General features: G+C 37.9%; 3 protein-coding genes and 1 pseudogene across 3 annotated transcripts; 3 read left to right on the plus strand and 1 right to left on the minus strand.

Moving 5' to 3' along the window:
• Positions 1-22,530: 22,530 nt before the first annotated feature.
• On the plus strand, positions 22,531-23,603 carry LOC100524604 (olfactory receptor 1J4-like). The gene has a single exon (XM_021082252.2). It carries the CDS (start codon positions 22,531-22,533, stop codon positions 23,470-23,472), a length of 942 nt encoding a protein of 313 aa, XP_020937911.1. The 3' UTR covers positions 23,473-23,603.
• A 7,123-nt stretch (positions 23,604-30,726) lies between these two features.
• On the plus strand, positions 30,727-31,167 carry LOC146407228 (olfactory receptor 1J1-like). The gene has a single exon (XM_085014606.1). The coding sequence runs from the start codon at positions 30,727-30,729 to the stop codon at positions 31,165-31,167; it is 441 nt and encodes a 146-aa protein (XP_084870732.1).
• A 19,230-nt stretch (positions 31,168-50,397) lies between these two features.
• LOC100513969 (olfactory receptor 1J1-like) lies at positions 50,398-51,336 on the minus strand. Its single transcript, XM_003122138.3, is given in 1 exon segment — positions 50,398-51,336. A coding segment is annotated over 1 exon segment (939 nt).
• Positions 51,337-64,622: 13,286 nt separating this feature from the next.
• The window catches only part of LOC146407229 (olfactory receptor 1J2-like), a 10,855-nt pseudogene continuing 3,388 nt past the window's right edge, over positions 64,623-72,089 (plus strand).

Genomic DNA, 72,089 nt, shown 5'->3' on the forward strand with positions numbered 1-72,089 from the left:
TATTGAAAATACTGAAGTAACTAAGAGAAGATATGAACAGTAATTCAGACACCCTCAGAAAGGAACTAGAAACTATAAGGAAGAGCCAAGACAAACTAGAAAATTCATTGGCAGAGACACAAACTGAACTAAGGGCAGTAAAAACCAGAATGAATAATGCAGAAGAATGAATCAGTGATATGGAAGATAGAATAATGGAAATCACCCAATCAGATCAGCAGACAGAAAACCAAATCAAAAAACAGGAAAGCAATATAAGAGACCTATGGGATAATATAAAGCGGGCCAATCTACTCATAATAGAAATTCCAGAAGGAGTAGAAAAAGATAAGGGAATGGAAAATATATTTGAAGAAATTATCACTGGAAACTTCCCAAATCTAAAGGATACTGAGCTCACGATACAGGAAGCACAGAGGGCTCCAAACAAGTTGAGCCCAAATAGACCCAAACCAAGACACATCATAATAAAAATGTCAAAACTTAGTGATAAAGAGAGGATCCTAAGGGCAGCAAGAGAAAATCAGACAGTTACCTATAAGGTAACCCCCAAAAGGTTATCAGCTTATTTTTCTACAGAAACACTACACACCACGAGGGAATGGAGAGAGATATTTAAAGTGCTGAAAGGAAAAAATGTGCAACCTAGAATACTCTATCCAGCAAGAATATCATTTAGAATAGAAGGAGAAAAAAAATATTTTCTAACAATAAAAAAGCTAAAAGAATACAGCAACACAAAACCCAGGCTAAAGGAAATACTGAAAGGACTTCTCTAAACCAAAAAGTAAGAAAGGAAAGAAAGGGAGGAAAATCAAAAAAAAAAAAAAAAAAGAAGAAGAGGAAGAACTCGTATTGAGGAAAACACAATCAGAGAGCAGTCACTCAAATAAGCCAGCATACAGATTTAATCATGAACATGTTTCAAACAAAATAAAATTAAAAAGAAAAAAAAGAGTCATCAAAATCATAAAATGTGGGCAAGGGATGTTAGGAAATAAATAGACCCTTTTGTTTGTTTTTTTCTCTTGTTAATTTTAATATAGTAATGAAGTGTTTGCACCTACAGGACCATCAGGCTAAAACACACAATTATAGGATGGGGTTAGGATACCTAAAAAACAGGGCAACCACAGGCCAAAACCAAACATTGCATTTGCAAAAAAATGAAAAAAAAAAAAGCACTTAAGCAGAAACTAACCGGAGACCACCCAACCAAAAAAACAAAGGAAGAATGGAGAACCATAGAATCAACTGGAACACGAGCTTCAAAATGGCAATAAATAATCATCTATCAATTATCACCTTAAATGTCAATGGGCTGAATGCTCCAATCAAAAGACACAGAGTGGCCGAGTGGATAAAAATGCAAAAAATCTTCAATATGCTGCCTACAAGTAACTCACCTCAGGACAAAAGATACATATACATTGAAAGTAAAGAGGTGGGAAAAAATATTTCATGCCAAGAGACATGAAAGGAAAGCAGGAGTTGCAACATTCATATCAGAAAAAATAGACTTTAAAACAAAAGACATAAAGAAAGACAAAGGAGGACACTACTTAATGACTAAGGGATCCATCCAAGGAGAGGATGTTACTATCATCAACATATATGCCTCAAATATAGGAGCACCCAGATACATACAACAAATATTAACAGACACAAAGGGAGAAGTTGATGGGAATACAATCATAGTAGGAGACCTTAATACCCCCCGTCACATCAATGGACAGATCCTCTAGACAGAAAACCAATAAAGCAACAGAGATCCTAAAGGAAACAATAGAAAAGTTAGACTTATTGATATCTTCAGAACACTACATCCAAAAAAATCAGAATGAATATTCTTCTAATGTGCATGTGGAACATTCTCAAGAATCGACCATATATTGGGACACATAGATAACCTCAACAAATTTAGGAGCAGAGAAATTATTTCAAGTATCTTATCTGACCACAATGCCATGAAACTAGAAATCAACCATGGGAAAAGCAAAGAGAAAAAACCTACTACATGGAGACTAAACAACATGCTACTAAAAAACCAATGGGTCAATGAGGAAATCAAGAAGGAAATTAAAAAATACCTTGAAAGAAATGATGATTAAGACATAACCTATCAAAATCTATGGGATGCTGCAAAAGCAGTGCTCAGAGGGAAATTTATAGTGATACAGGCCTTTCTCAAAAAAGAAGAAAGATCCCAAATTGACAACTTAACCCTCCCCATAAACAATCAGAAAACGAAGAACAAAAAAGACCTAAAGTCAGCAGAAGGAAGGAAATTATAAAGATCAAAGAAGAAATCAATAAAATATAAACTCAAAAAACAATAGAGAAAATTAATAAAACCAAGAGCTGGTTCTTTGAAAAGGTGAACAAAATTGACAAACCCCTGGCTAGACTCACTAAAAAGAGGAGAGAAAGAACTCAAACAAAATTATAAATGCAAAAGGAGAAATCACAACAGATACTGCAGAAATACAAAAACCCATAAGAGAATACTATGAACAATTATATGCCAACACATTTGACAATCTGGAAGAAATGGACAATTGTCTAGACTCTTACAGCCTGCCAAAACTGAATCAAACAGAAACAGACCAACTGAACAGACCGATCACTAGAAATGAAATTGAAGAGGTCATAAAATCACTCCCTACAAATAAAACTCCAGGACCAGATGGCTTCACAGGTGAATTCTATCAAACATATAAAGAGGAACTGGTGCCCATTCTCCTTAAACTGTTTCAAAAGATTGAAGAAGAAGGAGTACTCCCAAAGACATTCTATGATGCCACCATCACCCTCATTCCAAAACCAGACAATGATACCACCAAAAAAGAAAACTATCGGCCAGTATCATTGATGAATATAGATGCAAAAATTCTCAACAACATCTTAGCCAACTGAATCCAACAACATGTCAAAAAAAATTATACACCATGACCAGGTTGGGTTCATCCCAGGTTCACAAGGATGGTTCAACATACGCAAATCAATCAGCATCATACACCACATTAACAAAAGAAAAGTCAAAAATCATATGGTCATCTCAATGGACACAGAAAAAGCATTTGACAAACTCCAATATCCATTCATGATCAAAACTCTTGCCAATGTGGGTATAGAGGGAACATTCCTGAACATAATCAAAGCCATTTATGATAAACCCACAGCAAATATAATCCTCAATGGGGAAAATCTGAAAGCCTCCTCACTCACATCTGGAACAAGACAGGGATGCCCACTCTCACCACTGCTATTCAACATAGTTTTGGAAGTCCTAGACACAGCAATTAGACAAACAAAAGAAATAAAAGGCATCCATATAGGAAGAGAAGAAATAAAACTGTCACTGTATGCAGATGACATGACACAATACATAGAAAACCCTAAGGACTCAACCCCAAAATGATTTGAACTGATTCATAAATTCAGCAAAGTGGCAGGATATAAGATTAACATTCAGAAGTCAGTTGCATTTCTGTATACCGGCAATGAAATATTAGAAAAGGAATACAAAAATACAATACCTTTTCAAATTGCAACTAACAAAATCAAATACCTCAGAATATACCTGACCAAAGAGGTAAAGGACTTATATGCCGAGAACTCTAAAACTTTAATCAAAGAAATCAAAGAAGATGTAAAGAAATGGAAAGATATTCCATGTTCCTGGATTGGAAAAATCAATATTGTAAAAATGGCCATACTACCCAAAGCAATCTACAGATTCAAAGCAATCCCTATCAAATTATCCATGACAATTTTCAAAGAACTAGAACAAACAATCCAAACATTTATATAGAGCAACAAAAGACCCAGAATCGCCAAAGCAATCCTGAGAAACAAAAACCAAGCAGAGGGCATAACTCTCTCAGACTTCAAGAAGTATTAGAAAACCACAGTCATCAAAAGAGTGTGGTACTGGTATCAAAACAGACAGACAGACCAATGGAACAGAATAGAGAACATGTAAATTAACCAGACACCTATGGTCAATTAATATTTGACAAGGAAGGAAGGAACATTAAATGGGAAAAAGAAAGTCTATTCAGCAAGCCTTGTTGGGAGACCTGGACAGCTGCATGCAAAGAAATGAAATTAGAACACACCCTCACACAATGCACACAAATAAACTCAAAATAGCTGAAAGACTTAAATATAAGACAGGAAACCATCAAACTCCTAGAAGAAAACATAGGCAAAACACTCTCTGACATCAACATCATGAATATTTTCTCAGGTCAGTCTCCCAAAGCAGTAGAAATTAGAGCAAAAATAAACCCGTGGGACCTCATCCAACTGAAAAGCTTTGGCACAGCAAAGGAAACCCAAAAGAAATCAAAAAGACAACTTACAGAATGGGAACAAATAGTTTCAAATGATGCAACCAACAAGGGCTTAATCTCTAGAATATAGAAGGAACTTATACAACTCAACATCAAAAAAGCCAATCAATCAATGGAAAAATGCGCAAAAGACCTGAATAGACATTTATCCAAAGAAGATATATAGATGGCCAACAAACACATGAAAAAATGCTCAACATCGCTGATTATAAGAGAAATGCAAATCAAAACTACCATGAGATATCACCTCACACCCGTCAGAATGAACATCATTAATAAATCCACAAATAACAAGTGCTGGAGGGGTTGTGGAGAAAAGGGAACCCTCCTGTACTGTTGGTGGGAATGTAAACTGGTACAGCCACTATGGAGAACAGTTTGGAGATACCTTAGAAATCTATACATAGAACTTCCATATGACCCTCCAATCCCACTCTTGGGCATCTATCCAGACAAAGCTCTACTTAAAAGAGACACATGCACCCGCATGTTCATTGCAGCACTATTCACAATAGCCAGGACATGGAAACAACCCAAATGTCCATCAACAGAGGGTTGGATTCGGAACAGGTGGTATATATACACAATAGAATGCTACTCAGCCATCAAAAAGAATGACATCATGCCATTTGCAGCAACATGGATGGAACTAGAGACTCTCATCCTGAATTAAGTGAGTCAGAAAGACAAAGACAAATACCATATGATATCACTTATAACTGGAATCTAATATCCAGCACAAATGAACATCTCCACAGAAAAGAATATCATGGACTTGAAGAATAGACTTGTGGCTGCCTTATGGGAGATGGAGGGAGTGGGAGGGATTGGGAGCTTGGGGTTATCAGACACAACTTGGAATAGATTTACAAGAAGATCCTGCTGAGTAGCATTGAGAACTATGTCTAGATACTCATATTGCAAAAAAACAAAGAGTTGGAAAAAAAACATATAATTTTAACTTGATCCTCATGCTATACAGCTGGAAGAAAAAAATGAATATTTTACAATTTCACATAAATTGGATTATTGTACCAGTGGAAGTTCATATTTATAACTTAAGAGTTCTTACCACTAACTGAGCAGATGGAAATTAAACTTACCTTTGTAAATTAGAAGATCATAAAATACAAATTTATGGTACATGCTATTAATATTTTGCTTTCCTACAGGGGAAGACATTTAAAGGTAAAATGTAACTTCTAAAGAGAATTCACGCATTCCAAAAATATAACTCATTAATAATGAAAGTAAAAAGTCATGATTTCCTGAATGGAAGAATGAATATTTTTGCAGCATTGAAAACTAAAATTGATGTAATATATCTCATCTCTTTTTGTGATCCTAATGGAAAAAGAATACAATATACTGCTTCACAGGCATATATCCATGCAATTACTCTCATGAAATAACACAAAGTTATATTCTAAATAAATAGGATAATTGTACAACTAAAAATAAAAAAATGAAGAAATGACATTTGCAGCAACATGGATGGAACTACAGACTCTCATGCTGAGTGAAGTAACTCTGAAAAAGACAAATGCCATATGATATCACTCATATCTGGTATCTAATAAACAGCACAAATGAATCTTTCCACAGAAAATAAAAATCATTGACTTGGAGAATAGACTTGTGCTTGTCTGGGGGCTGGGGGAGGTAGTGGGATGAATTTGGAGCTTGGGGTTAGCAGATTCAAACTATTGCTTTTGGAATGGATTAACAATGAGATCCTGCTGTGTAGCACTGAGAACTATGTCTGGATACTTAACAAGGGAGCATGACAATGGAAGAAAAACTTATGTATACATGTATGTGTAACTGGGTCCCCATGCTGCAAAGTGGAAAAAAATGTGTTGGTGAAATAACAATAACAAAATTTCGTTAGTCTGTGATGATATAAATAGGTCAATAAAAAAATGAATGTGGAGTAAGGGGTAGTTCCTTCCTATAGAGAATACACTAATAAACATAGAGGAAATGATCTGATTAGAAAATCATAATGTGGCCACCACATTTGTTATAGTATACCCAATATAGACATCATCAATGGATGTTAGATGTAGTGGCTGAAATTGTATTAAAAACATGTACTAGTTATATAGTCTCAAAATAACTACCAAATGATACTTAGTTTTTTCCAATGTTTAGCATAGTAAGTTACTGTAGAGAACCTGGCAAACACCAGCTTAAGCAATTGATAAAGGATATAATCACTAGTAATTGGATTTTTTTTTCTTTTTACAGCTGCACATATGGCATATGGAAATTTCTAAGCTATGGGTAGAATGAGAGCTGTAGCTACCAGCCTACACCAAAGTGACAGCAGCAAGGGATCCTCGCCTCATCTGTGTCCTACAATGCAGCCTGTGGCAATGCTGGAACCTTAACCCAATGAGGAAGGGCAGGAATATTAGTCTTGATTCATAATTTGCTGAGCCACAATTTGATCTCTGAAGAACACAAATTCCTAATGAATCTTCCGCAATTTTTGAAAAAAATGTAGGAATGTACGGCTGACGTTTGGTATTAATTAGGAAACATGGGTAAAGCCCTTAGTGTAGGACCCAAAATTTCATAAAAAATATTCAGCATTATGAACAATAGTGTGAGAATGATTCCAGCACCAACATCTTTACTAACTTCTTTATTGAATTATAATTTGTAGGAACTAGGTACTTCAGTCTGTAGAGCATCAGAGTTTTAATGTGATGGTTCAGGTTCAAGTCCTTATGGGCACTGTGGGAAATATTGTTTGCACACATTATTTCATTAATTTCAGGTGTATTATGTGATGATTTGTCATTTTCATTCATTAAAATGGTCACAAGTTTGAATCTAGTGACTATCTGCCCCTATATGCTTTTACACTATCATTGATCATATTCTTTATGTTGCATATTAAATCATCATGGCTTCTTTATTTTGTAACTGAAGGTTTATTTCCTCATCCATATTACCTATTCCATGTCTCTTCCCCAGGCATTGCCCTCTCTGTCAACCTCTGCTTTCTTCTCTGTATGTATATGAGTCTGTTTTCATTTGATTTTGTTGATTTGTTATTTTGATTTTTAGACTCCAGATATAAGTGAGATACCATGATATATATCATTCTATCTCTGCCTTATTTAATGAAGCATAATAGCTTATAGATCCATCCATGTTGTTGGAACACAGCTGTGAACTGTAAGATGCACTTGAATAGCTCCCTTATGGACACATTGTTGCCAAAGGAGGTGGCAAACAATTTTAGTCCCCAGGACAGAATGGCATTGACTGTTGTTTTCACTGTTGGGGACTCACTTTCATCCATTTTGTGTGGATATCCAGTTTCCCATCACCATTTATTGAAGAGACTAACCTTTCCCCATTGTGTGTTTTTAGCTCCATTGTCAAAGATCAATTGATCATATATGTGTGGGATTCTTTCTGGGCTCTATATTCTATTCCATTTTTTATACATCTGTTTTTATGTCAGTAGCATACTGTGTTGATTTCTAAAGGTTTGAAGTATAGTTTGCAATCAGGAAGTGTGATGCCTAAAGTTCTGTCCATTGTGGTTAAGATGGCTTTGTCTTTCATGGGTCTTTTGTGATCCCATATGGATGGAAGTAATCATGGCAATGGGACATGAGCTTCAACACACTTCAGAGTCAGTGGTATGGGCTCTCAAGGGCTTGTCCTAATGTGTTTGGTCTTTTCTTCAGTGGATTGAGTAGCAGATTCCTTTGATGTTCTTCAAAGTTCAAGGGTGTTCATGGCCTCTCCTTCTCCTCATGAGGAGGGAGAGGGAAGACCATTGTGTCACTGAAATTAGAGGCACCTCTGGGACTCCTTTAGTTTAGTCCCTTTGGTCCCTGCACTGGATCCATCTCAAGAGGAAGGCAAGAATTTGGGAAATTAACTCAGTTGTCTTCTTCTCTAACCAGAAACTTGGGAATGTGTTCCCTGGTGTCTCAGTCCTGTTGTTAAATGTGGATTTTCCTGCTCATTGTTCTCCTTCTTGTAAACAGGCATGGAAGTGCCAAATATCCTCAGGCCATGGAGGCATAAGGGATGAGTCCTCAGGTAGTAGCTTGGAACAGAAGAGATCAGAGCAAGGTGGGGAAAAATCCATTGGCCAGATGTGGGCATTGATGTGAAGACTAGGAAGAAGGGATAGACAAAATATGTGTTTATGTTGATCTTTTATGTAGAAAACCTCATGTTTTTAGTAACTGAGTCACACACTGACCCACATGGTGCCACTAGCCTCAAGTGGTCATGACATTAAAATTAATTAAAATGAGATGAAATTAAAATTTGGGCTTCTTATTTGCCCTAGCTATGTTTCAAGTGTCCAGTAGCCACAGGAGACTGGGGCTGCTGTATTGGACAACACAGCTATAGAGTATTTCCTTCCTTGTGGAAAGTCCTTTGTACATTGCTAATAATAGGCCATGGAAGCTGGAAATCTGCAATACATGTGTGTGTGCTAGGGCTGCTGTGTGCATGTTGCCCCTTTTTATGTTATTTGTGTGTTGGGTTTGACCACACCTGATTCTTAATATTGTTAGTGGAGTTTCCATTTGTGTGAGTGTGTTTGTTTTGTGAATTGTGTGGGTGACTGGATGTGGTTTTGCATTTTTTTTTTTATTTTAAGCAGCTTGTGAGGTATAATTGATATACACAAAACTGCACATATTTGATGTTCAAAATTTTGAGGATTTTAGACATATGCCAACACTTGCGAAGATACCATCACAATCAAATTCATTAACATATCTTTCTCCCTTAAAAATGTCCTTGTATACATTTTTTGTAGTGAGAAAACCTAAAATGAGATGTATTCTTTTAAGGAATTTTTAGATGCACAGTATAGTATTTTTGACGGTAGGCATTATGCTATATAGCAGGTCTCTAGAACAAATTCATTCTGCATAAATGCATCTTCATGCCAATTAAATCACAACCCTACATTTCCCCTTCCCCCCTGCCTTTTGTTACTGTCATTTCTTCTCTACTTCTATGAGTTTCTAAAAGTGAAATTATGAAATATATTTCCTTGTAGAACTGGCTTATTTCACTTAGCATAACATTCTCCTGGTTCATCCATGTTGTCAGAAATTTCACAATTTCCTTTATTTAAGGCAAAATGATATAATATTGTGTGTATACACCATATTTATCCATTCATCTTTGATGGACATGTGGCTTGTTTCTATAACGTATCTATTGTGCAGAGCTGCAATGCACATGGGGGAGTAGATGCATCTCTGAGATCCTGATTCCAGACCTTTCTGCTCTACACCCAGAAGTGGGTTTGTTGGATCATGTGGTAGTTTTATTTCTAATTTCTTGTGGAAACTCCTTACTGTTTTCCACATTGGCAACAACATTTTACTTCCCCAAAAATAGTGTAGAAGTGTTCTTGTATGCAAGCTTTTTAAGTAGCAAGTGATGAAAAATCTCTTTTTAAAGTTGTAGGTAAGTTGGTATGAATCCATACAAACCTCGCTTCTGACTAGGATGAGTATTGTTTGGACAGCACCAAAAAGCAGCACCTGGGGTTTTGTTTTTCTGTCACTGTGTTTCATGCTGAGTGTCTGTTTCTGTCTATAACACACTCAAACTCTACTTATCCTCTTTTTGATGTCTGTAGAGCAGAGAGGGTCTCAAGAAGGCCTTGGAAATATGTGTAAGCATTTGACCTGGTCATACAGCCTCACAACCTGAGTCTTCCTTTGTCTCAGCTCTAGATATAAACAGACAGCAAACCAAGAGCTCTTTATGCTAAGTTGGTGACACTTTATTCAGATGGTTTGAGGGCTACTGAACTTCTCAAAATATTCCTCATTGATGCTTAATGACTTCCATATTTCCACTCTGGGGAATAAGGTATTGTCAATTTAGGAACTTTGTCTAGTTAATCAGATGACTGTGAATTCTGATATAGGTCTTTGTTCTTCCAGCATCTGTAATATTTCAGCCCTATGGTCAATGCATTGGGCAAATTCACATGTCCCCCACTTTGCATGTATGCTCAAAACTGAGCCAATTTACAGCCATGGTGATGGAAAGTGAGAGAGGAATAATAGGAGATATGAAGGAAGCTATTTATTGGCAAATTTATTTTAAAAAGCAATGAGTCAAGTGCTGTGGATCTACTAATCTTCAGGGATGTCAATAGTCTGGGCCTTTACTTGTCCTGTAAGTGAGAGGCAGACCTCAGAAGTAAACACACATATTGGGGAGCTACTTGATCTTGCTTGATAGTCTCTTGTATCTTTGTCATTTTTAGTTCCTGATGTCCCCTTACTCATCCTGCCCAAATAATGAGATGATTTATCTATATTTTGGGTCAGTCTCATTTTGATTGCTATTTTTAGTCAATATTTATTGACTTGTGATATATTTTCTAAACTGAATTTTTTGTTGTGATAAAATACATGTAACAAAATTTAATGTTTCAATATTTTTTGTGTACATTTCTGTGGCACTGTTATTCATGTTGTTGTAGAACCATCACCACCGTCCATCTCCAGAAATTTTTATCTTCCCAAATGGGAACTCTGTACCCACTGAACAATAACTCCTCCTTTTCCTCCCTGAAATAGCCCATGGTATTCACCATTCCATTTTTTGTCTGTATTAATTAGATCATTCTGGGAATCTCATATGAATGGACTCTTGTAGTATTTACACTTTTGTGACTGCATGATTTTACTTAGCATAATGCCCTCAAGGTTCATTTATGTAGTGGATGTATCAGGATTTCTTTCCTTTTTAAGGCTGAAGAGTCTTCCACTGTATGTATAGACCATGCTCTATTTATCTAATCATTTGCTAAAGGACATGTGTTGTTTCCATATTTTGGCTACTGTGAAAAACGGTTTTTAAATATTGATGCATAAATAGCACTTTGGCCCCTGTTTTCAGTTACTCTATGTATATAAGCAGAAGTGAAAATCCTTAATCAAATGGAAATTGTATTGAATTTTTTGAGCCACTTTCATAATGTTTGCCTTCCCTCCCTCCAGTCCTCACTCCCTTCCTTTCTTTTTTTTTGTTCACTTCCTTCCTTCATTTCTTCCTTTTTCCTTCATTCTTTCTTCATTTCTCTTTTCTTTATCTTGTATTTCTTATAGTCATTCTGATGATAAAAAGTAAGTATATGTGTTGAGAAATGTATTTATTACATGGTACATTAATCTTCCAAATAGTGCTTTCAGTGGTGTGTGTGTGTGAGAGAGAGGAAGAGACAGACAGACAGACAGACACAGCATGTAAGCAGTCTGACAGTAGAGCCATGGAATCAACTGTGTCCTATTTATTCATCTCTATTGTCTACCATGATGTCTCCACTTGGTAAGAAAGAGAATGAGCAGTTCCATATTTCCACTGAAGAGTTTGATTGAAGTCATATACTTTCTCTACATGACTGTGTCAGTGTTCAGAAAAATCATATTTTGTTGCTCTCACCAGACTGGATGAGGCATCAGTGTGTAAGTACAGTGCAATCAGATCTGTCTGCACACTGACACTGTCACTCTGAGAAACCATGTGACCATGTGGTAACTGCTATGCTTGGTACTTCTAAGTTCCTGGAACTTCCCTTTTCTCTTAATTCCCAGACGAGAGAAAAGCAGCATGAGGAGGGAGAACCATAGCTGTGTGCCCAAGTTCCTCCTCCTGGAGCTCCCAATCTGGCCAGAGCAGCAGGTCATGTTTTTCGCTCTGTTCCTGGGCATGTACCTGACCATGGGGGTAGGTAACCTGCTCATCACCCTGCTCATCAGACTGGACCCTCGCCTCCACACCCCCATGTACTTATTCCTCAGCCACTTGGCCTTCATGGAAATTTCCTTTTCATCCATTGCCATCCCCAAGATGCTGATATACAGGCAGAATTAGGATCAATCCATTTGCTATACAGAGTCTGTAACACAGATGAATGGTTTTCCTTTTTTTTTTTTTTGCTTGCATTGATAACCTTCTTCTTGCAGTGAAGTCCTATGACATGTATGTGGCCATTCATCCTCCTCTACACTGCACCATCATCATGAGGGAAGATCTGTGTCTCTCTTTGATGGAACCTGGCTCCTCTCCTGTGCTGATGCCTTGAACTTCACCCTCCTCCTGCCTCCTCCTTATGTACTGACAACATCATCCCCACTTCTTCTGTGTCCTTGCTGCCCTGCTTAAGCTGTCCTGCTCAGACACCTCTCTCAATGATCTGGTCATATTCATTGTAGGGCCAGCAGTTGCCATTTTTCCTTTGAGTGCCATTCTAGTCTCTTATGGCCACATTGGGGTCTCCATCCTGAGGGCCCCTCTACTAAAGGGATCTGCAAATCCTTGTCCACATGTGGCTCACACCTCTCTGGTGTCTCTATTCTATGGGACACTTATGACCCTGTACTTTTCATCCTCATCAAGCCAATCCCATGACAAAGTCATCAGTGCTTCCATGATGTGCACAGTGGTTACTGACATGCTGAAACTTTTCATCTTCATCCTGAGAAACAGAGATATGACATTGGCTCTGGGGATTCTCTTCAGAAATAATGACTTTTTCGCCAAGTGAGAATCACCTAACAATGTTATTATTTACTCACTGACCTTGTCAGAAATGCCATAAAAACGTGTCGTGTTGATCACTTTTCATCATGCTCCTTTAAGTAGTCATTGTTATTGGATCAGTCTCTTGCCCTTTAGTCATATCTCTTGTCCATTTATTCCTCCATAACTCTAAGTATACCATTAGCAACAATACATGTTTAATTTTTTGGTTTTCAAAGAATCAATCTGCTCTGATTTTATGTGTATATGTTTTTAAATTTTGGTTTTTTCCCCATGTGTTATACTATTATTACATTTGGGTTTTTACAGCCTTTTAAAGATTATATATATAACTTATATGTAACAAAATTCATATTATGGTCATCTATTGGCCATTGTTTTTTCAATTTTTAATTAATTAATTAATTGCTTTGAAGTATAGCTGACTATAATGTGTTAATTTCAGGTATAGAGCAAAGAGATTCACTTTTAAATATATTACATATATTTTTGGATTGTTTTCCCTTATATGTTATCACAAAATATTTAGTATAGTTCCATGTGCTATACATTTGGTCCTTATCTGTTCATAATCTACTTTACATATTTTAGTGTGTATATTTAACCCCAAACTCCTAATTTGTCCCTCCCCCATTTCCTTTTGGTAACCATTTTCTATATCTGCGGATCTACTTCCATTTTGTGTATAAATTTACTTGTAAATTTTTTTTAGATACAACATATAAACAATATCATATGATATATGATTTTATCTGCCTGGTTTACTTCATTTTGTATAATAATCTCTAGGCTCATTCATGTTGCTACAAATGGCATTATTTTATTTTTGTATGGATGAGTAATATTCTATTACACTATGCACCACATGTACTTTATCATTCATCTGTTGATGATATTGAGGTTGCTTCCATGTCTTAGCTTCTCACCTTTAAAAGCTACAAGTATTCAATTAAATTTCTAATATTTAGTTGTAGTAAAGTCCAAAAATCTTATCTTCTCAATGTAGTGTCAAGTTAATAACTACTTTGGTTCAATTGCTAAACCTAAACAAACTTTAATTTTGATTGTTATTTGACAATACAGGAGCACAGATTAATCAATCCACTTACCAAATTTCCTCATTCCAGGAAGACTAATTTCCCCCCCTAAATTGAATGTTTCTGTTGAGAACAGTCTATAGCTCTTGGATTAATTTTAGCTCTGTGGCTGTGGTATAGGCTGGATACTTCAGTTCTGATTCAAGCTCTAGCCTGAGAACTTTCATATGCCACAGGTGTGGCCAAAAACCCCAAAAAGTAAAGGGGGTTGATAAGCAAGAGAGCTGATGTGGGCTTCATAATTTAATACCTTGTGGTCTAGTTAGAACTCATTGTGAAGGTAATATCCAAAGATGTTAGTGAGGACAGGTAAGCGAGCCATGGTGATTCTTGGACAAAAGCATGGAGATCAGCACCTAAAAAAATTTGAGGTAAGATGGTGTGTGGCCAATTCCAGGGATATTTATGGGGTCTCTGCAGCTGGATGGGATTAAGTGGGGGAGGTATGGTGGGTGATTAGTTCAGTTCAGTGATAATGCACAAATAAACCTATCTACAAAGGAGAAGCTGACTCAGACATAGAGAAGACACTCACAATTGCCAAGGAGGAGAGGGATTGACAGGGAGTTTAGTGTGAGTAGATGCAAACTCTTACATTTGGAATGGATAAGCAATGAGGTCCTAAGTATATTCCAGGGAACTATATCCAGTCTCTTGAAATAGACCATGATGGAGGAAAATATAAGAAAGGAAATATATATATGGGTCACTATGCTATACATCTGAACTGGGCCCAACATAGTAAATCAACTATACAGTAATAAAAAGGTAAAAAAAATGAAGTACACCATTTTCCTTATTTTGACATATGTATACATTCATGAAATTATCACCACTGCCATCAAGATCAGGAATTTCCCTGATGTCTACCCTCCTGCCCTCACCTTGTTCCTTCCAAATGTCCTCAGAGAAACCACTGATCTATTTATGTCACATGGGGTAGTTAGCATCTCCTAAAAGCTTATTTAAGGTGAATCATACAGTGTGTAATCCTTTTCTTGCTGCCTTCTTTCACTCAGCATGAGCATTTTGAGATTCATTCATGTTCTACTGTGTATCAATATTTCTTTCCATTTATTACTAAGTAGTATTCCATTGTATGGATATACCACTGCTGTTGTGTCAACCCACCTTTCATAATTTTTAAAATTCGTTATTATTGTAAAATATTTAATTATTTCTAATTTTAAAAATGTTTATTTTTATCTTTTATATTTTACTTTCATTTGACTTTTTTATTTAAGTATGGTTCATTTACAATGTTGTGTTAATTTCAAGTGTAAAGCAATGTGATTAAGTTGTGTACACACACCCACACACATAAATAATTTATATATAATTCTGAAATTATTTTCCCTGAAAGGTTACAACTAAATATTGAGTATAGATTCCTGTGCTATATAGCAAGTCCATTCACTTAGTAAGTCCACTGATGAACATCTGGGTTTTTTCCATTTATGGCTAATAAATAGATCTATTATGAACATTCTTGTATGATCTATGTGTAAGTATGCACATTCTTTTTTCTTAATATAAATACCTAGTCATATGCTAAGTATATTTTTAACTTTAAAAAAAAAGTTCAGATGGTTTTGTATTCCCATAGCAATGTATGAGTGTTCCAGTTCCATGATGTCTTTAGTGACACTGAGAGGAGCAGTCTTATCAATTTTAACCAGTCTAATATGTCTGTGATGGTGTAAACCAGCTTACAAATTTGGATCCACTTGATTGAAGGTGTGTCTATGTTCTTGGAAAGGAATCCTGTTACACTGGGTATGTTATGAAATAGCTCCATGCATGAGTTTCATCATTCTGCATCACTTGTCACCATATACATGACATTCATTTTGCACAAATAATATTTAATGCACCCCCCCACTTGGATGTGCTTTCTAAGACAGGGATTTATATTTATATTTATATTATTAACTGTTATGTCTCTAGAGAATATATAAGTATTAAATTTGTAGAAACCTTAATGTTTATTTAAGGGGATGAGTGAATTAAATGAGCTGGTGAATTTATTCAACAGTTGCTAATCACAATTACCTGTTGTGAGCCATAGGTGATCACTAGTGATAAAAAGACATTGACCATATAAACCTTAACATTTAGTAAGCTTTCATTAGGTGCTCCTATAACCATCCTTCAAATTCAAATGAAGAGAAAAATTATTACTTCCACTTTGAAGAAACTGAGTCTCAGTGGCCTTTTGATAAATTTCTCTCGTAGTAGGCAAAGAACACAGAGTCTTTTTTCCAGAGTTTTATATTAAATCCCCCTTCTCCCGAACAAGGCATAGACCATGCCCTAAAAAACCTTCCAATGGAGTGTGGAGATGGACACATTTTAAGTGTTTTGTGTTGTAATGAAAGCCTGTGTCAGTGTTGGGGAACCTGCAGAAACCCTTCCACTGCCTCTGACATACAGCACCCTTAGGGTAAGTTGTGCTCATGAAACAGAGGACATGAGGAATGGGGGAGCTCCCACTTCTCATTGGAGACTTGACTGGAAGCCCAAGTTTCCACTGATATTAGGCTCACTTTATCCTCTGAAACCAGGTGTATCTCAGCCCCTGGATGGACCCTAACCATCCTCCTGCTCAAGGGGATAGGAGAAATGCTGGCAATTGCCCCAGTGGACACCTTCTCTAGTTGGGGCCCATGCTGGATTCCCTCCAGGGTCTCTTTTGGATGGACAAAAGGATATCTCCTTGAATATCATTTTGAAGCTGGAGAACCAGCAGGAGAGATTGTAAGGTTCTCAGGCCACCAATATTTTCTATTTTTCTTTGGATCCTGGGCCTTCTGGACAGAAAGTGAGGATTCAGGTAACATAATGAAGAAGGTGTTTGAACTCAGAGCCCAGGTATAGCTCAGAAGGATCCCAGAAACCTCTATAGTCATGCAGGGCTGAGAGGATAGTTAAGTTCCTCATCCTTCCTAATACAAAATCTTTCCCATACACTTACCACAAAGGGTGGAATTTGTGTCTACTAAAAGGGGCAAAAGGGACTCAGATTAGAAACAACCAATAGTAACAAAGAATCCTACCCAGAAGATGTACCAGAGTGTGAGCAGGGACCTCTCACCACATTTCCAGTTAGCAGGTTAGTAGGATGCCAACCTTATGGCAAAGATTAGAACAATAACCACAATAACAGACAGGTACAATGGGTGGCAGTGCATCACAATAAGGGGACTGAAATGAGGAGCAGACTCAGTGTATTTATTCCATCTGGTGAGCAACTCCTTGAGCTTCTGCTTTACATAGACTATTCAGCCTCCTGAGTGACTAGAACAGTGCTGTAATTCTTACAGGTCTCTGGAGCTGCAGCTTTCTTCTTTTGGGTGGTCAGCTTGCACAGTGTTGATGAGTCAGGGATGCACTCCCAGTCTTGTGATGCTCTTTTTACTCTACTTTGGTGAATCCAAAGAGCCACTGATGCCACATTTACTGCAGTAGGGGTGGATAAAATGACAGTAAATGTGCCTCTACAAAGAGGTTTTAATGGCTGGCCAGTCCTTTTTTTTCCCCCTGTACAGCATCCCCTTGTTTGAAAGAGTGGGTGCCTGTGGTTAGACTCACAGGCAACCATTCTCTAACCCACCAACATAGGGTGACCAGGGTGGAACTTAGTGCCTGCACCTCCTGTCTCAGGATGAGGTTCCCCAATTTTTTAAGTCCACCCTTTATACCATTACTAAGAGGAGGTGGGTGCCCATAGAGTATTTTGTAAGGAGAAAACGCAGTCTGTTTAGTAGGGCTGGACCTAATTCTCAGCAAGTTTACTGGCAAGAGCTGGTCCCAATGCAGGTGTGTCTCCTGACAGGTTACAGAATTGCAGTTCCAGAGTCCAATTCATCCATTCCACCTTCCTGGAGCTCTGGGGCTGATAAGCTGTGTGCAACTTCCTGATTATTTTCAATCCTTTTGCCCCCAGTTGCACTACTTCCACCACAAATGCCATTCTGTTGTCTGACCCAATGGTAATTGGAATCCCAAATTGGGGAATGATTTCCTTTAGGAGGAATTGAGCCACCTCCTGTGCCTTCTCCATGCAGATATGGAAGGCTTCTACCCAACCAGAGAATGTACACACAAACACTAACAGGTATGTATAGCTTTGGACCCAGGGGAGCTCAATGAAGTCCACAACTATATTTTCAAATGGGGTCCCTCTGACACTTTGCACCCCAGGCAAGGCCTTAGGCCCCTGGCATGGGTTATACTGTTCACATATTACCTGGGCTATGCTGGCAAGCCAAGGGATGTATAAGTGTCTGCACAATGTAGTCTCGAGAGCCCTCTAGCCAATGTGAGCCTTTGATGAATTTGCCTAACAAAAGCTGGGGCTAGGGCCTCAGGAATTGCAATTTGGTCATGTTCAAATTCCCACTATCCACCTGAGAAGTAGTTTCCTTTATCAGTTTGGAAACAAGTGCTCTCATGCTATGAATAGCTATGGTCCCGTTCTGTCAGCAGGGTAGGGAACAGTGCAGCAGTCAGGGCCACAGATTCTGTTGTCCCCTTGGAGGCTGAAAGTTTTGCTTCCTGATCTGCTCTATGGTTTGGTTTCCCAGAGCAGCATTTATTTCCCCCTTTTGATGTTCCCAACAGTGCTTGAATTTTAGGGGCTCATACCACATCTAAAATTTCAAGAATCTCCTTGTCATACTTTATGTCCTTCCCTCATGAGTTGATTAGCCCCTTTTTCTTATATAAAGCCCCATATACATGGAGGTGGTGAAGGCATACTTGGAGTCTGTGTATATATTGACACCTTTCCCTGTTGGGGAGCTCGAGTTAGTGCAATGAGCTCTGCCCTTTGCGTTAAAGTTCCTTTTGGCAGAGCCTTTGCTTCAATGTTGAAATGTAAGATCACCACAGAATAGCCAGCAAGTCATTCTCCCTCTTTTACAAAGCTGTTACCTTCAGTGAAATATTCAGCATCTGGGTTTTTAAGGGGCTGGTCTGTTAAATCCAGCCTACTGGAAAATGCCTTGTCCATAACCTCAACACAGTCATAATCAGGCTGGCCCAGCCTGACAGGTAGCAGGGTTGTAGGATTTAGGGTCCTCCCTACCTCCAGGTGAATGCATAGATTTTCACATAGCATTAACTGATTCTTGACCATCTGGGCATTAGTCAGCCAGTATTGTCCCTTATATTCCATTAATATCAGCACCAAATGTGGCACGTGGAGTGTTAGTTCCTGTCCCACAGTAAATTTATTTAGCCTCTGTCACTTTAAGCACTGTGGCTGCAAGTGCCCACAGGCAGGGTGGCCACCCCTGTGAAACAGAGTCAAGTTGTTTGGAAAGATATGCCACTGGACAACACCATGACACAAGCATTTGAATTAAAACCCCTACTATGACCCTGGAGCTCTCATGTACATACAAGAAGAAGGGCTTGGAGATATCTGGGAGTCTCAATCCAGTTTCCTTGTTGAGGGCTCACTTGATTTCTTCAAAGGCCTTTTGCTATACTCTTTCCCACAACAAAGACACCTGTTCTCCCCACTTTTTGGTGTTATAAAGGGGTTTTATCAAAATGGAGATGTTAGGTATCTAAATCCTTCAGAATACTGTGGCCCAGAGAATTTGCTGAACCTGGTGTCAGGTGGAGGGGACTGGGGTTGAGTGGACATCCTGCTTTTTCTCAGGGCTGAGTTGATATTGGAATATGAAAGCCAAGGTATTTAACCTTTTTCTTCACGTTGTTTAAAAGAGCCCCTTTGTGGCACTCCAGTATTTGAAATCCCCAGGAATTATTAGGTTCCCAATGGGGATTTTCTTCTTTTCTTGGGGAGCTATGTCTGGGCAGAAGCCTGCACATTTACTGTCCCCATTGGCCTGACTTTTTGGTTTCTTTCTCACTGGTGTGTATGGGGTTAACACTGGAGGCTCCACAGAGGCAGCTACTGGTTATGTCATGAGTGAGTCAAGGGAGGCACTCCTGGGGATGAGCCAGTCTAGGGAGACAGCCTCTCCTGGTACAGCCTGGCTGTTGGGAGCAGCCAGAGGCAATAGAGGGTACAAAGGTGCATAACGTGGGAGGATTTCCTCTGCTTCTCCAGATAAAACAGCCTTTTTGAATTCCTTTGGGCACTTTGAAGAATCTGTTATTTGGGCTAACATGACTTTGCAATTCTCTTCCAGACAGTCTCTCAGCCAAGGGGGCTGGGAAAGGAATGTGTCTTGCCAGGAGTCAATATAAGGGAGTTGGTCTTGTTCCCCTGGGTCACCTGCAACAATCCTAAACACCCTACTAATGAGTTCTATATCTAGAGACCCACCCCCAAAAGCAGGCCAATCTATTTCACAGAACATCCAGTGTTTTAGGGGAAATAGCTTTTTATCATAATTTCCTGTCCCTTCATAAAATTCTTTACCAGGAACACCAAGGGGGTTTGTTTACTCTGGTTTCCACCCGTTTCCTCCCCTTAAAGAGGAGGACCAGGTGACAAAAGGCAGGGGGAGGGAGGAGAAAAGGGAAGTAGTAAACAGTCCCTTCCTCTGTCTCCCCTGCTGTCCTTATGGAGATATTTCAGGCTCCTCTTAGCATTGGTGAGACTTTATAAACTCTGCATCAGGACATCTGAAGAGAGTCACCTTAAGCCATGTGAGTTTGCCACAGACCCATGTATGGGGACTCAACACGTGCTTCAGCCTGTCCAGTTGAGTTGGAGCTCTCCCAACATTTTTATCATTCACTCACATTACTCACATTCACAGGACATCTCCAACCTGCCAACCAGCAACTTAGAGTTGCAGTTTACTGTTTGTCTTTTATACGAGAACTGTGAGACTACTAGGGTGACTCTGGGAGGTGATCAGGCTCCCCTTCTGCCTCTTAGGGTCAGGCCTCAAAATTGAACCCAGGGTCTTAACTGTCTGATGGGTGGGCACTCCCTGGGAAGGTTCCAGGGCCTCCCCAGTTTCTGTTGTTCTCCTGAGGTTCTCACCCTGATATGCCCAGAGTGCTAGTCCCACATGGATCAGTCAGTCTGCTGGCTCCAGGGAAATAACCTCTCCTGGCATCACAGGGTTTGTACGCCTGGGACAAGGGAGTTGAAATCTGTCTCCAAATCCTGGATGAGCTCCCAGAATATGTTACTGGGGCTTATGTACAGAGAAATTAGACACCAAGACTTTTTTTTTTTTTTTGAACTGAGAAGCAGTGAAGCAGTGTTTATTCATTCCAGCACTGGCTCAGAGGATTAGTATTCAGAGGCTAAGCACCAAAAGACTTATATACTCTGCTTGTTTTCCTGCTACATCTAAGTTTCTTTGTACCCCTTATCAAGTATACTATAAATTGTGGGCAGACAACTATACATGCACATGCACTCATGGAAATAGTTTGTGGTGCATTACTACAGAACTATGCATGTGTGCATAGATGTTGGAGGAGCTGCACCTACCTTTGAAATAGGAGGGCTTGACCCCCTCCCACTATACATTAACTTGGAATCAACCAGCATAAAACCAAGTCACTATAGGTAAGTAATTTATCTCTTAGTTATACTTTCCACATTTATCAAATGAAGACATAAGATTTGCCTTGTATACCAAGCAGTCCTAAAATATGATTATTTTTTGAGTGGTTAAAGCATGTGAAAATCCTTTGTATGATATATAAATAGGAGACAATTTTTTCTTAGAGGGAGCTAGGAACATTTTGGAGAAAGAGAGCTGACATATAAGAGCTTCTCTGGACATTTTAACTTCTGAGGGTATAATTTCCTTCCTGAGTGGTTAAGAGGATAGATCTTGGTCAGACAGACCTGTGCTGTGATTCCACCTGATGCACAAAATTTTTTCTATATTCACCCATTTAAATAATGTATGCTTTTGTTTTCTTGTGGTTAAAATGTGTGTAAGAATGTTTATTAGAGCTACTGGGAACATTTAATTTGAAAGTGTGTATAAAACACTTGGAACAGAGCCTGGAACTATTGACATTGGATGGAAGCCTGTATTGGACAGTTTTGATAATAGGGGTTTTAAGTGACTCAAAAGAGATAAGATGCAGCAAACTATACTGAAAACACATGACATAGCTTTAGTAATTCTCTTCAAAAATAAGGAGTTTCGTGTTCATTTTAAGAGGAAATGAATGATTGTTAATCTTCCCTGGTGTCTTTTTCACATTTTCATCTAAGAAATTACAGAGGTTTGAACCTGGATTGATGTAAAGATATACATTTGAACACAGAGATTTCTCAGTTATTGTCAACTCCTATGTACTTAACATGTTATTTAATAAAAAAAAAATTCTCCACTGCTTTCATAGGGAAAAGATTAGGTTAATGAGAGGGTTTGATATATTACTGAAGCCAGAATTGTCAAGACTGATACATTCACCACCAATTAAGAGAAAGAAAGGGAGATGTAGCCAAAATTAAGACATTTCATAGAACAAAGGATATGACTCTAATATTGTGGCATGTTCACTGACATTTTACACTTTTGTCAATTCCCAGCTTAGGCAAGAAGAGCATGAGGAGGATGAACCAGAGCAGTGTGTCTGAGTTCCTATTTCTGGGGCTCCCTATATGGCCAAAGCAGCAGGGTGTGTTCTTTGCCCTTTTCCTAGGCGTGTACCTGACCACAGTGCTGGGGAACCTGCTCATCATCCTGCTCATCAGGCTGGACCCTCGCCTCCACACCCCCATGTACTTCTTCCTCAGCCACTTGGCCCTCACAGATGTCTCCTTTTCATCTGTCACTGTCCCAAAAATGCTGATGGACATGCACACTGAGTATAAATCAATCGGCTATTCGAGCTGTATAGCACAGATGTATTTTTTCATATTTTTTACTGATCTAGAAAATTTCCTTCTTACCTCAATGGCATATGATCGGTATGTGGCCATCTGTCATCCTCTCCATTACACCACCATCATGAGAGAAGGACTGTGTACCTTACTCATCACTGTATCTTGGATTCTGTCCTGTGCCAATGCGCTTGGTCACACCCTCCTCCTGGCCCAGCTGTCCTTTTGTGATGACAATACCATTGACCACTTCTTCTGTGACCTTAGTGCCCTGCTCAAACTCTCCTGCTCAGACACCTCCCTCAATGAGCTGGTCATTTTCACAGTGGGATTGGCAGTCATCATCCTCCCACTAACATGCATCTTGGTCTCTTATGGCCACATTGGGGCCACCATCCTCAAGGTTCCATCCACCAAGGGCATCTGCAAAGCCTTGTCCACATGTGGCTCCCACCTCTCTGTGGTTTCTCTCTATTATGGAACAATTATTGGGTTGTATTTTGTCCCCTCATCCAGCACCTCCAGTGACAAGGACATAATTGCCTCTGTTATGTACACAGTGGTCACCCCATTGCTGAACCCATTCATTTACAGCCTAAGAAACAGGGACATGAAGGGGGCCCTGAAGAAACTCTTCCACAAGGCAGCAGTCTTGTCTCAATGATGTTTGCTCATCTTTATAACAGATATAGGTAGTCACATTACCCCATATCCTGCATGTCATATCTTGAGCCCAGCCTGGAATGAATACTCAGTAAATATTTGGTATCTTGAATTGCAACTTATTATGGTTATTCTTTCTTTTCCTAAAAACACTTTAGTATAAATTTTGAATTCTGAGTTGACCTTATTGATTACAGGTCTTGTCTACAACATTGAGAAATTACATACCTGGGGGTACTTATGTCTCTCTTCTTATATCACAGGAATGTATTAGTTGTTGTAAAACATTTTCATTGAGGCAAAATTGCTCTATAAATGTAGTATGCCTTTAATGTGTTCAGGTTAGTATTTTGATATGTATACATTGTGAAATAACCTCCATAATCAAATGAATTAATATATTCTTCATCTCCACTTAGTTATCATTTTAATTTATTTGTGTGTGATGTGAGAAAATTTAAGATCCACTGTACTATTGGATTAAATATCAAGTGTACAATACAGTCTGGTTCACTATAGTCATTGTGCTGTACATTATACCTCAGAAGAACTCTTTGGAACATTGTCCATTATGCTGGTGAAATAAGTCAAACTCAAAACAAGAAAATTACTCCATGATCTCATTTTATGTGGAAACTGCAATAACCAATTCATAGAGCAGAAGATAGGATAGTGGTTGCTAGGGGTTGGGAGGAGTAAATGTGTGTCCCTATGGATGTGTGGAAACTCCAGGCTGACCAGGCTCTGGTGCTATAGAAAAGTGGCAGTGCTTGGACTTGGCAAATCATGTATTTTCCTCTCCTTGCTCTCCATTCACATTCATTTCATGTTTTGGGTTGCTGGTGGTGATGATGGTGGGTCAGGAGAAGAAAGTGTAGAGCATGCTTTATTTCTCCAGGAAAAAATCCATATCTATGAGTTCAGCTCCTCCACTCAGGGACTCAAGTCTTCTGGATTTTAGAAATGTGGATCACTCTAAGACACTGCTGTTCTCTACACTCAGCTGTTCACTCTCAGACTAGCCATCTCAGGGGTGTTCTAACTGCATGCATGAGTTTGAACAAAATTCCCACTCAGTAAAAACTGAGAATAAGAAAGACAATGAAAGTACCCATGGTATGGAGGCTTCTTTTGCTCCCATTGAATTTTGTGTCTGTCTCATTCAATGTCTTCATTATGAATCTCTGTGAAAATAATTTCCATTCAGCTTCATGATACGAGTTTTATGTTATAAGCCTAATAATCTCTTTTCTTCTACATCTATTGAAAGACACATAGTTTTCCTTCTTCAGCCTATATTTATTTAAAGAGGAATATGATCAAAACTGCTTCTGTGGCTCAGCACCATGTAGCTTAAGAGGAGAATACTTGGGAAAAGAGATCTCAATTGCAGGTTGTACCTGACAGAGTGTGTGGCCTGAGGAAATTCCCTTCACTCCTCTGAATATCTCTTTCTTCTTATGTGCTAATTGAAAATATTCCAAAACATCTAAAATATGTTTGATTTGAAACAAATGTGATACCTTATTTGGCTTAACTTGACCCCTGACCAAGAATAATGAACATTAGCTTTCCCTTCCTGTGTATAGTATAACTTTTGTCCCATATATATGTTTATGTTTATAGCTCTGCATCCAACACTTTATACAAAGAAGATTTTTATTTCTTTGGCCTAATTACCCAGGAATGGAATTGTTGGGTCAAGTGTATGTTGACCTTTAATAGAAACTGACCAACAATTTTGCATCAATGTTCTACAGTACATGTTACTGCTGACCATATAAGAAAGTTGCAATTTCTATCACCCTCACTGCCTCTGGTATTGCCAGTCATCTTACATCAGCCATTCTAGTGGGTTTGCTGTGGTATCTCACTGTGGTTTTCATTTCCATTTATCTAATGACTAATGATGTTATGTATCTTTCTACAGGCTGATCTGCTCTATTCTTTGGTGAAATATCTTCTCAAATCTTTTACACCTAGTTTAAGAAAAATGGCTTTCTTTTCTCCTCTAAGTGTTCTGGATTCACATTTTTATCAGAAATATATTTTATAAATATTTTCTGCCAGTCTGAAGCTAGTTATTTTATTCTATTTTCTTTTGAAGCCTAAGTCCATCTTATTTTTATGAAGTTCAAATTATTATTTTTTCTTTAAAAAGTTCATTACTTTTTTGTCCTATTCAGTAGATTTTGATGCCTCAAATTTTCCAAGATTGTATCCAAGGTTCTGTTCAAACTAGCTTTCACATTATAGTTCTTAACATTTGACCCATTTCTAGTCATATGTTTTTCATGTGGTGCAACACACAACTCTATGTCCATTTAAAGCCTATTGATATTGAAGCATGCTGGCCCCATTTATTGAAGCATTATCATTTCCACATTCAATTGCACTGGTGCATTTCTAAAATATTATTTGACCTTATGTATATTGTTCTGTTTCCAAATTAATCACTCTATTCTAATTATTTGTTGAAATATTTTCCTATCCTCATGCAATTATTGTTTTTTTCCCTTTCTATGGATTAAGAAACAGTTTTGAAATTTAGTAAAGTCTGGCAGTTTGTTTCAAATTTTTACATTATTTTGTCTATTTTGCTTCCTTTTCATTTCTACATAAAATTAAGAATTAACTTCTAAAAGTAGGCTACTGCTATTTTGACTTTGATTACCTTATGTCTATAGGTCAATGGTGGGGAGAACCACCTCACTAATTTCATTGAATTATCCAATCTAGGTGCAAAATATATCTTTTATTTATCTCTTCATTAATTTTACCTGTGAAGGTTTTGTGGTTTTTATCAACTTGTTTTGCATGTGTTATGTTAAATTTATCCATATATAATTTTTGCTTTTTTCTACCGCTATAATAGTATATAAAAATTTTCAAGTCACAATGCTCACTGTGAGGAAATAGACATACCATTGATTTTTGGATTTTGTTCACTCACCTTGTTTTGCACTCCCTTGTTAAACTCATGTATTTCAAATAGATTTGGATTGTTTGATTTCTTACCCTCTTTTCCTGCTTTTGTTTAGATTAATTCAGTTTGTATTTGTTCCCTCTTTTTATGGCTGCACCTGAGGCACTTGCGTTCCCAGGCTAGGGGGCAAATCCAAGCTGCAGTTGCAGTTCTATAGCACAGCCACAACAACACATGATCCCAGCCACATCTGTGATCTGCACTAGAACTCAGGGAAATGCAGGATCCTTAACCCACTGTACAAGGCCAGGAATCAAAGCAACATCTTCATGGACCTGAGGCAGGTTCATTCCCACTGAGCCATGACAGGGACTCCTGTATTATTCTTTTTATCTCTATTATTTTCTTCTTAGGTATATCTTATTTTTGAGCCTCAGGTTTTTTCCTGCTTTGATTTTGTTTTTGGTATGTGTGTCTGCCCTATGCCAAATTAAAGAAGTTTACAAATTTTGTACATAAATAGAAGATTAAATAATATATAACTAGCATTTGGAGTGATATTTAAGGCTGTGCTGATGTTCCCAACTCTGGTATGTTTGGAGTATGAAGATGGGCATCAAAATACTTTAAAGGAGGTTTGTATTTGATACATGTGGAGAATTTATGATAGCAACTTTCCTTAATCATGCATTTAACTCATTTCATAAGTTCTGACTTAGGTGATCCCACAAGTGCATGAAGGTAATCTGGCTTTGTTGCCTCTTTCCATGTGGTTTAACCTGGATTTCCATTCATCATGCATTTTCCTGGACCTTTTCAAAGTTAGTTCCTTTATTCAAAAGAGCAAGCACCATGTACAAAATCTTCTCTATTATTCATCCATAAAAAAGTGAAGTAATGCCTTATGTGGTAACATTGAGACATTATCATACTGAGTTAAGTAAGTCAGACAGAGAAGGAAAGATATCATATGATATCACTTACATATGGATTCTAATAAAAATAATACAAAAGAACTTATTTATAAAACAGAAAGAAACTCACAGATTTGAAGCCAAGCTTATGGTTACCATAGGTGAAACCAATATGGGGATGGTAGAATCTGAAGGGTGGGAATAACACATACACACTACTGTATAAAATAGATGATTTACTAGAACCCACTGTTTAGGACAGAAAAATGTACTCAATAGTTTGCAATAACCTATGGGGGGAAATGGATATATGTATATGCGTCACTGATTCACTTTGCTGCACACCTAAAACTAAAAGAACATTTTAAGTCAGCTATATTCCATTTAAAAAATTAGAAAAAAAACAAAGAAATCCAGAGTAACCCAAAGGCAGTCATGATCTAAGACAATGGAGCCCATTAAATGGAGAATTTTATAGATATGAGGAAAGATATCATGAGAAAAAAGAATATGTGTGTGTGTGTGTGTGTGTGTGTATGGATCACTATGCATTACAGCATAAATTGACAGAACAGTGTAAATCAATTAGTCTGATAAAAATGAAAAAATAAAATGAGTACATTGGGGATGTTCAAGTAACATTCATTAGATAACTGACAAAAGAAATTTCAAGGCATATTATAGTCTTTAATAAAATTTCACAGTGAATACGCTCATTCAACAAATGATCAGCTAAAAATTAAAAATTTTAGGTAGATTGATGTAGGCCCATTTTATATGCTCCATGTATTGATATACAGAGAAGTAGAAATGCAAATATTATTACAATAAATTATCATAGAAAATAAATCTATAAGTATGATATAAAATAAAATGGATTTATGTAAATCCAAAATTTTCCAAATAAAACTCATTTTAGAAAGATAAAAAAATGAACAATGTAAAGGTGAAATACATTTACGTTATCCTTTGTTTTCATGACTTTTTTATTTGGATTGCCATCATGAAGTAGAACGGATTTTAAAAGCAGCAAATCAAAGAGGAATGCCCCCTCTGAGGAGTAAAATCCCACTTCACATCTCAGGCTATGACCTCTCAGGAGTAACATGAATCTGGTAGGAAGGGCCAGTATGTAGGTCTCCCCACATCTTCTTCTGGGCTCCCACGCACAGGGCATCTCCCTGATGTTCTTCCTTAGTGTTGCCTCACAGTCTGCCCTGAGAACCATCTTCCTGAGAATCACCTGGCCCCAGTTCTCATGAATGTGCATCACTGGATGTGGAGCTATGATCTGCATCTTTAACAAGCTCCCCAGCTGATTCTACAGAAGATCCCAGTTTAGGGACAACTGCTCTATGGCATCTGTCCTGGAGGCAGGAGGAGGAAAGCTGAGCAATTAACACAGGTTTAATGCATGTCTTGAACCAACAGCTTGGTGCCCTGTCTGGTTGGGTCCTCACCCTGATATTTAGAGCAAAATATTCACCCCTCCATTTTTGAAGGAGGGGTGAACTAACTGAGGAGTAAGCTCCAGGCTCATGACTTTTCTCTTGAATGCCAGTGAGATGTTCAGGACCATAGAATCTGTGGCTACACCTGGTCTCAGGGTGTCCTACAGAAAAGGTGAGAAGGTAGTCCATAGTCCTGGCAGCTAGATCACTTGAGCATAGATTTCAGAGCAGAAAAGCATGTCTTTTACTAGAATCAGGTGTGTGTGTGTAGGTATGTGTGTGTGTATGTATGTTTGCATGCATGTGTATACAACTGCTTAGCACTTCTATGTGCTCTTACGTAAGCCACTTCTTGTTCCTAGTTCCTAAAGATGGATAGAGGAAACGTTCTTGGCTTGTCTCTTTGAACTTTCTTAATAATATCACTTTTCATTTTAGATTGTTCATGTCGATGAGGTCATGAGAGCTTGTTTGTTTTGTGTATATTATATATATATATATATGTAAATGTATATTTTTGTTAGAGTATAGTTAATTTACATTGTTGTGTCAATTTCTGCTGGAGAGCAAATTAACCCAGTCTCATATATATATATATGTTTTTATATATAGTCATATGTGTATTATATAAATATATATATGTATGTATGTGTGTATATATATATATATATATATATATATATATATATGCACAAACACATTTTATATACATTCTTTTTTATATTATCTTCCAAACATGTTCTATCCTATGATATTGGATAGAGAGGTCATTGATTCAGGAGAGGTAGGAGAATGATAAAATTAGTACTAGTAAAAACATGTATAACTGGCAGTAATATTTTTAATTTTTCAAGCAATGATATTTCAAGACTGAGCTCAAAGACTCTTTGAGTCCAAGCAACAAGTTTGCATCTTTTTCTTTCAACATTTATATATAATGTACACTTTGACTACTTATTTTTGGTCCACTTTGATTTGACTATATGTCATTTAAAATTCCTCCAAATACAACTTATTAATGGATTTGGGATTTGAAAACTTCAATGTTTAACAAGTCAAAGGGCAAGGCTTATGTTTGTTTCTAAATGTACAGAAACAAAATATAAATTATGTACTACTCAGCCATAAAAAAGAATGACATACTGCCATTTGCAGCAACATGGATGGAAGTAGAGAATCTCATCCTGAGTGAAATGAGCCAGAAAGACAAAGACAAATACCATGTGATATCACTTATAACTGGAATCTAATATCCAGCGCAAATGAACATCTCCTCAGAAAAGAAAATCATGGACTTGGAGAAGAGACTTGTGGCTGCCTGATGGGAGGGGGAGGGAGTGGGAGGGATCGGGAGCTTGGGCTTATCAGACACAACTTAGAATAGATTTACAAGGAGATCCTGCTGAATAGAATTGAGAACTATGTCTAGATACTCATGTTGCAACAGAAGAAAGGGGGGGGGCTAAAACGTAATTGTAATGTATACATGTAAGTATAACATGACCCCCTTGCTGTACAGTTGGAAAATAAAAAAAAATATGTAGATTTAATTTTATATCCCTCTCATAGGTCATTTTTTCTTTACCAATCATGTGTAGCTGCAAAAAAATGACTGAGAAGGTGACACTCTCCTAGGTGATGAAAAATTTCCACTGAGCCAATTTCTCTTCTGTATCCACTCTCTTATCTGATAGTAAGTTATCTCATTTCCCATGATGATGCCATGTAATTTAAAGAATATTTGTAGGGTAATAGAAATGCAAACATTGACATATTCATCAGTAGAAAAGACTCCTTTTTATCTGGATGCTGTAAATCATAATATGATGGTTTCTGCTTCTCTCACATTCTATACATGCCAGCAGACAGGAGAGGGGCATGAGGAGGGAGAACCAGATCAGAATGTCTGAGTTCCTCCTCCAGGGGCTCCCCATCCATCCAGAGCAGCAGGGCATGTCTTTGCCATGTTCCTGAGCACATACCTGACCACGGTGCTGGGAAGCCTGCTCAACATCCTGCTCGTCAGGCTGGACATTCACGCCCACACCCCCATGTACTTCTTCCTCAGCCACCTGGCCTTCTCTGAAATTTCCTTTTCATCTGTCACTTTCCCTAAGATGGTGATGAAGATTCAGACTCAAGATCAACCCATTCCCTGTTCAGAGTGTGTAACACAGACATATTTTTCATGTTTTTGTTGCATTGATAACCTTCTTCTTTCAGTGATGGCCATTTGTCATCTTCTTCACAATGCCATCATCATGTGGGATGAGCTGTGTCTATGTATGTTGGCTGGATCCTTGGTCCTCTCCTGTGCCACTGTCCTGAACCCCACCTACCTCCTGGCTCAACTGCCCTTCTGTGCTAACAACATCATCCCCCACTTCTGTGACCTTGCTCCCTGATCAAACTGTCCTGCTCAGACACATCCCTCAATGAGCTGGTCATATTCACTGAAGGGTCTGCAGTTGTCATTTTGCAATTGAGTGGCATCCTGGTCTCTTATGGTCACATTGGAGTCTCCATCCTGATGGTCCCCTCTACTAAAGGGATCTGCAATACCTTGTCCACCTGCAGCTCCCACCTCTCAGTGGTGTCTCTATTCTATGGGAAAATGATGGCTGTGTACATTTCCTCCTCATCAGGCCAGTCCCATGACAAAGACATCGTTGCTTCCATGATGTACACATGTGGTCACCCCTTTCATCTACAGTCTGAGAAAAAGAGACATGACATTGGTTTGGGGGATTCTTTTCAGAAACAGTAACATTTTAGCCATGTTAGAATCACCTAACCGTGTTCTTATTTACTCACTGACCTTGTTATAAATGCCTTTAAAAGTTGTGTGTTGAACAACCATGTTTCTAGCCCTTTCTCGCTGTCCTTTAAATGGTCATTGTTGTTGGGTCAATCTCTTTCCCTTTGGTCATATATCTTGCCCATTTAATCTTCCATAACCCTAAATATGACATTAACCACAATACACATACACCATGTGATTTTTAAAGCACCAGACTCCTTTGTGTGTGTGTGTTTTTGCATTCATTTCTTTCAATATTTTATATTATTATTACTTTTGGCTCTTTTACAGTTTTTTGAAGTAATTTTATATTGTAAGTTTTATTATGGACATCTATTTGGGATTGGTTTTTAAATTTTTTAATTGATTCATTATTTTCAATTATAATCAACTTATAATGTGTTATTTTCAGTTGTAGATCAAAGTGATTCAATTTCATATATCTTATATAGTGTGTGTGTATATATATATGTATATGTATATATATATATATATATAATATGTGTATATTTAAGTTTGTTTTCCCATGTGTTATTACAATATATTCAGAATAGTTCCATGTACTATACAATTGGTACTTGTTTGTTGTCTATTTTATATGTAGAAGTGTGTATACATTAAGCCCAAACTCCTAATTGTACCTCCCCACCTTCATCTTTTTCCCCATAAGTTTGTTTTTCTATGTCTGTGGGTCTATTTCTGTTTTGTGTATAAGTTTATGTTATCATATTTTTGGATACCACATATAAGCATTATCATATTATACATGTTTTTCTCTCTCTGGTTTACTTTGTTTAGTATCATAATTTCTAGGTCCATCCATGTTGCCACAAATGGCATTATTTCATTCTTTATATGGATGAGTAGTGTTCTATTAAATATATGTGCCATATCTTTGTCATTCATATATTGATGTGCATTTAGGTTGCTTCCATGTCTTGGCTTCTCACCATCTAAATCTGCAAGTTTTCAGTTAATTTTCTAATGTTTAGTTTCAATAAACTCCAAAAATCTTATCTTCTTAATGTAGTATCAAGTTAATAAAGTACTTTTGTTCATTTGCTAAACCTAAATAAACTTGAATTTGATTGTGCTTTTGACAATAGGGGAGCACAGAATAGTCAATCCTGTTACCAAATTTCCCCATTCCAGGATGACAGAGTTTTCTGCCTGATTAGGATGTTCGTATTGAAAACAGTCTACAGCTATTGGATTAATTTTAGTCTTGGAAATGTGTTTTGTCTTTTCTCCAGAGATATCACTTCTAATATGAAAAAGCTAAATGCATATATTTAAAATTTATGCACTCTAAAATAGCTATTGCATGACTACTACGTGCCAGACAATTTTCTATATTCTGAGAATCCAAGTCTACAAAAATGTATCCCCTTGTAGAGTGTATATTACAGCACTCCTGATCCAGCTCATCATGCTCCCTTTTTACCCATAATAGTTTTTAACCTTCGAAGACACCAAAAATTTATTTTTAAAATTGTCATCATTTCTTTTTATTTTAGTACATGGTAGTTTTATTTCATTTTGTTTACATTTTTTACTGTGGTGTGGCTGATTTACAGTATTACATAGGTATCAGGTATAATACCCAGAAATTATTTATGTGTACTTACCATTTCATCCTACAGAAAGACATGTGCCTAACTACCCATACATAATAAAATTAATAATTTTTACTGATTCATCAAGGACATTCCTTTCTTTTAAATATTAAACCCTTTTTATTTTGAAATTGGTTCAACCTTACATAAGAATTAGAAGACTAGAGCAAAGACTTCTTGCATACCTTTCAGCCTGTAAGCATTTATCCATGCCTTGTTTCATCATTCCCATCCCCCCATTCATTCTCACACAGTCTCCATACACACAGACACACACATAATTTTCCCAGAACCACTTAAGAGTAAGTTGAAGACATCACGATACTTTATCCCTAGGACTGAAGACATTATTTTGTATAATCACAGTACAATTGTGAAAATCAGAATGTTTGACTTTGAGGTGATATTGTTACTTAATTTATAGACTGTGTGCAGCTTTTACTTATTGTCCCAATGAAATACTCTGTAGCATTTCTTTCCTCATCCAGGATCCAGCTCTGGGTCCAATATTGCATTTAGTGTCTTGCCTCCTTAGTCTCCATTATCTTGGAATGGTTTTTCGTCCTTTCCTTATGAACTTCACATTGTTCATTGTTTTTTTTTTTTTTTTTTAGCACTGCTCTTCAGTTTGAGCCACTTGGCTGTTTCCTCATGATTACACTCAGGTTATACATTTGGGGCAGGTATCTCATGGAAGGGATATTAGTTCCTTCTCAGTGCATCATATCAGGAGACCATGATGTCAGGTTATTTCATTACCTGTGATGGTAATTTTGATCCCTGGGTTTATGTGGTATCCACAGGTTTCACTGTTTTTAAATTGTTCTTTTTCTCTCTGGAAAGTCATAAAATGTGACCATTAGTGTATATAACTTCTCACAAACTGCTCCCATACTTTGGGTGGGCTATGTTCACTGTGTCCAGAGTCAGTGACTTTGGATGAAATAATACTAGATTCCAAGATGTGGATAAAAAGGAAAAAAAGGTCTTTGGGGTTCTTAGTGGCCATAAACTCACATTCAGAAATTTGACAATCCTCTCTCAAGAGTTATTCTTGCTGCTCTACTTACAAAGTATTTGCTCATATTTCCTACCAGTCATGAACCTCACTCAAATGGAAGTTTGAGGTTTGAGGCATCTGCCTTGTGCAACAGGAAGACTTATCTCTATCACCCCAGCAAAACTTGTGAACCCCCTTTGTTAGATTATCTTTGGAAGTATTGAACTTTTAAAAATTAAGGTGAAAAAGTTATTTTGAAAAAGCAGTATTAGTAATCAAATGATTTGGTAGCATAATTGTGCATGGATGATTTGGTATCTTTACTGAATATTTGCCTTTATTTGTGAGCCTTGTCATTTGTGGTATTTTTGTTTCTGGTTGTGTCCTTTTCTTTTCTGCCTAGAGAAGATCCTTTAGTATTTGTTGTAAGGCTGGTTTAGTGTTGCTGAATTCTCTTAGCTTTTGCTTATCTGTGAAAATTTGGATTTCTCTTTCGAATCTGAATGAGAGCCTTGCTGGGTAAAATAATCTTGTTTGGATATTTTTTTCCTTTCACCATGTTAAGTATATCATGCCAGTCTCTTCTGGCCTGCAGAGTTTCTACTGAAAAATCTGCTGATAACGTTATTGGGGTTCCCTTGTATGTTATTTCTTTTCCCTAGCTGCTTTCAATATTTTCTCTTTGTCTTTAATTTTGGTCAGTTTGATTAATATGTTTCTCTGGGTGTTCCTCCTTGGGTTTATTTTACATGGTACTCATTGTGCTTCCTGTGTTTGAGTGAGTGATTCTTTTCCCATGTTAGGGAAATTATCAGCTATTATCTCTTCAAATATTTTTTTCTGTCCCTTTCTCTCTCTCTTCTCCTTCTGGCACCATTATAATATAGATGTCGGTGCATTTAACTTTGTCCCAGAGTTCTCTGAGACTCTCTTCATTTCTTTTCAATCCTTCTTCTCTTCTTTGTTCCACATCAGTGATTTCCACTAGTCTGTCCTCCACCTCATTTATTCATTATTCTGGCATCTCTTCTTGCTTAAGTTTTATATCTTTTATTTCTTTGCTCAGTGTTTCCTGTAAATTATCAATCTTTGCCTCCAGTTTATTTCCAATGTCTTGAATCATCTTTAGCATCCACAGTTTAAAGCCTTTTTCCTGGAGGCTAATAATCTCCTGATAACTTAGTTGTTTTTCTGGGGTGTTTACTTTCTCCCTTATCTGAGTTATAGTTCTCTGTCTTTTCATTTTTATAGGCTTTTGGTGTGGTGACCTTTTTGCAGACAATAGAGTTATAGCCTCTCTTACTTCAGGTGTCTGCCCCCCTCATGTCTGAATTTGGTACAGGGACTTGATATAGGCTTCCTGAGGGGAGGCACTAGTGCCTGCCCACTGATAAGTGGGGCTTATTCCTATCCCTCTAGTGGGGGGGGAGCTTTGTTTCTGGGTGAGAATAGAGGCAGATGTATGCCTGGGAGGTCTTTAGGCAGCCTGTTTACTGATGGGTGGGGCTGTGATCCCACCTGGATTATTGTTTGGCCTGGAGTTTCTAAGCCCTGATGAGTTGGGCCAGATTATCCCAAAATGGCCACCTCCAGAGTAACACATGCTGATGAATATTCCCAAGAGCTTTGCCTGCAATGCCCTTCAACCACAAAAAGCTACAGTCACCCTCTATTTTCCAAGGTGATCCTGCAAGACATAAATTCAGGTCTGACCCAGATTCCTATGAGGTCTTTACTTTGCCCTGGGATCCAATGCACATGAATGTCTGTGTGTGCCTTTCAAGGATGGGGTCTCTGTTTCCACCAGTCCCATGGAGCTCCTGCACACAAGCCCCACTGGCCTTCAATGCATGATGCTCTGGGGGCTCCTTCTCCCAGTGCCTGATCCCCAGGTGTGGGAATTTGATGTGGGGCTCAGAACTCTCACTTTTGTAGGTGAGTCTCTGTAAGACAGTTATATTCCAGTCTGTGCAGCTTCCCACCTGGGATGTATGGGATTGCTTATATCACATAATTGGCCCTCCTAACACTTGATATGGCCTCATCTTTGTTTTCTGGAGTAGGATATCTTTTTGAAGGTTTCCAGTCCATTTGGTTAAAGGTTGCTCAGCATTTTGCTGTATTTTTTTTTTTTATGACAGAAGTTGAGCTCCAACACTTCTATGCTGCCATCTTAATCCCATCTTAAAATTGTCATCGTTTTTTACTAGGCTACAGCTGCATTTCTATGTCTGGGATAAATAATTTTTAAGTTTTTATCGGTAAAAACATCTGTGAATAAAGGAGTAATACAAAAGGGAGGGCAAAGAGTTCCCGTTGTGGCTCAGCTGTAACAAACCTAATATCCATGAGGACAAGGATTTGACCCCTAGCCTTGCTTAGTGATTTAAGTATCAAGTGTTTCTATCAGCTGTGGTATAGGTCTCAGATGCAGGTCAAGTCCCACCTTGCTGTGGCTGTGGTTTGTTTGGGAAACCACAGCTTGTAATCCACCCCTAGGCTGGGAATTTCTCTATGCCATGTGTGTAGCCCTAAAAATGTAAAATCAAAATGATGGTGGGGGAGAAAGCGTGATGTGGTGGGGTTCATAATTTCACAATGTGTGGTCTAGGTAGAAGGTAACATCCAAAGATGTTAGTGAGGACAGGGAAGTGAGCCATGGGGCTGCCTGGGAAACAGCATGGCTATCAGCACCTGGAAATACTCTGAGGGGAGATGGTTCCTGGACTATCCCATGGACATTAATAGAGCCTATATACCTGTACAGGAATAAGTCAGGAAGGAATGGTAGGTGATTAGTTCAGAGATATCAGACCAATTCTGTAGGGCACTTAAAGTCAAAGTAGGTGTATTAGTCAAGATTCTCCAGATAAGTGGAATAAGTAGGGTGTGTGTGTGAGTGTTTGTGTAAGAAAGATTTATGGTATACCTATCATGGTATTGTGGGTTAAATGATGCAATTGCCACAGCAGTGTCATAGGTGGCTACTAAGGCTCTGATCTGAGCCCTGGCCTGGGAACTTCCATATGTCAAAGGGCAGCCAAAAAAGAAGAAAAGAAAAGGGAGAGAGATTTATTTTAAAATATTGGCTAATATAATTGTGGAAACTGGGAAGTATATTCTGCAGGGTATGTTGGAAGGCTTGAAACAGGGAAAATTTGCTGTTTGATTCTGAAAGCAGGATGCTGACAGAAATGTCTCTTCACTGTGGGAGATCATTCTTTTCTTAAGGTCCTTTACTGACTGGATGAGGCCCACCCTCATTATGGAGGACAGTCTGCTTTAGTAAGAGTGTTCAGATTCTGATGTCAATCTCACCCATATAGACACCTTCATAGAAATATCTAGACATGTGTTTGATCACATATCTTAGTTCTGTAGCCTACCCAAGTTGACATATAAAATTTACCATTATAGGATTTCCCATTATGGCACAGCAGAAATGAATCTGAGTAGCAACCATGAGGTTGCGGGTTCAACCCCTGGCCTCACTCAGTGGGTTAATGATCAGCATTGCTGTGAGCTGTGGTGTAGGTCACAGAAGCAGCTCATATCTGGCATTGCTGTGGCTGTGGCATAGGCCAGCAGCTGTAGCTCCGATTAGACCCCATATGCCACAGGAGTGGTGCTAAACAGCAAAAAAAAAAAAAAAAAAAAAAAAAAAAAAAAAAAAAAAAGGCAAAAAAAATCAACCATTATAGTTTAGGTTCTGGTTCTCAGTCTGATTTGGGAACCTGCTGGAAGGGATTCGGTAGACGAATAACATGGCCATACTTGATTTTGTTATTATTTCTTTAAAAAACCCAGATTTTTGGAGGTATAAATGACATACAATGAAATTCATGTAGCTAAATTATAGCATTTGATTCAGAGAAATGCATAAAGAACTACCATACAATCCATCTATCCCACTCCTGTGCATGTATCCATAACCCAGAGTCCCTTTTCCAGAGTTTTATATTCAATCCTCCTTCTCCTGAACAAGGCATAGAGTGTTCCCTTCAACACTTTCCAGTGGAGCAGGGAGGCATGCACATTTTAAGGGGTTTTGTGTTCTAATGAAACCCTGTGTCAGTGTTGGGGAACTTGCAGAAGCACTTACACTGCCTGTGCCATACACTGCCTTTGGGAGAAGCTGTGCTCATGATGCAGATGCCACAGAAAATGGGGAGCACCTGCTTCTCAGCATAAGCATGAACAGGAACCCAAGGTACCACTTATATCAGGGACACTTTCTCCTATGAAACCAGGTGCAGCTTAGCCCCTGTGGAGCCTAACCATCCTCGTTCCTGAGGGGCCAGGAGGGAGTTGTGCAGTTCACCCAGTGGATTGCTTCTCTAGTCAGAGACTCAGGTGGATTCCCTCTGGGGTCTCTTTTGGATGGAGAAAAGGAAATCTCCTTGTGCATCATTTTGAAGCTGGAGAACTGACATGAGACTCTGTAAAGGTCCTCAGGTCCCCAAGGTTTGCTCTTTTTCTATGGATTCTGAGTCTTCTGGACAGAAAGTGAGGATTCAGGTAACAGAATGAAGCAGAAGGTATTTGAACTCAGAGCACAGGTATAGCTCAGAAGGAGACCAGAAACCTCCCTAGTCGGGCATGTATGTCTGTGTGCACGTGTGTGTGTGTGACCATCAGAGAACTTAGTGTATTTGCGTTTGTGTGTTGTATTGTATGAGCGTATTTGTGTATATGTAACTGACAAACACACTGAATGACACACACTAGGATATACAGAGTTTAGAGAAGACTGGACATTTCCTTACTGTGTGCTTATTCTATGTGCATCTGCTGCCTGTGTTCCATGTGTAAGACCTTGTAACTTGGTTGTAATTTGAATATGAATAACTTCTTGTAACAACACTTTTAGTCTAGGATGTTTTACAGTTCTGAGTGTATAGCTGTATTGTACATTGGTATTTTGTTTGTGAGTTTTGCATAGAGTTATTTGAAGCTGACTTACACCTTGACTGTATTTATCTAGTGAGAGTATAAGCCAGAGAAATCTATAACTGTCCACTTGGCAAGTGTGTGTCTGTAATGGTGTGTGTGTACTTTTATTTTAAAATTTTTCCCCAATACAATTTTCTTGCTACTGTACAACATGGTGCATAGTGACCCAGTTACACATACATGTACACATTTTCTCACATTATCATGCTCCATCATAAGTAACTACACATAATTCCCAGTGCTACACAGCAGGATCTCACTGCTAATCCATTCCAAAAGCAATAGTTTGCATCTATTAACCCTAAGCTCCCCATCTACCCTACTTCCTCCCTCTCCCCCATGGCAACCACATGTCTTTTCTCAAAGTCCATGATTTTCTTTTCTGTGGAAGGTTTCATTTGTGACATATATTAGATTCCAGCTATAAGTAACATCACATTGTATTTGTCTTTCTCATTCTGACTGATTTCACTCAGTTTGAGAGTCTTTATTTCCATCACTGTTGCTGCAAATGGCATTATTTTCTTCTTTTTATGTCTGAATAGTATTCCATTATGTATATATACCCTGTCTTCCTAGTCCAATCATCTGTTGATGGGCATTTGGGTTGTTTCCATATCTTGGCTATTGTGAATAGTGTGTGAGTTCTTTTATGTATCAAACCCACACATTGATTTCTTTGACAGAGAAGATATAAATACCTGTGTGTGTGTGTGTGTGTGTGTGTGTGTGTGTGACAGTCTCACATTTTTTAACTTCCAGCTGCCTGAGACCAGAATCCACACATGCAGATCCACAGGAAACCGACTTTGCAGAGCTATTGACACCCATTTTTCTGTTATTGGACTACTCCATCAGGGCCCCTGGAGGCCCAATATTTTTGACACTCTGCTCCAATTTTGGTCAGTCGATTTAGAAATGACTCATTTTGGAAGCATGTATTTTGACAGTATGATCTTTATAATTCCTCATGTAATAACTTGGTAGCCTTTTCTGTGGCCATGGTGATTCTCTGCATCCACAGCTGAAAGATCTTGTTTGCAAAGTGCTTTAGAAGCTAGGGACACTGTAAGCATGTAGCACACTGTAGTCTCTTGAAGACCCATGAACTTGTCTCTCCATTTCCTATTGTGTAGGGAACAATATTTATTATGAAAACAGGAAAATCAAGCCCATCCATAGTCTCTCTCCCTCTCAATACCCCACCCATACATCACACACTCTCTCCTCTTCACTATTGAGCAATTTTCCAGCCATCTTTTTGCACATGGTGCTGATGGAATTGAAGTGCCTCATCTGTATTGTTTTCTTCTGATCACATTGCAGCTCCTGAGTGTCATTAGTAGCTCTGGTTCTCCTTCAGGAGATCAGTGAGGTTCTGAGCTAAGTCTGATCCATCAGATTTCAATGAGAAGCCTGTGCCTTTCAGGACAGTTAAATGGCTTGTCCCTCCTTATGCCCCATGAATTGAGTCAGTTAATGAACTCAAAGCAAGTCCTTGGTCTGGAGCAAGCATCTACTGACAGATTCTTACACAGTGTTAATGTCATGTTCCTCTCTCAGGCATATTTTAACATTTAACTTTTCACTTTTGGCATTTGACTTTAGCTTCTCTACCTCCCATAAAAAGAAATGGGTGGTTTCTCTCTCTAGTGAAAGATGAACAGAAAAATCAACATTTGAGACCAGGTTCTACTATGCAATATCTATGTGAGACTGTTTATGTGTTTTCACTACTCCTGTTTGTAAAAAGCAAGGAAAAAACACTGTCTTCTCTATTTCCCAGGAACAAATAAACACTGATCAATTCAATGAAATTGAAATCATATTTAAGCCATTGGCAGTCTAAAGGGCTGCATGAATATGAGTATGGACTGTTATCTGAGCAGTTGGATGCCTTCAATCCTGAAATAGTTCTTTTTAAGGTCCTGACTATTTTGTGTAAATAAAGAGAGCAATAGTATGGTTATAGGAGCAAAGATTCCAATATATATATAAAATCTTGTGAGGAAATGTGATTAAAGCTGTTACTCAATGGTCAAGTTCATTGCCTACTCCTTCTGAGTATTTTGATAATGAAGGTTTTTTTAATCTTATTTTTTAGGTCCACACCTGCAGCATGTTGTCAAATCAGAGTTGCAGCTGTGGAGATAAAACCACAGCCACAGTAACACCAAATCCAAGCCCTGTCTGTAACCTACACGGCAGCTCTCAGAAATTCTGGATCCTTAACCCACTCCTTGAAGCCAGGGATTGAACTGTCTTCCTTATGGATACTAGTTGGGATCTTTAACCACTGAGCTACAATGAGAACTCCCAATAGTGAAGTTTTAATAGCACCTCTCTCCTAAGACTATTGAAATATTCAGTGAGGCAATCATGCAAAAATCCATTTGTCCTGCATTGTGTTCATTAACTGTGTGAAGATCAGTGTGAAGATCAATATCAGCAATAGTGCTGTTCAATCTGGTAACTGGCTTCTAAGAGACACCCCAATGCTTCAGTATCCCTCAGCTCTCAGACCCCATCTCAGATCTCAATTGTCTTTCTAACAACGTGTATCCAGATGCGAGCCAACTTGGAGAATCAGATATAGACAAAATAGATGGAGGTACATGCACTGAAATAAGCTTTATTTTGTGACAAGAAGATAAACGTGCATTAAGATAAGTTCCAGTGATAGGATATGTGCTAAGAAACACACCTGAAGTGTATGAGTGGTCAGATAAGTTAACATAAAATTTAGGTCAGCTTCTGGATGCTTTATGGTGACCACCACATAGTACTGTTTTTTTTTTTAATTTCCTGAATTTGATAATGGTTTATTTTGGATATTTATTCTAACACAAAAATATTAGTACTTTTTTGTTGTCTATTTGATACAGAACAGTGTTCTTAGATATGAATGCATAACTAATTAGAATCATTTTTGTTAAGTCTATGAATGTGTTATATTGCCATCTTCAAGTTAGAGAGGGATGAAATGAGTACCACATATAGACAGAGATAGATGGAAATAATGTTTATTTCACATTTTTATATATGATTTTTATTTCATCCATTATAGTTGCTTTACAGTGTTGTGAATAAGGTTTTTTTCCTTGGCAAGAAGATAAACATGGATTAAGATAAATTCCACCAGGGAACTAACCCCAGTGATAGGATATGAGCTTAGAAACTGACCTTAAGAGTGTGAGAACTCAGGTAGGTTGACATAAATCTTAGGTTAGCTTCATGGTCCTTTATAAACCACCGCATAATATTGTTTTAATTAATTCATATACTTGATATTGGTATTTTGGGGATATAGGCCCTCTCATAAAAGGTAAGTTATGCAATTTTTGGTGTTAATGTGATGCAGGACAGTGTTCTTAGATATTCATGCATAATGAATTAGAAGCCTCTTCATTAACTATGTGAAGGTGTGATATTGCCATCTTCAAGTTATAGAGACATGACCTGAGGCCAAGAGAAATTTAGTATCCCAAGTCCTACAGCAAGAAACTGGTGGAACCAAAATCGACAACACAGGTATTCTGGCTTCAGGTTTACACCTTTGGTTAGGTGTGCCCTTGAGGGTTAGTATCCTGAGGAAAGAGATCCTGTATGTCTTATTTATTCTTGTATGTCCAGTTAGTAACTTAGTGCCAGAAAAATGGTTGATTACAAAGAAAAAAGAAGGAGGTCCATTTGTGGCTCAGTAGTAATGAACTGAACTACTATATGTGAGGACACATGTTTGATCCCTGGCCCTGCTTAGTGGATTAGAGATCTGGTGTTCCTGTGAGCTCTGGTGGAGTTGGTAGAAGTGGCTCAGATCTGATGTTCTTTTTTTTTTTTTTTTTTTTTTTTTTTTGTCTTTTTGCTATTTCTTGGGCCGCTCCCACGGCATATGGAAGTTCCCAGGCTAGGGGTCCAATCGGAGCTGTAGCCACTGGCCTACGCCAGAACCACAGCAACACGGGATCCGAGCCGTGTCTGCAACCTACACCACAGCTCAGGGCAATGCCGGATCGTTAACCCACTGAGCAAGGGCAGGGACCGAAACCGCAACCTCATGGTTCCTAGTCGGATTCGTTAACCACTGCGCCACGACGGGAACTCCATGATCTGATGTTCTTATGACTGTGGTGTAGCTTGGCAGCTGCAGCTCTCATTCAAACCCTAGCCTGGGAACTTCCACATGCCACAGGTGTAGCCCCACCCAAATAAAATAAAATAAATGAAAAGAAAAAAGAATAAGGAAATTGCTGGTTTTCACTGAAAGGAATCATTTTGATTGTTGAGAGTGTCACTTGCTTTGACCAAACCAGGTGATTAAAGAAATAAAGGAATATATTATTTTTCTCCACTAGAAAGTGAGAGACCCTAATGTGACCACAATCACAACTTCAGAGTCTCTGACATGTCCCACTACCCATCCTTCCCCAGCAGACAGGAGAGGAGCAGGAGGAGGGATAACCAGAGAAATGTGTTCAAGTTCCTTTTTCTGGGGCTCCCCATCTGGCCAGAGCAGCAGGGCATGTTCTTTGCCCTGTTCCTGGGCATGTACCTGACCACCATGCTGGGGACCCTGCTCATCATCCTGCTCATCAGGCTGGACCCTCACCTCCACACCCCCATGTACTTCTTCCCTCAGCCACCTGGCCTTCACTGACATAATGTTTTCATCAGTCACAGCTCCAAAGATGCTCCGGAACATGCAGACATAGTGTCACTCCATCTCCTACACTGGGTGCAATTCCCAGGCATATTTTTTCTTAATACGTGGGAGTATCAACAGTTTTCTTCTCACTGATGACAGGCATTTGGCCATCTGTCACCCCCTCCACTATATCATGATTATAAGTCAGAGCATGTGTCTCCTGTTAGTAATCATGTCCTGGACCCTATCCTCTACCAGTGCCATTTTGCACACACTCCTCATAGCTCATCTCTCTTTCTGTGGAGACAACATGCTCCCCCATTTCTTCTGTGACCTCTCCACATTACGTAAGCTGTTCATTCCAAATACCACAGTCAATGAGCTGTTCATCCACACTGTGGGAGTGGTGGTGGTCCTTACCCTGCCATTTGTATGCATCTCAGTCATTTACGGGCACATAGAGGCAAGCATCCTTAAGGTCCCCTCCACCAAGGGCATCTGCAAAGTCCTGCTTGATCCTTTCATCTATAATCTGAGAAATAAAGATATGAAAAGAGATCTTCAGCAGAACACTTTCATAGTGATGAGACTTGTTTTCCCTCTTAAATGAATATAAGACATTTTCCATCCCATCCCTGTTCTATGTAATGTGAGCATCCTTTTCTCTCTCATTAGCTGTTTCTTAGTGGTACTCTTTCTTCAGTCTCTGTTTCAGTTGAATATTATTTTCTTCTCTGTTTAATTTTTTGTTCATTATAGAGTGGGAATGCTTTTACAAACACACTGAATGGAAAAGACAAATGCCATATCATGTCCTTTATATGTTCAATCTTTCAAAAATGCCAATTTCATGGAAACAAAGAATAGAATGGTGGTTGTGAGTGGCTAGGGTTAGGAGGAGGTGTTTGATGCTGGTCAGATACTTTCAATTTGTAGTTTTAAGTGTAAGTATTGAGGATCTAATGTAGAATGCTGACTGTAGTTAATAACACAGTATCTCATACTGAAAAGTTGCTGAGGGTAGATCATAAGAATTATCAACACCCAAACACAAAGTTAACTGAGGTGATGGATATGTTGTCGTAATCTTGGTAATCATTCCACAGTGTATATGTAATCAAATAATCACACTGTGCACTTTCATTTATAATTTCTTATCCACATGTTAGGTCAAATTCTGAGTCCAGTAAATCACTTATGTATATTTCAAGCTTGAGCAATATTTTTACCCATTTACTGGAAATTTTATTTAAACTCTAAAAAACATTGTAATAACATACAAACGAAAAGCTTATACAACATGTATAGAGTTTGTATATGTGTGTATACATATGAAGTTGTATATGTGTATATTGATGTTCATGTAGTTACATATATATGTGACATATCACACTTTAAAGAATAACATTAAATAAAATACTCATTTCATAATTTAGGCTTAATTAGTGGAAAACTAGCAATGTTGTTGAAGTCTCTTGCATCTCCTCTTGAAAGTTCCCAGTATCTTTAATATTTTCAATGTTCCTTCATGTCTCTTCAAAGTTTTAACAGTCCTATTTTGATTCTTCAATTTTGCTGGCTCTAGAACTACATATAAATGTAATAACACTATTTTTTCCTCTAGGTTTTGCATTGTTGTCTGATATTGTCCTTGTGAAATTTATCTATATTTCACTGTGAAACTATAGCTCACTTATCCATTCTATAATTTATGGTCATGTTTCTTATTTTCAGCATTTTGCTCTTATGAACAATGTTGCTACAAACATCTCACACATTACCTGTTGTGTATAAGCAATAGATTCTCTACATTAAATGCCCAGAAGAAGAATTATTGAATGTAGGCATGAATGTTGAACTTAACTGTCACTGCTAAATCTGCTGAAATAGTTGTACCAGGAAGCCAGTTTGGAAAGGCTACATACTGAGTGATTCCAACTATATAACATTCTGGAAAAGGCAAACTATGGAGACGGCAAAATATTCAGTGTTTCAAAGGGTCCAAGGTTTGAAAAGGGACAAGGATAAATAGGTAGAGTAGAGGGGATTTTTAGGGCAATAAAACTATTCTGTACGATACCAGAATAGTGGATGCAAGCCATTATGTACTTGTCAAAAATATTTTAAAACTGAAAACACAAAGTGAATTCTAATGTTAACAATGTACTTTAGTTAGTAAAACATATCAATAATAGTTCAGTCATAATGAATATACCACATGGATGCAAGATGTTAATAATTAAGGGAAAACTGGGTAAGGGTGGAGGAAAAGTGTACCAAAACTTTCTGCTATACTTCCCTTTAAACCTAAAACTACTCTAAGAAATATAGTATATTAAGTTTTTAAACATTATACCAATTTAAATATTCATCACCTGAGTATGAGAGTTCTTATCACCTTACTTCTTCAACAACACTTGGCATTAACAAATTTCTTAATGTTTACAATTCTGACAAATATACATTATATCGCCTTGTGGTTTTACATTCTCTTTCCATGGTAATTTATGATGTAGAGCATCTTACCTTATGCTTATTGGCTCTTTGTGGAAGAGGTGGCTGGCTGTGCATCAGCATTTCAGGACCTCCTTCCCAAGTGTGAAATTGTCTCTGGGAGGCAGCTACCATATTTCCAACTACTCTAGGTATGGCTACATGGTATGTTCTTCCTGTGTATTATTTCTTAGCCAGAATTTGAAAGAAGCACATGTGTCTTCCCCTTCCTTGTCTGGAGGCAAATTACATGCTGCACTGAGAGGTCATTGGATTTGGTCTCTGAATAACCACATAGTGCAATGCCATCTACCCTTTAGAAGACCCACACTGGGCCATTTGTTCAGCCACCATTATCCTTACTGGTACACAGTTTTCCTCTGTGAAATCCATGATTCTGTCTTTTCCAGCTTTTCTATTGAGCTGTTTCTCTTTTATTTATTGCATTATTGGAAAATTCTTCCCTTTTTTTACTATCTATCAATGTTTTCATTTGAGTGTGATTAAAGTTCTTAATGTACTATTTTGTCTGTGTGCTTTATAGTGCATACTGGAGAAATTCACCTCAGAAATACAACCATTCTATTATACAGACAACAAGGAGGGGGTAGGGCATCAGCAAAAGTGCAGAGACTGAGGAAGGGTGGCCTCAGATGTTTTATCAGGAGGAGCATCTCAAATTTGCAGAAAGAGTAGGAGGAATACTCCAGTGCAATCCCCTCTAAAACAGTTTGCTGTAGATAATTCAGCATTAGGTAGATCCACTCTTGCACTCTTTCTCAAAGGCTAGAGGTGTTTAGGAAAACAATCTAAAAGAAGACTGAAATGACACTTCAATGACAGAGTACACTCTGTCTTTCAAATTCAGAGTATTAATACCAATTAAACACACACACACACACACACACACACAAACACAAACATCTTATGGGTAATAGCTCTTATATGCAAGGCATTTTCCAGAGGTTGGGGGAAGTTTGTGACCTTGGAAAATAGGAACCAGATGAATGTCTAGAATAAAACCCATGCTGCTGTCTTAATTAATACAGTGTAAACACCTGACTTAGGTGTTATCAGAGTAGGATAATAAAACATCTCTTATGTATCCTTGCTAAAAGTTCATTAGAATTCAGTTTTTATAGCACTTGGACATTTCCATGCCCCAAAAGGATTTTGAATTAGCATAGTAAATTGTGTGCTTTTCAGTGTGGTTTAAACAAAATACAATCAAATTTTTAAAAAGATAGAAGGGACTTTTCTGTCTCATGTCTATAGAGCTAGTGTGCTATATTCTCATGTAAAATTTAAAATCTTTGCCTTTAGTTTATTGAAATACATTAAGTTATTTTTAATGTGGTACAAGGTAGAGATTTGTTTTAAAGTTTTAAAATATAATTAATTTTTAAAGTGTTCATTCTTTCTTTTTTTTTGTCTTTTTTGCCTTTTCTAGGGCTGCTCCCATTGCATATGGAGGTTCGCACACTAAGGGTCTAATCAGAGCTGTAGCCACTGGCCTGCCAGAGCCACAGCAACACTGAATATGAGCCACATCTACGACCTACACCACAGCTTATGGCAATGTCAGATCCTTAACCCACTCAGCAAAGCCAGGGATCAAACCCGCAAGCTCATGGTTCCTAGTCGGATTTGTTAACCACAGAGCCATGATGGGAACTCCTAAAATGTTCATTCTTTCTCCCCTACTCTTCCACAGATATCCATGGCTAAACATGAAAAGTATCAATCAGGCAATTTCACCTGTACTGTAAATATAGCTGCAGGTAAATAGTGGGTAATTTGAAGGGAAAATATATCAGTAAGGATTTGTTCCTAAGAGTAAAATAAAAGCATATATTTTTCCAGTTATTGCAAAAGCTGGGGAACAGAGGTCAGGGAAATAGCCATTGAAGATTTAAATTGGTTGTTATGGCTAAATATTTCAGGCTTAAACATAAAATTGTTGGTTTTAAAAGGTTGACGGGTAGTAGATGCAAATCTCAAGGGACATGGAAAAACTCCCCCTACTGTCTCAGTCTGCTGTAGTAACACAGGTGGCTCTGAGAAGCCCATTGGGAAACTTTGGTGAACCTCACCTCAGCTTATGTATCTGCCTGTAATGTAATTACCTCCAGAGAGTAATGGCTTTTCCTCTTCCACCTTCTAAATCCCCCATAAGTTCCACTCATTGGAAATCATTAAACATGAGCAACCCAGAAAAGAAAAAATGTGAAAATGTAGTTTCCACCCTCACCACTTAAAGGAGGGGAAGCCTTAAAAATGGGTGATAATGGGAAGTTCCCACTGTGTCATTGTGTGTTAAGGATCCAGCTTTCCTGCATCTATGATTAAGGTCTTGGCTCCAGCTCAGATTTGATCCCTGGCCAGAAAACATCCACATGTAAAGGTGCAGCAAAAAAAAAGTGTGTTTTAATGATGCTAAATTAACAATAGGCAATCTTATAGTTCATAAGGATAAGGAAGGAGGATTGGGTAGGAAGCTGTGAGTCTCAGGAACAGGATGAAGAATGTGTGAGGCACAACCACTCCAAATGAACCCATTTTAGATCAACTGAAATACAGCTGGCCACAGAAGCATGAGTGAGAGCAGCCAAATCCAGAAAAACCACCATCCCAGGCTAGATCAGCCAAGCCTCAACTGACCCTCAGATTCATAAATAATAAAAATGCTTTCTCTGAAAGAAACATCTTTATAAGAACCTCTCATCTCCAACTCTTATCATGTTTTAGATCCACATCTAGGTTGAGAGTCTCAAGACTTATGGCATTTAAGACTTATTGGGTATTTCCTATAAATATCTTCACTTTATGTTATACAACTCACTTTGGCATCTGCTCTCTCATGTCTTGGTGCCTCAGTTGAAACTTCCAGTTTGACATCCTGAACCATTGCTCCCCCTGCCTGTGATCATCAGGACTATCTAGAACATCACGTGTCAGGATAATGTAGACTTGTTAAGTCTCAAGGAAAGTGACATCTTCTCTAGGAAGTTCTTCAACATATCCTCTGCTACTAGGCCAAGCTGATGAGTCCTCCTCAGGACACTGTATTGTGTATCAGTGATTCTGGTCCTTGGCTAAATCGTTCTGGGGTCAGAAATCCAAGATTCAAATCTTCCTTTCACTAATCATGATCCTAAAGCCCTCCTTGCCTATTTAAGCCTGAGTTTCCCAACATATCTGTAAGAGTTTTGGTCAGGAATAAAGTAGATAGTTTGGATATCAATGGATATATATGAAAAAATAGTCACTGGAAATTAGCAGATGGTTTTACCAGATAATAAGCTCTTTGAGGAGTTCCTGTCATGGCACAGTGGAAATGAATCCAACTAGGAACCATGAGATTATGGGTTTGATCCCTGGCCTTGCTCAGTGGGTTAAGGTTCCAGCATTGCCATGAGCTGTGGTGTAGGTCACGTATGAGGCTCAGATCCTGCATTCTGTGCCTGGAGTGTAGACCAGCAGCTGTATCTCCAATAGACCCCTATCCTGGGATCCTCCATATACTGTGGGTGTAGCCCTAAGAAGACAAAAGGAAAAAAAAGCTCAGTGGAGATGACATTTGTTTTGTTGTTGAATATCTGCAAGCTTTGGGGGATGAAGGAAATGTGGGCTGTATTACTGAAGGACAAGAAAGCAATCCATTTTCAGTGTAAGGAGAATAAAATTTAATATTTTCTCCCTGCAAGTTCTGGCAGGACTTGGGGTCCTTTGATGCATAGGTGCTTGGGTGCAGTGAGAAACCACATTCTCACCAAAATGAAAATTCTTCAGAAATGGAGATGTGAAAGTCCAGAGAGGTTTTATAAAATTTGAAAGTTTGTGGGAATGCCAACCCTGGCAACTTCCATTTAATGATACCAGCCAAAGGGACATAGCATCCTCAAAGTATTTCACAATCCCTGTTATCTGAGAAAAGAGAAAATTAAGTCCCATGACTCATATTCCTCTTTACTATCCCCCCTAACAAGTGTAAAAAAGAAAAAGAGCAGCAGAGATTTCTGAGTGGCAGCTGAGGAAAGAAGACAAGTGAGCTCTATTTTCAATAATTTGTATTTACATGTAAATGAAGGAATAAAATCTGGGAAGTTTTAAAAGAAAAGTTTAGTATCAGTTGGAAAAATAGGTTTTCTTACTCCAGAGTTTTCTCCAGGCCCCTTTCATGTCTTTATTTCTCAGGCTATAAATGAAGGGATTCAACATGGGTGTGACCACTGTGTACATCAGTGAAGCAATTATGTTACTGTCATTGGTGTTGTTGGATGAAGGAAGAAAATATAGACCAATAATTGCCCCATAGTAGAGAATAACTACTGAGAGATGTGATCCACATGTGGACAAGGCTTTGCAGATGCCCTTGGTGGAGGGAACCCGGAGGACGTTGGCCCCAATATGGCCATAAGAAATCAGAATGCATACGAATGGAAGCATGATGGCTGTCAATCCTGCAGTGAAGATTACCAATTGGTTGAGGTATGTGTCTGAACAGGACAATCTGAGCAGGGCAGCAAGGTCACAGAAGAAGTGGGGGATGGTGTCAGCACAGAAGGAGAGTCGGGCTAAGAGAAGGGTGTGCAAAAGGGCACAAGCACAAGCAATGATCCAGGACCCAGCAACAAGCATGACACACATGCTCTGACTCATGATGATAGCATAATGCAGAGGGTGACAGATGGCCACATACCTGTCATAGGCCATCGAAGTTATCAGGAAACTGTCCAGATCAGCAAAGAGTATAAAACAGTAAGTCTGTGAAATGCACCCAGCATAAGGAATGGATTGATCCTGAGTCTGCATGTTGATCAGCATCTTAGGGACAGTGACAGATGCAAAGGAGATGTCCGTGAGGGCCAAGTGGCTGAGGAAGAATTACATGGGGGTGTGGAGGTGAGGGTCCAGCCTGATGAGCAGGATGATGAGCAGGTTTCCCAGCACCGTGGTCAGGTACATGCCCAGGAACAGAGCAAAGAACATGCCCTGCTGCTCTGGCCTTATAGGGAGCCCCAGGAGGTGGAACTCTGACACGCTGCTCTGGTTCTCCCTCCTCATGCTGGTACATCAGTTGGAGGGGAATAGTGGAGGAAGTTGAAGAGAAAAGGTAGAATGTTTTGGGATAGAAAAGTTTTCAGTTTAATGTAGCATAATGGAGATATTCTCTTGATTTAGGGAATGTCTTCATTCATATTTTCATACATTTACTCTATTTTGCTGGATAAATGAATGGAAAGCATAGTTTTCTTTCTCAGTCTGGTGCCAATCTCTGCAAATGACAATGCTAAGAGTTAGTGTTTATTAAATGCTGTCCTTATACAATGTTCTAATAGCTTACATGTATTAAGTGATGTGAACATCATAAGAATCTGAGCTATGTAGGGATGCTTATTATTTATACTTTCTGAATGGGATAGCTAAACCAGGGAGTATCATAGTCACTGATGTAAGAAGAGAAACTGGGATTAGGATCCAAGCATTTTAATCTGGAGTTTTTTCTCTATAAGCAAAACAAATTATTTGACATTCAGAAATTTCTTTGCCCTTTGTAATTTTGTGTGTAATGATCTATTGAATCCTGCATCCTCTGCCTCTCTCCACATTCCATGATTATTTCTAATTTGCTCATTGGATGTAGACCAAGAGTCTATCAAAGGTGATTCATGCACCAAATTCATGTATCAAATAAAAGATGTCACATCCAATTCAATTCATCGTGACAACCTCTTTAATAAACTTACATTAGATCTTGTTCAAGACTTGTTACAATATTAGTAATCCTGAAGCTCCATGTCACTTGTTTGCACATTCAAAGAAATATAACCTAAAAGCCATATATAATTCTTTTTAAAGGAATTCCAATCTTTTCAGTCTCTAGTGTATCCCATGAGAGATTTATTTCCTAATATAAAACAATATTTCTTAAAATTTGTATGTATTTTTAATTTATTTTTTAATTTTTTTATCTTTCAAAGTATTTAAAAAGGTTTTGTTGACATATAGTTGCTCTACAATATTGTGATAATTTCTGCTGTACAACAATGTGATTCAGTTATACATATACACACATCCATTATTATTCAGGTTCTTTTCCCACATAGATCATCACAATACATTGGGTAGAATTCCCTGTGCTATACAACAGTTCCACACTGGCCAATAATTCCATATACCACGGTATGCATATGACACACTGTTAGTCTATATCTTTTTTTAAAGATGGTGGAGATTCACAATAATCTATCAAAGCTTATTATAAAACTATGTTGGTTACAACAAATAATGCATTATCAGGAGTTCCCATCCTGGCTCACGAGTAATGACCCAGCTGGTATCTATGAGGATTCAGGTTCAATCTCTGGCCTCACTCAGTGCTGGTTAAGGATCCAGCATTGCTGTGAGCTGTGGTATAGCTCACAGATCCTGCTTGGATCTAGCATTGCTGTGGCTGTGGAGGTAGCCAGCAGCTGCAACTCTGATTCAACCCCTAATCTGGGAACTTCCATATGCCATAAGTGCAGCCCTAAAAAAGCAAAATAAATAAATAAATAAACAAAAAAATTTAAAAAAGAAGAAGAACAGATTAAGCCAGTAGGTGAAAATTCATGTCAATGACTACAGCAAAGTAACCAACTATCTCCTGATGTCAGAACTAGATATCACACTAAGATATGTATTAAATTATTTACCATTAGATCTCCCAGAAACAGGTGAAAGACAGTTTGCTACTTAATCCTAAAGCTGACGGCTTTCTGGACAGATCCCAGTACCCAGGACCAAACTCTGATCCTAAACATATTGTAGAAAATGAGAAATGGAATACTCTCTCTCATTTTTAAAGGTACTTTAGATTATTTGGGTCACTTTTTCATGGGAGAGGACATGCAGAGTTATGCCTGTATAGTGTGATTTTCAGATCAGTAATGACTCTTCCATATCTCTACCCAAAACACCAACCCCAATAGGCTGCTAGATTCTTTTGGCAAGAGAAAAAAAAATCTTTAAGGTCCTAACTATACATTAGGTTTAAAAGTAAATATTCCTGGGAAAGAGAGTCATATGGCCAACTCACATAGATAGAAGGGCTGGGAAGAGTTCAGTATTTAGGGACCAGGTTCAGATGGCCAAACAAGAGCATTGACCACTTCAGTCAAAGTGAGGATGGAAGGAGATTTGGCATTATAGGCAGAATAAGGGCAGGGGCAGTAGACACTTTTAACAGAAGTACTGTCTTTCCAGTTTGGCTGCATGACTGCTCTATGACTAGAAATAGCCACACTGTTACCGAAATCTGATTTAGCACCTAATTTTTACCAGGTGCTATTAAAATACTATTCCCTTCTTTCCCAAAACTTTCAACATAAACATTCTCATTTTAGAGATGAAAGCATTGTAAGGTTGTGATATAACTTGCCCAGTGTTATAGCACTAGTATGTGGTGGTCCTGGGATTTGATCCCATGTCTATCAGGCTTCAAAAACTATATTCTTTACACTATATTTCATGCCTTCATTAACTATGTCTTCAAGTAAGATAGTATTTGATGCCTAAGAATATTCAAGAATTTTAGGAAGGATTTCCTACTGTGCCACATCAAGTTAAAAATCTGGCATTTTCTCTGCAATAGCTTTTGTCACTGCTGAGGTGCAGGCTTGATCCCTGGCCCAGCACAGTAGGTCTAAAATCCAGTATTGCTGCAGCTGTGACATAAGTAATAGCTGCATCCTGGATTTGATCTCTAGTCTGAGAATTTTCACATGCTACAAGTGCAGCCAAAAAAGAAAAAAGAAAATAATTTTGGGAAGTAAATCAGGAAGTTCAAGGATGATTGAAAAATCTTGTGTTTTTAAGATATGTGCATAGAAGGTAATATCAATAATAGCAATAACAATAGTGTTATAATAATGATCAATCATTAATAATGTTTACTGTGTGGATAATATAGGTCAGTTGCAGTAACGTGTACTTTATATCAACCTAACAGTGCAACAATAAAGGCATTATTCACACTTAGCCCTTTGGGAACTCAGCCTTAAGAGCAAAAGTAATTTACTAGAGATCACTCATCATGAAAATGATGGACAAGTCATTTAATCCCATGTTTCTAACCACCATGATATATTAATTCCTTTAAAGCAATATTTAATGAAGAGTCATCTGGATATGTTCTCCTCATTAAAGGGAAGAAGACGGGGTCTGTCATTTCCTCAAAGCTTTTGGGTGGATTTATTGCTTCAGTCCTTAATCAGATAATCAGAAGTGAAGAGAGACTAGGAGACCCAGCTACTGTACTTACAAAGACAGCTGCTCATAAAATGAATTTCTCAGGGCTCCAAGACAAAATCCAGGTCAATGTGTTCAAAGGCTACTTAATGTCTATCAATAGGTGAAAGGTTAAGGCAATTATGATACACATTCACTGGAAGTAATGTCATATAGCTATTAAAATGAATTCATGAAATTTAAGATGTAATTTTTGAAGGAACATAATAGAAAATTTTATATAAGCATGTTTACAACTATTTGCAAAAACAATGCACATTATATCATCATCATAATAATAATGTTTATTATTTTTAAACCTGAAAGTTTTTTAATTTTTTTTTCTTTTTAGGGCCACACCCACAGAATATGGAGGTTCCCAGACTAGGGGTCCAATTGGAGCTGTAGCTGCCAGTCTACACCACAGCCACAGAAATGCCTCATCTGAGCCACATCTGCAACTTACACCACAGCTCACAGCAATTCCACATCCTTAACACACTGAGAAATGCCAGTGATTAAACCTGCAACCTTATGGTTCCTAGTCAGATTAATTTCCACTGCACCAAGATGGGAACTCCTAAACCTGGAAGGTTTTGTTCGGAGCTCGCATACATTCCAGATACTCAGCAAAACTGTGGAAGAGAACATCTTCTTAAAAGGAAAAGTACAAACCCCAAGGAATTATAATTATTGTCTACCTAAGTTATTTGAGATGATACAACAAAATTATAAAACTGCTTGACATAACTTTAATTATCTGTAAGATTTTGTAACAGGCCATTCTCACACATGGGTGCACACACAAACACACTGCTGAGTGAAGTATAAAAGTATTTTCCTTACCTAGCTCAGGAGTGATCAATTCAAAAAGTGTTAGCTCCAGGGTATGAACTAATTTTTTATTTTCTCCCCAAAAGACTTAGATCTGGAATGGGGAGAAGCCACAAGCTCAAACCTTAAGTGAGGAGGTGGTACACTCTCTTTTTAACCATATCCAAAGCAATTACAAATGTATTCATTTTTATCAGCCAGTATGGGACCTAGGGGACCAAGGTCAATAAATTCTGTTGAAGGACAATTTAGGAGTGATAAATGAGCTTTCCTTAACTATTCCCCACGGAGGTTTGTGTTTGTCAGATACTATATATAGTCAACTCCTTTGGGTATGTAAATGAGGACTCATTATTTGTAGATTCATTTAGAGAATGTTCACATTGATAAGCTCATTTAATGCTCCAAATCATTCTGGTGAGGGTAGTATTTTTTTCTATTTCATTGCAATGAGAGTGACTCAAAAGTAAATGGGCAAAGTAGGAGGTTTCAAACAAAAACACATTAACTTCACATATAAAGCCTGGTTCTGTTGCAGCAAAATGGCTCTCCTGCAGCAATGGACACTGTATCCTGTGGAGCCCTTCTTTCTACATTCAGTCCAGAAGTGGTAGGAGAATTGCTACTTATCTGTGGGGAATAAAAGCATTTTGCCAGGAATTATTGGGCTTCTGTTTCTCAGAAATATTTTTTTTTCTTCTTACAGACACACCTGAATGCATATAGTTTTTTTTAATTATGACACATAATAATAGTGGTAATAGGGCTCAAAATATATTCTTTAGCCATAATAATGGGTGTGAGAATCCTTAAGAAATATACTCCATTCAGACTGGTGGAAATAAATACACAGAATCAAGTGAAAGATATAGTATTTTATTCTTCTTTTCAAAAGTTCATTTATTTCCTCATTGATAAAAATATTTTGTAACTACTAGGTGTCAATAATATTATGAAGTGCTCTGAATAAAAATTTGAAGACACTATTTTTTTATCTAAAAAAATCTCCCAATATAGTGAGCAGAATAGACAGTACAGTGTGTGTCAAATGATGCAATGTAGGCAAGTGCTGAGTTGTATGGGAGCACTGAGGAGAGGGTATCAAATTGAAATTTAAGAGGTCAAGAAAAGTAGGTTTCAGGAAGTCACAAGTAAGCGCAGACCCAATAAAATCCAAACAATAAAAGGTGATGTGGGCATTTTACAGTCAAAGAATTTGGAAGAGAGAAAAACAGTGGAAGAGAAAAACACATGGAAAAGATAAAAGGTGACAAATTCAGGAAACAGTTATCAGGGAAATTAGAACAGCTGAAATGTCCATTTCAACAAGGGAAGAGGTTCAAGATGAGGCCAGAGAAACTAGCAGGAATGAATGGTACAGACCCTTGAAGAGCATGTACAACAATTTTCACCTTTTCTAAAAGGAAAAGTAGAATTCTAAAAGGATTTGATCCAAAGACTGACAGTGTCTTCTTAAAACATATTTCTATTAGTGAAGAATGGATAATGAGCAAGTGTTTGCAGTAGATGGAAGGAATGTTGTCAGGGCAAGGATGGAGGGATGGGATGTAAGACCAGTAGCAGGGATGCCTGTTTGGAAGTGGTCACAGTTGCTCGTTTATGAGATTATGGAAGTCTGAGGCAATGGAGGTGGAGAGAACTCTATGGATTTAAATTTCCTTCAGAATCAGAATTCAAAGGATTCAGTAATTTGGGAGTGAGATGACTTTGATGAGACCCTGGAAAGTGAAGGCATTAAAAAAAACTGCTAAGTTTACAGCTTGAATAGCTGAGTGTATGCTTGTGCCATTTTCTGAGATAGGGGAACTAGGATAAACAGATTTGAGAAGATTTTAACAAACTGAGTAATAAATATCTATGGATCATTCACAAGAAGACATTCAAGAGGTAGGTGAATATATTTTGGATCCAGATAGATATTAATGGTCCATCATTATAGAAGAGGGTGAGATTGTACAAAAGAAATGAGATGAATAAAAAAATTCAGAAAAGAAGATGAGTATGGAGAGAAGAAAAATAGGGGAAGAAAGGAGGGGAAAAAGACCAAAGAGAAAGGAAAGAACAAAGAGAAAGGGAGGTGAACAGAGCTGAACACAGGCCAGAGAGAAGACTGGCAGTTAAGGAAATGACAGAGAAAGAGCACCCCCAAATGGCATCAGAGAATGAGAGATATGGAAGGAAAATAAAAAAACATGGGACAATGGGAACGTAGGGGAATAGGAAGGTTAAGTGATGAAAACAGCCCACTGAATTTGCTAATAAGGAAAATTTTGGTGATGTAACCAGGAGCAATGTCAGTGAGTGGTGGGACTAGAATCTAGACTAGAGCAGATAGAGGAAAAAATGGCAAGTAAGGAAGTGTAGAAGGTGAAGAATTGGATTGATCCAACAAGGAAGTTTTGCTAGATGGGTGGGGTGGAAGGTCATTGCAGCAAAGTCTTTGGCAATAGGTAACAGAGTGCAAAACCATGAGATCTGTAGTGGAGAGCAAAACTAATTTGGGGAGAAATGGACTGGATCAAGTTATGAGGCCAAAGATTCTGGTAATGAATGAGTAGAATGGAAAGTGAGAACAGCATATTGAAACTTTAAATTTAATATGGAATCAATCTCAGTCTTCCTAATATAACCATGAGACTAGATGGCTAAAGTTCAGTGGAGGTTGAATGATTGAAGATGAGATCAGAGGATAAATATGCCACATGTTGAGTGATTCATTCATGCAGATGCTGCATGTACCCTAGCTGATAGTTAATTTGTAAAGAATAAAACTGATCCAAGTGCCAAAATCTGTAACAAAATATGAGCCACTGGAGTTTGGTAGTTGGTGGCTTGGCTTCAACATAGGACAGTTTCTACCCTTTTTTCAGTCCTGAAAAAAGCTTTCCTTTTAGAATTAGAATTAGAATTAGAATTAGAATTAGAATTAGAATTAGAATTAGAATTAGAATTAGAATTAGAATTAGAATTAGAATTAGCATTAGCATTAGAATTATGAGAGTATTCCCTGTTTTGGCTCAGTGGGTTAAGAACCTGATGTTGTGTCCCTGAAGTGAGGATGTAGGTCCCATCCCTGGCCCTGTTCACTGGGTTAAGGACCTGACCTTGCCACAAGCTGTGGCAAAGGTCACAGATGCAGTTCAGATCCAGCCTTGCTGTTGATGTGGCATGAGCCAGCAGCTGCAGCTGCAATTCAAACCCTAGCCAAGGAATTTCTGTATGTCTCAGGTTCAGCCATAAAAAGAAAAAAGAAAAAAAGAACTAGAATTAATTTAGAGGGGATGGTCAATGGGATCCTGCTGTACAGCAGAGGGAACTGTATCCCATCACTTGTGATGGAACAGGATGGAGGATAATGTGAATATATATATTCACATTATATATATATTATATATATATATTATATATATATATGGCTGGGTAACTTTGCTATACAGCAGAAATTGGCAGAATATCATAAATTAACTATTTAAAAATAGAATTAGTACTATAATTAGAAAGACATGATTGTGGTATAACTTTGAAAGAGAATAAGTAGATATAGCCTAGTTTCCATCAGTGAGGGAAGGGTTAAGGCAACTATAGTACACAGCACAGGAATATTACAACACCATTAAAATGTTTATGAAAAACTTATGATGTTATTTTTGAAAGACATAATAGAAAATTTGCATATTTATGACCATCTGAAAAATATAGAATATTTTCTTAAAACCTAGAAAGATGTGCTCCAAAATGTTAAAGTACTATGTTGTTAAAAGAGGAGAAATTTATACATTAAAAAATTTCCCAACTCTAATATTTATGTAATCATGCATTTCTTTTATATATACTTAAAATATTTTATAGTTTTGTGAATTTCACAGAAAAGAGACGATCTAGAAAGAGAAGTCCATGAGTTGACAAATGTTAAGAAGTAGAAGGAAGCCAAACCTACTAGGCACCACTGCTGTGTTTGATTGCTCTGCTTCTCACCCCCATCCACTCATATAGGACCCTGGGCATCTGCATCTATTAACCCCAAGGCATGAAACCATCAAAGGAAAAGTTCCTTGAGCCTCAGAAAACAGTCGCTCTCCTAAAAATAATTTGCAGCCAATTAGGAATTTCTCATTGCTGCTAGCAAACTGTTTGTATTCTGCTGCCTTGTGGGCCCTCAGCCTTTCTAAATACTGTGCAAAGAGAGAAGAAATCAAGGTCTTTGATTTATCCCTGGATTTTTATCTGTTAGTATCAGGCATGTAGAGACCCACATTTTTTTTTATTTCACCAGTACATTATTTTTTTCTACTGTACAGCATAGTGACCCAGATACAAATACATGTATACATTGTTTTTCTAACATTATCATGCTCCATCATAGGTGACTAGACTTAGTTCCCAGTGCTACACAGCAGGATCTCATTGCCAATCCATTCCAAGGTCAATAATATGCACCTATGAACCCCAAGGTCCCAAATTCTCCACTCCCTTCCCCTTGGCAATCACAAGTCTATTCTCCAAGTCCATGATTTTATTTTCTGTGAAAAGGTTCATTTGTGCCATATATTAGATCACAGATATAAGTGATAGCCTATGGTATTTGTCTGTCTTTTCTGACATACTTCACTCAGGATGAGAGTCTCCAGTTCCAAACATGTTGCTGCAAATGGCATTATGTCATTCTTTTTTAAGGCTGAATAGTATTCCACTGTGTATATGTACTACATCTTTCTAATTCAATCATCTGGCAATGAACATTTGGGTTGATTCCCTGTCTTGGCTATTGTGAATAGTGCTGCAATGAACATGTGGGTGCATATGTCATTTTTAAGGAAAGTTTTGTCTGGATATATGCCCAAGAGAGGGATTGCAGGATCATATGGTAGTTCTATGTATAGTTTTCTAAGGTACCTCTGCACTGTTCTCCATAGCGGTTGTGCCAGCTTCCATTCCCACCAACAGTTCAGGAGGGGACCCTTTTCTCCACACCCCCTCCAGCACTTGTTATTTGCAGACTTATTGATGACAGCCATTCTGACTGGTGTGATGTGGTACCTCATAGTAGTTTTAATTTGCATTTCTCTAATAATGAGTGATGTTGAGCTTTGTTTCATGTGCTTGTTAGCCATCTGTATATCTTCCTTGGAGAAATGCCTATTCAGCTCTTTTGCCCATTTTTCAATTGGGTTTTTAACTCTTTTGTTGTTGAGTAGTATATGTTGTTTGTATATTGTAAAGGTTAAGCCCTTTTCAGTTGCATTATTTGAAACTATTTCTCCCATTTTGTAAGTTGTCTTTTTGTTTTCTTTAAGGTTTCATTTGCTGTGCAAAAGCTTGGAATTTTGATTAGGACCCACTGGTTTACTTTGTTTTTATTTCTGCTTCCTTGGGAGACTGATTGCAGAAAATATTTTTAATTTTGATGTCAGAGAATGTTTTGCCCATATTTTCCTCCAGGTGTTTGAAGGTGTCTTGTCTTATGTGTAAGTCTTTCAACCATTTTGAGTTTAATTTTTTGCATGGTGTGAGGGTGTGTTCCAGTTTCATTGATTTGCATACAGCTGTGCAGTTTTCCAAGCAATGCTTGCTGAAAAGACTGTCTTTTTCCCATTTTATGTTCTTGTCTCCTTTGTCAAAGATTAATTGACCATAGGTGTCTGGGTTTGACTGTGGCTTTGTAATATTGTGTGATGTCTAGGAGAGAGATGTCTCCTGCTTGGTTTTTGTTCCTCAGAATTGCTTTGGTAATTTGGGTACTTTTGTGGTTCCATATAAATTTTTGGATTTTTTGTTCTAGTTCTCTGAAAAGTGTCCTGGGTAATTTCACAGAGATTGCATTGAATCTGTAGATTGCTTTAGATAGTGTGGCCATTTTAAAAATATTAATTTTTCCCATCCAGGAGCATGGAATATCTTTCCATTTATTTACATCTTCTTTTTAATTTCTTTGATTAATATTTTATAGTTCTCAGCATACAAGTGTTTAACCTCCTTGGTCAAGTGTTGTCCCAGGTATTTGAATTTTTTGGGTGAAGTATTAAAAAGTATTTTATTTTTTTATAATAGTTCATTGTTAGTATACAGAAAGGCGACTGATTTCTGAATTTTAATTTTGTACCCTGCTACTTTGATTAATTTGTTATAAGTTCAAGTAGTTTTTGGGTTGAGTCCCTAAGGTTTTCTATGAAGAATGTCATGTCATCTGCATACAGTGACAGTTTTACCTCTTCGCTTCCTATTTGGATGCTTTTTATTTCTTTTATTTGTCTAATTGTTGTGGCTAGGACTTCCAGTACTATGTTGAATAACAGTGATGAGAGCTGGCATCCTTGTCTTGTCCCAGGTTTTATTGGGAAAGCTTTGAATCTTATCATAATGGCTTTTATTATTTTACAGTTTTTTGCTTCTATACCAACATTGGTAAGAGTTTTGATCATGAATGGATGTTGGACTTTGTCAAATGCTTTTTATGCATATATTGAGATGATCATGTGGTTTTTGACTTTTGTTAATGTGGTGTATGACATTCATTAATTTGTGCATGTTGAATCATCTTTGTGCACCTGGGATGAATCCCACCTGGTCGTGGTGTATGATCTTTTTGATGTGTTGTTGGATTCAGTTGGCTAAAATTTTGTTAAGAAATTTTGCATCAGTATTCATTAAAGATATTGGCCTATAGGTTTCCTTTTTTGGTGGTATCTTTGACTGGTTTTGGAATTAGGGTGATGGTGGCATTATAGAATGTCATTGGGAGTGTTCCTACTTCTTCAACTTTTTGAAAAGGTTTAGGGAGAATGGGCATCAGTTCCTCTTTGTACATTTGGTACATTTCACTTGTGAAGCCATCTGGTCCTGGACTTTTATTTGTAGGGAGTGTTTTCATGACATATTCAATTTCCATTCTAGTGATCAGTCTGTTAAGTTGATCAATATCATCTTGACTCAGTTTTGGCACACTATTAGTCTCTAGTAATTTGTCCATTTCTTCTAGGTTTTCCAATTTGTTGGAATACAATTGTTCATAGTATTCTCGCATGGCTTTTTGGATTTCTTTAGTATCAGTTGTGACTTATCCCTTTTCATTTCTTATTTTGTTTATTTGGGTTTTTTTTCTCTCCTCTTCTTGGTGAGTCTAACTGGAGGTTTTTCAATTTTGTTTACCTTTTCAAAGCACCAGCTCTTCGTTTAACTTATTTTTTTATTTTTATTACATAATGAATTTATTACATTTATAATTGTACAATGATCATCACAATCCAATTTTATCAGATTTCCATGCCACACCCCAAGCATACCCCCCCCAAACTCTCTCCTTTGGAAACCATATGTTTTTCTAAGTCTGTGAGTCAGTACCTGCTCTACAAAGAAATTCATTGTGTCATTTTGTCAGATTCCACATGTGAGTGATAGCATTTGATGTTGGTGTCTCATTGTCTGACTGACTTCACTTAACATGACAAAATCTAGCTCCATCCATGTTGCTAAAAATGCTGGTATTTCTTTACTTGTAATAGTCTGAGTAATATTCCATTGTATATATATATCCCATCTTCTTTAACCACTCATCTATTGATGGACATTTAGGTTGTTTTCATGTCTTGGATGGTGGATATATTTCTGCAGTGAAGAGTGGAGTACTTGTGTATTTTTGAGTCATGGTTTTCTTTGGATAGATGCCCAGGAGTGGGATTCCTGGATCAAATGGTATTTCTAATTTTAGTTTCCTAGGGAATCTCCACACTGTTTTCTACAGGGGTTGCACCAATTTACAATCCCACCAAGAGTGTAATAGGGTTCCTTTTTCTCCACACCCTTTCCAGCACTAATTGTTTGTAGACTTTTTGATGATGGCCATCTGGCTGGTATAGGTGGTACCTCATAGTGGCTTTGATTTGCATTTCTCTAATAATGAGTAATGTTGAACATCTTTTCATTTGTTTTTTGGCCATCTGTATGTCTTTTTTTGGAGAATTGCCTGTTTAGAACTTCTGCCCATTTTTTGATGTGTTTTTTTTTTTTTTTTTTTTTTGGTATTGAGCAGTAGGTGGTGTTTATAAATTTTGGAGATAAATCTCTTGTCAGTCAATTCATTTGCCAATATGTTCTCCCATTCTGTGGGTTGTCTTTTTGTTTTGTCTAGGGTTTCCTTTGCTGTGTATAAATTTTTAAGTTTAATATAGTCCCCTTTGTTTATTTTTGTTTTTACCATCATGACTCTAAAAGGTGGATCTGAGAAGATGTTGCAGTCATTTATATCAGAGAGTGTTGGGCCTATGTTTTCCTCTAAGAGTTTTATAGTGTCTTGTCTTATATCTAGGTCTTTAACCCGTTTTGAGTATATTTTTGTTTATGGTGTTAGGGATGTTTAATATTTTTTTCTACTGTTTTTTGAATCTGTATTTTATTGAGTTCCTCAGTGATTTTTATTATTTCCCTCCTTCTGATACTTTAGATTTTGGTGTTTTTTTTTTTCCTAACTCATTTAGGTGGTGGGTTAAGTTGTCAAATTGAGATCTTTCTTCTTTTATGAGGAAAGCCTGTATTGCTATAAATTTCCCTCTGAGCACTCATTTTGTGGCATTCCATAGATTTGCTGTGGCCATATATTCATTATCACTTGTTTTGAGGTATTTCTTAGCTTCCTTCTTGATATCCTCAATGACCCATTTTTTCTTTAGTAGCAGGTTTTTTATTCTCCATGTAGTAGGTTTTTTCTCATTTATTTTCCTGTGGTTGATTTCTAGTTTCATGGCATTGTGGTCAGAGGAGATACTTGAAATAATTCCTATACACTTAAATTTTTTTGAAGTTAGCTTTGTGCCCAGGGAGTTGATCAATTCCTGAGAATGTTCTATGTTCACTTGAGAAGAATGTATATTCTGATTTTTTTGGATGTAAAATCCTGAAAATTTCAATTAAATCTAAATTTTCTATTGTGTCATTTAGGATCTTTTTTTTTGCCTTAGTGATTTTTTTCTAGATAAACTGGCCTTTAATGTAACTGGGGTGCTAAATTCTCCTAGTATGATTGTATTCCCATCACGTAACCCTTTTTTGTCTATTATTAATCTTCCCCCATTAATATTTTTTCTAACTCCCTTATGTGTCACTGTAAGAGGAATATATGAGAAACAGGTTAATTTTACCACTTTCCAAAATAAAACATATATATTTTTCATCTGACTGAATCAATTCAGACCTTAATATTCTCAAGAATTTTCATCTGAGCATAGAAAAGCATCATGAGTTTGGACAAACAGAGCAGCATGACTGAGTTCCTCCTCTTGGGTCTCCCCATCCAGCCAGAGCAGCAGAGTGTGTTCTTTGCCCTTTTCCTGGGCATGTACCTGACCATGGTGCTGGGGAACCTGCTCCTCATCCTGATCATCAGGATGGACCCTCACCTCCACACTCCCATGTGCTTCTTCCTCAGCCACTTGGCCCTCACAGATGTCTCCTTTTCATCTCTCACTGTCCCTAAGATGCTGACGAACATGTAGCCTCAGGATTAATATGTCCCCTATGCAGAAAGTGTAACACAGAATTATTTTTTCCTATTGTTTATGGACCTGGACAGCTTCTCTATTACATCAATGGCATATGACCACTATGTTGCCATATGTCTCCTCCTTCACAATACTACCATCATGAAGGAGGAGCTGTGTGCCTTCCTAGTGGCTGTGACCTGTTTCCTGTCTGGGACCACCTCCCTTCCCTTCACCCTTCTCCTGATCCAGTTGTCCTTTTGTGCTGACAACATCATCTGTAATTTCTTCTGTGACCTTGTTGCCCTACTTAAATTATCTTGTATCCTGTTCAAACATTGTCCTCAATGAGCTGGTCATGTTCACTGCAGGGGTGGTGGTTATTACTCTGTCTTCATATGTATCCTTGTATCTTATGGGTACATTGGGGCTACCATCCTGAGGATCCCTTCAACCATGGATATCTGTAAATCCTTGTATCCATGTGGCTCCCATCTCTCTGTAGTGTCTCTGTTTTGTGGGTCAATGTTTGGGCAGTACCTCTTCCCAACATTAAGCAGTTTCATTGACAAGGAAATCATTGTGGCTCTCATGTACACAGTGGTCACACCCAAGTTCAACCCCTTTATCTACAGCCTTAGGAATAGGGACATAAAAGGGGCCTTTGAGAAACTCTTCAGTAGAGCAACATTTTTTTTTTCTCACCATGACATCCAACTTGTACTTAAATCAGGACCTCATTTGGGTTCATCTCATATATTTGAGTTTCCATTTGAATATATCTCAATACTTTTGTGTCTCCAAGCCATAGGACAAATGATGGCATGCTGAATATACTTGGTAAATGTTTTTCTCATCAGAATTTCACTCCCTTATTAACAATGTTCTCTTTCATAAATAACTTTTGATTATCAAATGCTAAATTAATTTTATTACTTATTTTTGCAACTTGGGGACATACATAATACAATAATGTACAGTTGGTTATTCTTTATTTGAGGAGACATTTGGAAAGTGAAATATTCTGGGCCTATATTCAGGCTTTAACATACCCCATAATCTATAGAATTAGCTATATCATTATACTACACTTTTATGCAGACAATACAGGGTCTTCTTCTCATGCTTATGGGTCTTATTGAGTTGTCACTTAAATAAGATATATTTTTTTAGCTTTTTAGGGCTACACTTGTAGCATATGCAAGTTCCCAGGCTAAGGGTTGAATAGCAGCTGCAGCTGCCAGCCTACACCACAGCCACAGCATCACCACATCCTTAATCCTCAGAGCAGGGTCAGAGATCAAACCTGCATCCTCAAGGATGATCACTGGGTTTGTTTCCACTGAGCCACAAGCAGGAACTCCAAGAGGAACCTTATTACTCTCTGCCCATGGTATATGATGTTACAAAAACAACTCTGAAGATGGAGGGCCCTGTAGAAGATCAAGACTCATTGGGGATTTCCCCTTTGCCAACACTGTGTAGTTGACATTGCTTAGTCCCCAATCATCATCAGTATGAAAGCATATTTCATGCTGGCATCCTTTGTACATAAAACAAAATTATAGTGTGTAGTATCTAAAAAGTCATTGCTTTCCTACAAATGCCACTGCATATTCAGCACTGACTGTTCTTCATGAACTTCTTGCTTTTCCAAATGAAGAAAATGAAGAATGAAGGGCTTCTCAAACTTTAACCTGCAAAGGAATTCTGGGATATTTTGTTAAAACAGAGAACCCTGGAATCTACCTCCATAAATTCTAATTCCATAGATCTTGTTGGAGCTCAACAATTTGCATTTCTAACAAGCTCCCACATAATGCTGATGCTGCAGGTGTGTGAATTATTATTTGAAGAGCACTGGAAAGAATATTTAAAGCATGGAAGCTGTGGAAGGCACATTTATAAACACCTCATATGAATTATGGTATTGAGTAGAATGAAACAAGAGAATGCTAAAATTTTTTTGATAATAGAGAATCCAAAGTTCATGTTGACATTTTCAGACTAATTCTGGCTGTAGGAAGTTCCTTTTAGCAATCGCTAATATATGAGCATATTTCCTAAAATATCAGATTTTCTTTTCTCTTTCATATATGATATAGATATGTCAGATACTACATATCATGCTTCATTTCATCACACCAGACTATATGCTCAATGGAAAAAAAACCCCAAAGCTTTGAAAAAATATGTCTTATGTCCATTGATAGCTTCTTGTTTACATTAAGCCAAGGGGAATTTCAGTGTGACTTATAACATTGCTAATGTCACACAAGAACCTATTTTAATATTTTTAAACTAATAATATTTTTCATAGATACTGTCTAAAAAGTACATTTATTGGATGGTTATATGTATATGCATAATTGATTTACCTTTCTATAGACTGAAACTAATGCAAATTTGTCAGTCAACTATACTCTAATAAAATTTTAAAAATAAAGTAGATAAGATATGCAAATTCTTGGTAAAAAAAAACAAAAAAAGTACATTTGTTATAAAGTGCTAGGTGATTTCAGAGGCACTTTACCTACAAAAGAACACTTGAGTTCCTGATAGGACACTGAAAAACTTTTGTTTTCTTATGTTATTCATTTCTAAAAGTCCTCATTTAACTTGCCATGTTTCTTGACACAGCCCATAATATACCATGTGTCTTGAATACAAGCCATATTATTGTTATTATGGGAATTGAGGCTACTTTACCACAGTCTTTTTCTCTTCTCTTTGCATATGTGTATCTGCTCTATACAAAATACAATATGTTTATCTAATTTTGTATGTAAATATGAGACTAATTCTTCTGGGACCAGCATCTGAAGTGACATTTAAGGCTATAATGATGTCCCCAACTATAGTCTACTTGGGATGTGAAGATGGAAATCAAAATATTTTGAAGGATTTTGCCATTTGATACATGTGTAGAATATTATGACAGCAATTTCCTTTAGTATGCATATATTTCATTCCATAAGCTCTGACTTAGTTGATCACATAGGTGAATGAAAACAATCTGGCTTGTTGCCTCTCTTTTCAAAGGTTTCAACATAGACTTCTATTCCCCATGTACTTTCCTGGAACTTTTTAAAGTTAAGCTCTTCTGTTTTCAAAGGAACAAATGCCAGGAACCAGGGAGCTAAACATGGAGCTCGTTAGAATGGATGCTCTGGAAATGTTCAAGTAACCTTATTAGAGAACTGACAAAAGGTATTTCAAGGCATGGTATAATCTTTAATAAAGTTTCACAAAATCTCTGTGCTAATTCAACATGAGATCAACTTAAAATTAAAAATTTAATTAGATTGATGTATTAAGGTTGTGTATTCTATGTATTGATATGCATAGAAGTAAAAATGCAAATATTATTATAGGAAAAGAAAGCTATAAAACACTACATAAAATAAATTCCATTTATGTAAATATAAACTTTCCTGAATAAAAACCATTGTAGAAGGATTAAAAAAAAAAGGAATAACCAAAGAGTGAAATACTTTGACTTTATCCTTTGTTTTTATGTCTCTGTTATTTGGATTTCCATTGTGAAGCAGAATTAAATTTAAAAGCAGCAAATCAAAAAGAAATTTCCACTTCAGAGAAAAAAATCCCTCTCCACATCTCAGGCTATGACTTGTCAGGGGAACATGTATCTGGTTGGAAGGGTCAGGATGGAGGTCTATCAACATCTACTTCTGGGTTCCCATGCACAGGGCATCTCCCTGATGGTCTTCCTAAGAATAGTGTTGCCTCACAGTCTGAGAACCAACTGCCTGAGAATCACCTGGACCCAGGTCTCATGTATGAGCACTATTAGGTGTGGAGCTGGAATCAGCATCTTTACCAAGCTCCCCAGGTGATACTACATAACATCCCAGTTTAGTGACCTCTGCCCTAGTTCATGTGTCCTGGAGGCAGGAGGAGGAAAACTGAGCAGTTAACAGAGGTTTAATGCATGTCTCTTACCTAGAGCTTGGTGTCCTGCCCCCTTGGGTCCTCTCCCTGGTGGGTAGAGTGTAGTCTTCACCTCTCCATTTCTGAAGGGGGTGAACTAACTGAGGAGTAAGTCCCAGGCTCATGACTTTTCTCTCTGATGCCAGTGAGATGTTTGGGACCACAGAATTGTGGCTAAATCTGGTTTCAGGGTGTCCTACAGTAAATGTGAGAAGCCACTCCATACTCCTGATGGCTAGATCACTTGAAAATAGATTTCAGAGCAGAACAGCATATCTCTCATCAGAAGCAGGGGTGGTGTTGGTGGTAGTGGGGTGTGTGTGTGTGTGTGAGTGTGTGTGTGTGTGTGTGTGTGCATGCACATGTGAACACAGATCCTCAGCACTTCTGTGAGGCCTTTCTTATGCCACTTCTATTACCAGCTCCTAAACATGGATAGGTGAGAAATTCTTGGCTTCTTTCTTTGAACTTTCTCAATAAGAGCTCTTTTAATTTTAGATTGTGCATGTTGATGAGGCCATGAGATGTTGGAATTTTTTGTATATATATGTATACACACATAAATATATAATAATATTTTGTTATAGTACAGTTGATTTACATTGTTCTGTCAATTTCTGCTGAACAGTGAAGTGACCCAGACATAAATATATATCCTTTATATATATTATACATATTATATAAATATATATATAATTATGTATATGTGAATATATATATGTGTATTTATATATTTTTTATCATATTATCTTCCATAATGTTCTGTCCTATGATATTGCATAGAAATTTTGTTGAATCAGGAGAGGTAGGAGAATGATAAACTTGAGTACTAGTAAATATATATATATATATATACATGGCAGTAATATGTTTAGTTTTTCAAGGAGAGATATTGCAAAACTGAACTCCAGGACACTTTGACTCCAAGCAAGAGGTATGCTTCTTTTTTCTTCAACCTTTATATATAATGTACACTTTGAATATTTACTTTTGATCCACTTTGATTAGACTGTTGCAGAAACCACAAAAAGTCATGTCAGCGGAAGGAGACATATGGCACTCAGAGATATGGAAAAGCAATTTATTCAGCATTGATGAAGGCCCAGATAAGTCACATCCAGAGTTTGAGTGTCAGGTCTTTGTTCTCAGCAACATTTATACGTTATAAGTCTTGAGTTTCCCAAGTAAGCATCCCAGACCTCCCCCTTCCCTGAGCAGTGTTCCTCCCTAAGAAACTGAGCAAGCAAGTTTACAGAAGCAGAACTTATAAGCAATGCTATGTAAGTGATTAGCAGGGATGCTGGCTTGGACATAGGGTACATAGTTGCTACATCAAGAAGGGTGGTATGAGGTGAGCATAGCTGAAAAGGCTTGCAGCTGCCTTTTTACCCAAGGGGGGAGGTGCTTTTTCCTTAGTTAAAACTCTTATTTCATTCCCCCCTCTTGATGTTCAGGGTGCATCTGCACCCTTCAGAGATCATCATCAGTCATTACCCATTGGTAACCTCTGATAAGTAGCAGGTGGGATGCTGTTTTTCTTTCAACCCTGATTCTAATGAAACCTTTTATAATATTTACCAGGAGAGGTATAAGACATGGAATAAGTAAGCACACCATGAGTATGACCATGATTATTCTGACCATTGTCTTCATTCCTCCCAACCAAAAGAACCATTTACCAAAGAGGCTATCTGCATCCCATCCTTTCCAAATTTGTACAGGCACATGGGCAAATGTAGTCATGTGGTCAGCAATTTCTTCTATCACCTTTCTGGTGTCATCTATTTGTAGACAACAATTACTCAAGTTAAATTTCCCACAAATCCCTCCTTCAGAAGCAAGTAAATAATCCATGGTCAAGTGATTTTGGTAGATGGCATTGCACATTTTGGGTCATTTTGGGGCCAAAATAGTCAAGGCCCTTGCAGTGTCATTTGTTACAAGTTCCAAAACCACCTGTTGTCTGATGATGTGCTTTAGCACCTAGATAGGGATGTGATATCCCCAAGAGCCATCTTATGCCCAGGTGGCAGGCCCATAATATTGACTTATTCATTCTGGGGGCCATTCATCATCTTTCCAGTCTCCAGTTTAGAGAGACCTTCAGTATCTCTGGGTACCCTGTGCCCTATATATATATAGGAATTCCCAGTTGTTCCCCTAGTGACAGTGGGAGCCGGAAGAAGGAAGGTCTTATTGTTCCCAGTACACATGTCCTGGCCCAATTGGGGGGTAGGAGTATGGAATATGCCATTTTCCCACAAATGCAATATCATCCCTTTGGTGCCTTCCATTGGATATTAGTACTAATATTCTCCCATGCCTGTAGGAAGTGGGAAAAGTTAGACAGGGGATTATACTTGGGTTCTGAGAGGTTGGAGTATGACCACTATTGAGTCTTTTGGGCAGTCAGATTATAAAACCTTAGGCACCTAAACATGTTGTGCTTCCAGCTGAAATATTGAACCATCCTCCCTGCCTCACAAGACAGTTTCTCCCTATAATAGCAGTTCTGAGGAGCCATACCCCACTAGTGAGTTGGGGATATGCAGTCTCATTATGAAGCTCTGATGGGTTCATTTTCCTGGCTTGCCAAGGCCAGTGGTCTTCTGTGTTTGTTCCCCCACATAAATAACAAGAGGAGACCTTGAGAGTTTGTGCAACATTTTCTGCTGAGGATAAGAACAAGTTCTTAGTTGTGGCCAGAATGGGAGGTGGGGTGCTTTTATTTCTTCATAAAATGAATGAAAGACCCTGTGAGAGGCAGCTTGTATGCAAGCATGACTCTCTGGAAAGGCAGCAGAGCTCCAGGGTCAAGGCCTCTTCCATTAATGTGAATGCTTATTTTGAAACCCTCCTTCCATTTGGGCTCACTGGAATTGAAAATAGTGAAATTAACTGGGTTACAAGTTTTAGTCTGATAGTCTCGAGGGGCTGAACCATTTTTAAGGACAGCTCTTCTTTCTCCCTTATCCCAGGTTGCCCAGGATATGCAGCTCCAGTAAGTGTATTCCTGACAACCACTCCAGGTGGTCCCCCAGCATATATATTTATCCTTAATCCTATATTCTCTTTCCCATGATCAGCTTACACATGGTATAGTAGTGTTCCATGGCCCATTTGTAGCTTCACAGGCTTCAAAAACTACTGATACTGGCAACTTGGGGTTGGTAATTTGGGTCTGATTAATTAGTTACCCCGATTTATGAGAGCACCAGACCTCTAATGATTCCTCAGTTGGTGAGTATTGTGGATCAAAGGAATAATATTGGT

The sequence above is a fragment of the Sus scrofa genome, chromosome 1 (assembly GCF_054392235.1).
Source record: "Sus scrofa isolate SSC_HxYL_T2T_F1_AM1 chromosome 1, Sscrofa_HxYL_maternal_Yorkshire_Landrace_v2.0, whole genome shotgun sequence".
Classification (NCBI taxonomy): Eukaryota; Metazoa; Chordata; class Mammalia; order Artiodactyla; family Suidae; genus Sus; species Sus scrofa.

Coding starts and splice junctions, on each gene's coding strand:
- LOC100524604 (XM_021082252.2), top strand. CDS start 22,531: ATGAGGAGGATGAACCAGAGCAGTGTGTCTGAGTTCCTATTTCTGGGG.
- LOC146407228 (XM_085014606.1), top strand. CDS start 30,727: ATGTTCCTGAGCACATACCTGACCACGGTGCTGGGAAGCCTGCTCAAC.